The 61,493-nt window shown below is 28.3% G+C and overlaps 3 protein-coding genes across 10 annotated transcripts; all 3 read left to right on the top strand.

The window, feature by feature from the left end:
* The first annotated feature begins 12,936 nt into the window (after positions 1 to 12,936).
* On the top strand, positions 12,937 to 17,857 carry LOC101514840 (protein neprosin-like). The gene is made up of 8 exons (XM_027336846.2): positions 12,937 to 12,952; positions 13,562 to 13,683; positions 14,690 to 14,776; positions 14,884 to 15,093; positions 15,422 to 15,589; positions 15,765 to 15,818; positions 15,934 to 16,080; positions 17,477 to 17,857. The coding sequence occupies exons 1-8, from the start codon at positions 12,937 to 12,939 to the stop codon at positions 17,855 to 17,857; spliced, it is 1,185 nt and encodes a 394-aa protein (XP_027192647.2).
* Positions 17,858 to 18,636: 779 nt separating this feature from the next.
* On the top strand, positions 18,637 to 22,878 carry LOC101508278 (pectin acetylesterase 10-like). Of its 8 annotated transcripts, none has more exons than XR_001144408.3 (8): positions 18,637 to 18,901; positions 19,184 to 19,220; positions 20,925 to 21,007; positions 21,223 to 21,351; positions 21,454 to 21,527; positions 22,114 to 22,191; positions 22,293 to 22,403; positions 22,502 to 22,878. XR_001144408.3 is itself a non-coding variant. In XM_073364050.1 (8 exons), exons 5-8 carry the CDS (start codon positions 21,252 to 21,254, stop codon positions 22,562 to 22,564), a joined length of 315 nt encoding a protein of 104 aa, XP_073220151.1. In that variant the 5' UTR covers positions 18,648 to 18,901; positions 19,184 to 19,220; positions 20,714 to 20,740; positions 20,925 to 21,007; positions 21,215 to 21,251; the 3' UTR covers positions 22,565 to 22,878. The 8 variants fall into 8 exon arrangements, 7 of the variants coding, with proteins under 7 accessions (XP_073220151.1, XP_012573822.1, XP_012573823.1 ...); XM_073364050.1 differs by lacking the exon at positions 22,293 to 22,403 and adding an exon at positions 20,714 to 20,740 and having other exon boundaries at positions 18,648 to 18,901; positions 21,215 to 21,351; XM_012718365.3 differs by lacking the exon at positions 22,293 to 22,403 and adding an exon at positions 20,714 to 20,740 and having other exon boundaries at positions 18,654 to 18,901.
* Positions 22,879 to 43,593: 20,715 nt separating this feature from the next.
* LOC101514520 (protein neprosin-like) lies at positions 43,594 to 49,136 on the top strand. The gene is made up of 7 exons (XM_004509608.1): positions 43,594 to 43,797; positions 45,656 to 45,742; positions 45,850 to 46,041; positions 46,549 to 46,716; positions 47,073 to 47,126; positions 47,243 to 47,389; positions 48,759 to 49,136. The coding sequence occupies exons 1-7, from the start codon at positions 43,594 to 43,596 to the stop codon at positions 49,134 to 49,136; spliced, it is 1,230 nt and encodes a 409-aa protein (XP_004509665.1).
* The last annotated feature ends 12,357 nt before the right edge of the window (positions 49,137 to 61,493 follow it).

Raw genomic sequence — 61,493 nt, 5'->3', positions numbered from 1 at the left:
TGATAATATGTTTGTTGTTGCATTATTAAGGGGGAGCATCTGATGTTGTTTGTTTTTGCTCTGATACTTAATAATGTAATGCTGATTTGATACATTTTGACACATGCTCTGATGATCTGTATTGGTACATATTTAATGCTATGAATTGGTTTCTTTGGTATGATTTTGAAATGGTTTGATATGCTCAAGTTACAATTGTATGAATTGTCAATTATGCCAAAAAGGGGGAGATTGTTGGATTTTGATCCTTTGATTCCTAATTTTGACATAATTAATAATTCAACAATGTTCATACAATGCATGATAAATCTAATATTTGAATTGAGCAAGATTTCAGGAACCATAATCAAACCCTACACACTTGGATCAAATTGCTTGGAACACAAGAAATCAACAAAAGTTGAATTCTGAATATGTAAATCGATTGGGAAATCGATTTCATAACAAGGGTGTAAGGAAATCTTAAGTGTTTGTGAATGTGCAATCGATTAGGCAATCGATTAGATCAATTAAAAATGAAAACTGCACAAGTCAGTAGCCTCTGATTTGGAGAGTAATCGATTGGTAAATCGATTGAACATTTCACAAATCAAACCTGATGGTAACACATCGATTGGTAAATCGATTGGATGAGTCACAGTGGCACTCCAGTGCTGAGGAAATCGATTGGCAAATCGATTGACAAAGTATCATTTGAAAAATAACCTCACCTGTGACAAATACAATCGATTGGACAATCTATTGTTAACACTTTAATTTTGATAAAGTTTGGTTGCAATCGATTGGCAAATCGATTGAACTAAACACCAGGTAAAAACTTTTCAGGAACATGACACCAAAGCGATTGACAAGTCGATTGATATCAAATAGCTGAGCCACTGTTTTGAAACCAATCGATTGGCAAATCGATTGATATTAAAACTGAGTCACTATTTTGAATCACATCGATTGATAAATCGATTGTCATCAAAAACCTGAGCCACTGTTTTGAAAACAATCGATTGGCAAATCGATTGAAATAAACTTGTTAAAAACACAGTGAGCTCTGAAGTTTGGCAAATCGATTGAGTAATCGATTGAAGTTACTTTTATTAAGAGAGTTTCCCAGCAATCGATTAGGAAATCGATTTATGCAAGTCTGGACATGTTTTACTGAAAAGTGTTGTTTTAAAGAATCGATTGGTAAATCGATTAGCTTGTATAGTTTCAAGATTAAAGAAAACCAAGATCGCGATAATCGATTGGCAAATCGATTTAGCTCATTTTATAACTTTACAAAATCGATTGGGAAATCGATTTCGTAGTTGGTTTTTCAGAAACTATATAAGATGTCTTTCAATCTTTATTCTCAAAAAAAAAACTTCTAAAAACTTTTACATAACTTTTACATAACTTTTTCCTAACTTTCATAATTTCTCTTATGCTCTCAAAAACGGTTCATGGCAACAAACTAACAACTTCATAATTGTGATTACAGATCTCAATACAGTTTGTTGACAATGTAAGAGAAATGATAATGTGCTCAAGAACAATCCATGAATATCCAGATTTGTGAGGAGCAACATTCATAAAGATTGAAGACCCTTTTGTTTTACGTCTTTTATTCTTTCTGTAATAAATCTTTGAACCAAAACGAACGTTGAAAATCCAGCTAGAAACTGGTGGCTACTTTCTTGGGTGAGAGGTCTCAACAAGAAAGAGTCGTACTTTGATTTTGTGTTAGGCTGCCGATTGTCTACAAGGATCAAAGGGTTGATAGAAAGCCAGCTAGAAACTGGTGGCTACTTTCTTGGGTGAAGAGTGTTCAACAAGGAAGAGTCGCACTGTGATTCTGTGATAGGTTGACGAGTATCTACAAGGATCAGAGGGTATTCAATAGGAAAGAGATCATTAAGATAGATAGGTTTCAGGGAGGAAACTGGACAATCTGTAATTGATTCTTTCTATTGAAGGAGAAGAAAATCTGAAATCCGATTGGATTTTCAGGACTGGACGTAGGTTGTTGTTGACAACCGAACCAGGATAAATCTCTGTGTTTTCTTCTCTAACTCTCTCTCTTTAATTTTCTATATTGCTAACTTTGCATGCCTCAAAATTTAAATTCCGCTGTGCACTTGATACTGATTAATTTGGTAACGAAAACTGATATATTTTCTGTTATTTCGAGGTCAAGATACCAACATAAGTTATAGATACAGTCATCCCAAAATAAAATAAGTACGACCACCAAAAAGACACTAAGTCCCAATACAACCAAATTAATCTGATCATTCACTAGCAACTACAATAACATGGGTGACCTCCACACACTCTGCAAGTTCCATCTGACGCAGTATCCATCCTCGAAGTAACCTCTTCCTCATCAACATCCATAGAAGGATCAGTCTCCTCAGAAATCAGATCCACCCACGAGATAGGTGGCTTTGGCGGTGTTGGGATCTCAAAACAGTCCACTACTTCAGTGACACTCGATAAGAGATCATTCACCGAAAATGGAAGCTCTAACTCGGCCCGCTTAGACGGTCCTGCAATCTCTCGTTCCACTGGCATCGGCCCCTTATCCTTTCCGTCAGTCCCCGGTCCAACCACCATATCTCGAGCTCATACGGTGGCCTCCGCCTAAACTCTAACTGAGGAATCTATTCATCTTCCCAAGCTCCTCTCATCCCGAGCACCAATCCTGAAGGTATCAGATAGTTGATTCTCTCGCAAGTGAGTTCCATGAGGTATACTACTCTAGCTCTCCTACTTGTCCTCACTACCCTCCCCGCATAAGTATCCCTGCTTGAGATGGGGTGGTATACCTAAGAAGTCGGCGAGTCTCGGTCAGGGAAGTTTAACGAAGTTTCCGTCGTCAATGTAACAATCGGTGGAACGAACTCGGGTATCATGTGTGGGCAAAACCCAATTTCCACAATAATGTAAAGAGTCACCAGCCGAAATTAATAAATAACACTTAACACAATTCTTATATTCTCAAATGCTCAAGAGAACCTTTCGTCTTAGCATACTCCTCAAAAGGGTTTTCATATGTCAAAAATGCATAAACAATGTTGAAAAAGGAAGTTTTTGACAAACTGCACTATGGAATTCGAATACAGCATTTTCGTAGTCGAATACAAGTTCTAAGTCAGTGGCAAAAATCACTTTGTTGTATTCGAATACGAGATTTGGTATCCGAATACGAAGTTAAAATTTTGAACAAAAGCTGAACGTTACAGACATGTACTCGACTACACACTACATGTAGCCGAATACAACTGCTAAATATTGCAGGTTTTCAGTTTTAAAATGGCTCTGAATAATTTAACACTTATTATACAAATTTCATCAATAATACTTAGCAATTACGGCAAAATACAAACAACAATCGAGTATGTATATACAATCATTATAGTATAACAAACATAACTCGTGTGCCAAACACCCTAATGCAATGCGTATATGCCAATGCGCATAATTCCAGAATTTCCAACAAAAACCCTCCTTGAGGAGCGTAAATCATAATTTTACCGCCTAACACATGCCTTAGTACTAATTACCGAGGTGCAGTCACTCACAGACTAGCACGATTTACTAGAGTGTAGCCTATCATATGCCTTACACATCAGTTAAATCCTCGTAAGGATAAGATTGACCAATTATCACATGGAACCATCATGTTGCCCATCACGGTCACCACTTAACTCTGTGGCCCATCACGATCACCACTTAACATCATGGCCCATCGTGGTCACCACTGACACTATGGCCCATCATGGTCACCACAAGCTATGAAATGCATGAGCATACTCTGACTCTTTTCACCACAATCATTAAGTAAATGCAGCTATTAAAAGATTCCTCATTTGTAATACTCATTTAACACTAACAATTTTTTAAACTTATCACAGAGCATACTCAAAACATTTTATCCTCCATACAATCCTTCACACACAAATCACATCAAATTTAATTTCCACCAAATCCACTCCTCAACCACACATAAATTTGTTTTGAATCACATAACCGGATCAAAACTTAATCTCCACAAATTCATACATAATCACACCTTAAACACATAATATTAATCATAAATTCATAACTTCTAATAAACCGTATTTTCACTATATATATATATATATATATATATATATATATATATATATATTCACGTTGAAATTAATTATCACGCAATCACACATTAATCATCCATCAATCACATATATAGAATCCCTATATGCAAACTAAAAATTTGGAAGGAGCCCTTACCTTCGTTGGTGCTTCCTCGACCGTTTTCGCTACTGTGATCAAATACGGCGAAAACTCTCGCTCGCGTCGACACCTCAAAAGTTAGCTCACAAGCATTGTAGTGTAGAGAGGAGCAATTGTTCCTTCTGGCACTTCTCGAATGGAAGCTTAGATCTAGAAGAGAAATGAAGGTTTGTGTTTTTGTTTTTGTTTTCAAAAATACCAACACTTTTCGAAACAAAGGAAGAAGAAGAAGAATCGTGAGGCAGGGGAAATGTTTTTCTTTCTATTTCCTTCTCTCATGCGAGTATATATATATATATATATATATAAACAAATCAAATAAATATCTAAATACTCTTACACACATCACTTCACTTACATTTCGATTTAATTTGATCAAAATATCTACTCTCGTCGCAACTAAATTTAACAGATGCATTTTTCAGCAACAAGTGGTATTTATTTTTTAAAATTTGCCCAGTTTTAAATTATTCGTAACATAATTAAACTATTCTTCAAAAAATAATTTTTAATCAGGTCTGAAAATATATACATATATTAAACATATTACAAACTATAACAAAATATATTTTTGGTACTTAATTCATAAAATGTTTTAAAATTGGGCTAAATTCCTAAATAATTTAACACAAAATACCTTAAAATTGCATAAATTAGAGTTTAAAATTAAGGGTCTTACGTTTAATCTCAAAACATCACCCATAAACATACAATACATAAAAACACATAATTTGGAAAATAAGATACAAACATAAGTCTAGCACATAACATCATCTTACAACTTTTCATCATATGCATGTTTATAAATGTCTTTTCACTAATTATATATTTATATTATTAGTTAAATGAAAGAGTTATTTAAATAAATTATTGTCTTTTAATTCTTAGATCAATTAAGTATTTATGTTTTTAATTTATTCATAACCAGTTCGTATATTTTTTGTTTTATTTTTTTGGTTCAACGAAACAAAAGTTAATTGTTTTAGTGATACATTACTACAAAAGTTATGAAGTTATTATTGGAGTGCTTAACGGTGAAAGGATATTAAATTGTAAATAATATTTTATTACTATATATACATATATAATAAATTATTATATATAATTGTCATGCACTATAGTTTATCAATGTTAAAAATTTTAAATTGTTAATACGTTACATCCATTTATGAGTATGACTTTAAAAATAATTATGATAAAAGTTAAATATTTCTAACGATTTAATAATAATTATTTAAAAATTATTTAGTGCATATAAATTAAATATTATGTAAATAATATGTATATATTAGTATTATGATGGGCCAGGAGTTGAATAAAAATGCTGGTTGCCCAATTATAAAAACGGTTGTGCATTTAAAAAGTGTAAATGGGCAGCAAAGAAGAGTGGAATTGGAGAAGAGAATTGGCGAAGAATTGTTAGCGCCGAAGCTAAGATATATATTTGTAAAGTAAATAGTTATAAATTCTAAAGATAAGATATTTGTCATGTATTATTCTTCTTTTTCTTAACAACACCTCTAATAACAATAAGCATTTTCCATTTCATAACATATACACCCTTGATTTTCTTTAAAAGCAATAATAATCACAACAATACACTCATTTTTTTAATCACAAAAAATAAAATATTAACTTAAAAGTAAATGTTTTTCGTTCATGCATGAATCGAAACATATGCAAAATGTGTAATTTTTATCGAAAGTTTAAACATAATCAAAAGTAGTTTCTACTGGGAAATAATCAAGACATTAAATAAACCATATGGTTCTCAAAAAATAAAAACTTTAGAAATAAGCATATAGTTTTCATCATAAAATTCCACTTTTTACCGCAAGCTTACCTTTTAAACCAAAAATCAATACTTTACCTAGTTTAATTTATTTTACTATCGAAATCGATATTCTAAACCAAAGGTATAATTTTCTTCTATCAACGGCTAACACTTAAATCAAGACTATACCTGTAGACAAAAAAAAAAAATCAAGCATATACATAGCTCATTTAAATAGAGGATAAAACTATTGAAAATATATATTAATAAATCAGAATAAGTGATAGAAAGAACATACCAATAAATTTGAGTAAAATCTGAATTATGTTAAGTGATAAACACAATATACTAAAATACTATCATTATTCGAGAATAATTAAGAAAATAAAACAACCAATATAATATCAATACTTTATTTTGTTTACTAACAAAAGAAAATATATCGATTCATTCAAATTGATAGAGTATATTGATAATAACACAAATTCAAAGTCGTTAAAAATTAAGAAAGATGTATTCAAATTTAATAGCATATAAAGGAAAATATTGCCTACAAATGTTTTGACATACTCAAAGTACATAACTAAAATACTCATGTTTTCAGATCTACAACGTTGACTATTAAGTTATTAGTTGAATTTGTAATGGATCGAACTATTTTGTCAATCAGAACCAAAAACACCGCACAAATTAGAAAATATAGAACCGCAAAAAGACGACAAACAACGCCACACGCTGATGACAAGCTTAAGAAAAATGTGTGAAAAAGCTAAATCTATGTGAGAACCACTTATTTAAAATAAAAGATGGAGAAGAAAAACGATGAAAATGGATGATTTTCAAACAAAAAAAAATAACTCTAAAATCACCCCTATTTAGTGGATGAAGAACAAAATAAAAACAAAAGAGAGAAGTTAGAATAAAAAGAGGCAAACCATGACAAACAAATATATAAAACTCTCATATTCAAGACTATTACTAAAGTTTCTAATATATGCATTATAAAAGCATTTTGACACCAAGAGCGTATTTATAATCTTTCTATAATTAAAATAGATATCATAAAATATTTTCAATATATCCAAGATAATTATTGATTTTATATATAAAATAAATAATCAAAATAAGATATAATTAAAAATAATTAAATATATTTATAAGTTTATTTGACATAATTCAAATGCACAATAAAATATTACATTTATAGCCGAGACACGTGTACACGTAAAAATATTTAAAATATTTTCTTTTTTTAAATAATTACGTTAAGTCTTATAAAAGTGTTTATATAATATTTATAATTGATATTACTCATTAAACGGATAAAATTATGACACCATAGCAATTATACATATAAAGAACATTAAACACATAAATTATTAATATATATTCTACAATATTTTTAATATCAAATTTTAATTCTTAAAAATCATATTTAATTAATAAAATAGTTTATTATAAAATTTGGGAATTGTCTCCTCGTTAAGAAAATCTCATCCCCAAAATTGATGGTAAATGATAAGTGAATTAGTATCTAATTGACCACCCTCAAGATTTAAATTTAGTCTCCAATGATATAATAAGCATATTGAAGGATTAGAGTTGTCAAAATCACAAGCCCACTAATTATTGACCTCTGCCACATATTAGAGAAACAAAAATTTTCATAGTTTAAAATACCTTCAAAAAGGAACATAATAGTTCAAAAGGCCCCCAAAAATTTCAATGAAGACACAACATGTCAAAAATTAATTAATTTAACATAATAGACTAATTAACATGACACAATGAATCATTTAAATACATATCACAACTAACATTTCAATCACAAAACAAATTCCACAATTTCTCACTATAATGTACAAAGGAAACAAAATTGATAGATTTAGTCAATAGCATTTTACTACCTTAAGTTGAATGAAACGAAAAAATATGTTGAATACATTATCAAGTAAGTTTAACTAATTTCTCAAACAATGTTTTACTAGTTAAATTCTTATAAAACATATTTCAATAATATAATCAATTACTTAACTTGTTTCACTTAAATTAGAAAAATATTTAAATTATTTTATACTCTGAAGAATTACAAATAAAGATACAAATAAGAACTCATGTAGTATGCAATTTCTTAAAAATCAAAAACTGAAGTACATAACAAATAACATCTTTAGTTTTTTTATAGAAATGCTAAGATCCTCACATCATGTTTCTCCATTTTCATGTAGCTTCATCCTAATAGTCTACCCCATGTCTCCCCAATACATTTTGACTTTGAGATCAGTGTGATTTTTTAAGACTTCAACTTGCTACAATAAACAAGTCAATAAACAATCGCATAGTGAATCCTCAATAAATCTCAAATTGAAATTATTCATAAAACAATATATCTCAAATATGCAAAGTTATTATAAAAAAGATAAAAAGGGTAGCATACTTGAGAAACCAATACATATTTTTCTATGAATAAAGATCTGAAATAGTTGGTAATCTTCAATCTTGCATTGCATAGCTGCCACTATATACCAATCCTCAACCACCTTATTGACAAACATATGACGAATCAAAAAGAACCAAGCTCAGATGCAAAACATCAAACACCTAACACTCACTCTTTCACCTAACCAAACTCCGATTCTAAAAATGATGCCGTTTTCAAAACCCCATTCAACGATTACCCCGTCAAATTCAGTCAATTCTATGAAAACCACATAACCATCGCTACTACTCAACCCCGTTTTCCGTGACTCTTTTCTCTCCAGTTCATGGGATGACACCGTCAAATTATGGACTCTCGATTGTGCCACTTCCGTTCTCACTTACAAAGAACACACTTATTGTATCTATTCCTCCGTTTGGAACCCTCGTCACGCCGATGTTTTCGTTTTCGCTTCCGGTGATTGTACTATCCACAAATCAAGTGCAACTTCATGAGCTCCACTGCTCATACTACCGCATACAAGCTCACTGTAATTTTCTAATAGACATGGTTAGGGTTCTATTGCTCGATTAGGGTTTGATTGGTATTAGCTTGAGATTCTACGATAGGAATGAAACAATGGTAGAAGTAGAAGAGATTTTTATATGGGTAAAAATGGAAAGCAAATAGTTTTTAATTTGGAGGAAATGAGAAGTCAAATAAAAAGAAATGAGGTTTTTCTCTTAGGTCCTTTACCTACAGTTAGTGGCAGTAGGTATATGTCTTTTTTTTAAGTGATAATTGTTGACACTCAACATGCAACTAAAAGTAATCATACTGATAACATTAAAAATTGAGTGTCACAATAGATCATTTTTTTTGTAGTGTTACATATTCACAATAATTTATTTGTATATTAGTAGTGACAACAACAAAAGGAATGTCACTTGCATTAATATAAAATCAACAATCAAATTGAAGAAATATATAATTATCTTACTTTTAAACACTCTCAACTACTCTAAACACTATACACAAATTTCATATTCACATAATCATATACACATTTAAATAACTAATCCAACAAATTAATACCATAATTTTACGTTTATTTCATACCTCAAACGACAATTCGAAACATGTAATATCACTACAAGAAAAATTGTTGTTACCTACAACAGATTTTATCTTTACCCCCAAAAATTCCGTAAATAATGTAAAATTACTCACAGATTATCCACGGACACGGGTTCGTAGCTATTTCACTCATAGGAAAATATTTACCGACGGACAAGCAGTGGAACACACTTAAAGAATTTATGTGGGTAAAAAAGTAGGTAACATTACTCACAGACAATCCGTGAAAAATTCTACCTATTTCTAACAAGCTAATCGTCTACATCAAGGAGATGAAATAGGACAAGGACTTTTTGATGCAATTGAATCATCTTTGATTTCTTTAGTCATACAACTTGTAGTACGTTAATAAATAATCTAAACTTAGTCAATAAGTGAAGCAATTGGGTATGTAAGTACATTGTTGACCACCAACTGATTAAAATAATTAAGATAATGATATTCATACAACAATGAGAAAAAGCAGCAATATGGCCTTATTACCAAGGATCTATTAGCCATCCAAATGGTAGCATGTCCAAATCTGGCCATGAGGTAATTTGTAAAGTGATAAAAGAGTTTGGAGGTTTGAATCTCACCCTCAACAAAATACCAACAATATCAATCATATATACTATAGTTATAGAGGAAACTTGCCATTTGGACATAAACACAACCCAGTACAACAATAAATAAAAAATGGTGATCTCAAATAGCAAGTGCAGTATGAGCTCCACTGGAAAGAAAATGAACTAGATAATAATGTAACTAAAAATTCGATCACTAGAGATGAAAAATATCAGAACTAGATTGATAATTAGGAAGTTACCTAAGAACTAACCAAGAGATGAAAAATCTCAGAACTAGATTGATAATTAGGGAGTTGCAGCCATCGGTACAGATCTATGGTATGCTCTCTTCGCATCACGAACGATATCTTCAATCTGTTAATCCACATATACCAGCAAGCAAATAGATTCAAATGATCCATACATATGTATTGAAACCTTATAAGTAATGTTTAAGAAACATTGCTTGTGGGACAGCTAACCTCTCCAAATTTGCTGCATAAGGCATGGGAACATCAACCCCAACAATTTTCTCAACCGGTGCATCATCGAGATAACCAAAACTCTCTTCAATGACAGATGTGATGCGCAATTGAAGTATGAACTTATACAACTTCTAAGAGCTAACCAGAAAGATAGATATAGAAACTAATGTAAAGAGATAAACCAAATTTCAACGCCAACACCATGCTGAGGAAACCCTTCTTCAACTGTCACCAATCTGTTGGTTTTCCTGACAGAGGCATTGGTGGTGGATGGATCAAGCGCACTACAAAAAAAAAACTGCTGTTAAATCACTATTTCGCTTATTTCTAGATCCATTCGAATTCAGAAAGTAAACATAAACTGTTGATCTACACTCACACAAAGAAATCCTTGATTCAAGCCATGTTTAACTAATAAATCAAAACGGGAGAATGAAAAAGACACCAGATAAAAAAAGAACAACATAATATAAGTTAAAATAGCATCAATATTGAAAAAAATGAGATGAAAAAAACAGTTCTCATTCCCTTTTTTCCATAAGGAGGAACAATCACATTTTGCTGCAACCATCATTTCAGAGAACAAGAAAAGTCACGACTTAGCTAATAAAAACAATATATGACACACTACAACAAAATCAAGGGATGTATTTCAATATTCACCTTTCCACCAACTTGCATTCCTTCAACTATTGTGTACATTGTCGACGGAGGTTTTGGTGCTGCTTGTGTGGAGAATAAACCATTTGGGTTGTCTACAAATTTGCGCTTCCTTTCCTTTCCTTTCTAGGTTGAGCTCCCACCTTAAATTCATATGGCTTTTAAGAGCATAAAACAAGTATTCATCAGCATTCAGTGCGATCAAGTAGAGCTTGAAACAACCATCATTCTTTCTTTCTTTCTTTCTTTCTTTCCAGGCAAGAGATCACTAAAGTATATAAGAAATATGACTTTGGACACAGAACTCAACATTATTTAACTAATCTATTATATGATAAGCTAATATTAGTTAGCCTATAGTTGCAACTTCCATTGATCACACACACACAAATCAAACACATAAGGGTTCATTTGCTTGAAAATATTTCTTATTTTCATTTTCTAAAAGTTGTGTCGAAAACTATTTTCATTATTTTCAGAAATACATCTTCATTAACTAGCATTTTATCTTTTATCCATGACAACTGTTTGCTTCGCATAGTAAAGTAATTAATTGGAACCTGAGCAATAGCACGATTTCCAGCAAGGAGTTTAGATTCCCGACTTGAAATGGCTGTAATTCCGCGATACAAAAATCAAAGTGAACCTGTAACGAAGAAGAAGAAGAAGAAGAAATGAAGAGTAATTAACAAATTTGGAAGAAAATAATTAACAATTTCCCCTTTCCAAAAGTGAACAAACCTGAACAGTTGAACCTTTTTTAAGCAAATCATTTCTAATAAAGTAAGCAAATCAACTAATAAATCATTTCTTTTTACTTACTTTAGAGAGAGCACACGAGAGAAAGAGAGAGAGAGAGAACGAGACAAAACGAGAGAGCGGGGGAGAACCTGTGAATGAGTGAGAGCGAACGTCGAGGTGGCGGCCGGAGCAGTATGAGTCGACGGAGTGACGGGAATCCGGGTTGGAGAAGGTTGCAATCTGGATGAGGTTGGAAAAAAAAGATAAGGCTTTAGGGTTATATAGTTTGATACAAGTGAGAAGTAGTGAGAACGAGGAGTTATTTCGTAAAACATTTTTTTTAACTCAATACAAAATGTTTTTAACAAAAAAAGGAAATTAAGAAACAAAATTTTAGTTATATATTATTCACGGATTATTTTCTTCATTTATCTACGAAAAAGTTATGGTAAACAAAATACGAAAAAAATTTGACCACCTGCAATGTGAGTTGCATTATATTTTTCTTTACCCATAGATTTTTTAATTTTATCCACGCAATAACCGTGGAAATAAATTTAAAAAAATTAATTTATTTTATAAATAATATACACACGGTTTTTCCGTAGATACTAAATAATTTACTCATAGATTCAGATCCGTGGGTAATTTTTCATAGATATTCAAATATTTTCTTGTAGTGTATAATATTATAGAAGTTCAACTATTCTAAACTTGTAACACATCTCACATTCTAACAAGGCAGAAGAAACAATTACATCTAACAACGAATGAATTGAACAACGAAACAAACGATTCCTGAATAAACAAACAAGAGAATTGATTAGAAAATACCTAAATTAAAAAACCGAGGGAGGAGAGGTAAGATTTCCTGCGGAAATAAGTTCGAAGCAAATTCCGCGCAAAAAAAGTTACTCAATGGATTTTGATTTCGGTAGAAATTTCAAATTCCTCATCTATTTCTAGCGGATTGTTTCCACAGGAAAATGCACTAAATAAAATACTAATTGCTAGTAGTGGAAAATATTGTAACTCTAATGTTTCTCAATATATGTGTATATATATTGTAATGTCTTTTGAAAAATGATGGTGACGAAGTTGATCCTTATGATAATCACAGTTTTATTGAAATTGTCTCGAATTCTATGAAGAAATAGATCGAAAAAGTTAGAGTATTAATGTTTATAATATTCTTTTTAGTGCTAGTTCTCTTAACATTGTTTAAAGTACTTTTTGTTGTTTCTTTTTTCTTTTCCTAAATTAGGTCTATTTAAAAACTTTTATTATTTTCCTTTTATTTTAATCTACTTTTAATATTTTTTTGACTCAATATAATTTTAACTTTTATTCTTTTGACTCAATTAATATCATTATAGTTATATTAAATATCTATACAAATATATGTGTATATATATATACACTCAAGTTTCCCTAGACAAGTACAAAATTACAAAATCAAATATGGATTTTAGGTTCCCAATCATTTCTCTACTCCTACATTTTTTTCTAGTTATTTCTTTGGTTTGTCCTATTTATTCTTTAGAAATAAATAGCAGCCGATTATTAAGTCAAACTTTTCGACAAGAGAAAAATTTACACAAGTTAAAGAAGACAATAACACTTCGTCTTCAACAAATCAACAAGTCTGCTACAAAGACAATCCATGTATGTTAAATTAAGTTTTAAAATTTTCTTCACGAGGTAATATAATTTTTGAGGGTTAGTCAAATTTTTCAATATAAATTTCCTTCTTTTAGTATTTGATTTTAGTCCTTGTAAAATTTTTGTTTAATTTATGTCCTTGTAAATATTTTTGTTTTAATTTTTTATTCTTTTGACTCAATTAATATCATTATAATTATATTAAATATCTATACAAATATATATTTTTATATATATACCCACAAGTTTCCCTAGACAAGTACAAAATTACAAAATCAAATATGGATTTTAGGTTCCCAATCATTTCTCTACTCCTACATTTTTTTCTAGTTATTTCTTTGGTTTGTCCTATTTATTCTTTAGAAATAAATAGCAGCCGATTATTAAGTCAAACTTTTCGACAAGAGAAAAATTTACACAAGTTAAAGAAGACAATAACACTTCGTCTTCAACAAATCAACAAGTCTGCTACAAAGACAATCCATGTATGTTAAATTAAGTTTTAAAATTTTCTTCACGAGGTAATATAATTTTTGAGGGTTAGTCAAATTTTTCAATATAAATTTCCTTCTTTTAATATTTGATTTTAGTCCTTGTAAAATTTTTGTTTAATTTATGTCCTTGTAAATATTTTTGTTTTGATTTTTTTTTTTGCAAATTTGTCCTTATAATTTCTTAAATTTTTGAAATTCATCTTTATAAATTTAAAATTTTGACAAATTAATTAATCCCTAATATTTTTTTAATTTTCAAATTTGGCCTGCTTTTTAAAAAAAATTCATTTATATCCCCTTTTCTTTGATATTTTTATTCTTACCTTAAAACTTTAAAAAATTGATCCAACGTTAAGTAAATAATTATTCTATCCAAAAAAATTTACAAATGAAGGAAATTCAATTGAAAGATTTAAATTGTTAAGAATTTTCAATTACTTTCTCCCGAACAATCTTTTTTAGTCTTGGAGCTTAAAGCTTAACTTATATGCTTGTGCTTATGTTCATTTTTGCAGAGCCCTGACGGTGATATTATAGATTGTGTTATATCTCATAAACAACCAGCTTTTGACCATCCTCTGTTGAAAGGACATAAATTATTGGTATTTTTTTGTTATTGATTTATGAAGAATTCAAAAATCATTTTTTAAGCTTATTAAGCTATTATATTTCAATTTTATAATTGAGAAATTTGCATGCCTATTAATAGAATTCTCTAGAAATCCCAAGAGAGCATAACCAAACGGAAATTTTGAGTGACAACTTTCAATTGTGGAGTTTATCTGGTGAAACATGTCCTGAAGGAACAATTCCAATTAGAAGAACAAAAGAACAAGAAATATTGAAAGATACACTCAATAGTAAATCTGAAAGAAAATTCAATATTGTACAAATGGACGCTACTAACAATAGACACGAGGTAGGCAATCACAAGGATCCATATAATTTTTCTCTCAATTTCTTTTTTTTCTTCTTCTACTTTTTTGCATTATTTTCGTTTTTATTACATGATTTTGAAATAAATGAATTCATATATATTACAAAATTCAAAATATATTTTTGTCTTTATTTTATGATATAGTATTCGTTTTTGAAGTACAAAAGTGAACATATATAGTACTAATCTGATATACTCTGATAAAATTTAAGCACAAACCAACATTATATTTAAAGAATTTTTAAACCTTATGGTATTTTGAATAAGAAATAAGAAAGGTTATATGATGATGTTGTTTCACACCTTACAGTATGCAATTGGGACAGTGACTGGAGATGCGTTCTATGGAGCAACGGCTAACATTAATGTGTGGGCCCCACATGTAGAAAGTAATACAAGAGAATTTAGCTTGTCTCAAATATGGGTCCTCGCTGGTACATTTGGAAAAGACCTCAACTCTATTGAAGCTGGTTGGCAGGTATGCTAACTACTCTCACTGATTAATACATTGATGTCAATTTTATGATTATGATAAATGACACTAATTTGCATTCAAAAGACTGATAACATGTCAACCACCTACTTCATTTTTAATCCATCTACTTAAATTTGTATTTTAATCAAATAAGTTAAATTCATGTTATTTTTTATAGGTTTATCCTTCGATGTATGGAGACAACCAACCTAGACTCTTTATATATTGGACGGTAAGCAAATAAATAGATTGAAGTAAAGGAAGTAGTAATTTATATTTGCTTCAAGTATAAAAAACATATTTATAAAAACTTTGTTGAAAGAATATAACAATTGTAATAACTACAGAGTGATGCATATAAAAAAACGGGGTGCTACAATTTACATTGTCCAGGATTTGTTCAAACTAGCAAACAAATAGTTGTTGGAGCTGCAATTCGTCCTATTTCTACCTATAATGGAAAACAATTCGAAATTAAGTTATCGATCTCGAAGGTAATTTCCTACTCAAATTTATAAATTGACTTTAGAAGATTAAAAGTAATTCTTCATATCTTTTATTTTATTTTATTTTATTATTTTTTAATAATAATAATGTGTGAATCATCATCCTTCAAAATTGTAAATATGAGTCAATTGGATTACATGTAATTTTTTTTTTTTTTGCAAAAGAAATTTTTTAATCACATTAATCATTTTAATAGTAAATTGACTAATCTCTAAAATTTTGAAGTATACAGTGACAAGATAAATTTTATAATTGATGGAGAACTTAAACTTTGCTACAAAATTAAATTAATGATTAATTTTTAATTAAATTCTCAATTAACTTTTTCTAAATAAGGAAAACTTTGCATAATGATCAATTTATTATCATAATATAGGATACAAAATATAGCCATGTAGAGGAGAGTCTCCTCTACCACTGATTTGTTGAATATTTTATTGAAATCTCAAAGTTCAAACCTCAAGGAAAGTTATTTGTAAAATTTTCACAAGATAATAATTTATTTTACAAGAAGCAAAATAAATGACCGATAAAAGGGGGAAAACAAGATTGTAACGCACAAAGTTTTCTACAATGTTTCAATCTTAGTGAATTTTGGTATCACTTTTATTCACTTTACTAGTTTGGTTAATTATACGCGTTTATTGTTTTGATTCAAATAATGTACGTAAAGTTGTATCTTTTTTAAGATTTTTTTTAATTTTAATTTTATTTTATTTATGGTTGGTTATTTTTCTTATTAATTCATTTTTTTATTCCTTTTACTTCTCACCATAATATTTATATCAATTTTTTTCCTTTTATTTCATTTCATTTCTTATTCTATATCATTCTTTCTTTTTCGACTAAATATATTATTAAGGTTCAAATTTCATCAATGTAATGTTAGTGATCAATCATATTTTAACCGATACAAATTTTACAAAAATCACTAATGGATTGACAGTTTATATCATTAGATCATTCGTATTAAATTTTAAAAATATATAAAAAAAATTGATATGTTATTGAGATATATTAAAATTAACGTCTTATGTATTTTTATTAAATATTGTTAATCTTTAGGAATCCCAATCATCAATTAAATAATTTAAAATTTATGAAATATTTTATATGAATTATTTATATGATATAAACTTTCAATTAAATCGTAAATTTTGTAAAATTTTAATCGGTTGAAATATTATTGAATAGTGTAGCAATTGGTGTAATTTGATCCCTTCTTCTTTACTTATTCTATTTTTATATTATTTGTCAAACCTTGATATTTTAACCTTTATTAAACTAATATGTTGCTCTATGTCTATCTTTGAGTAACTTAACTTTGTCACAAAACAAATGGTGTGGTTGAAGTTTTACTTTGTTTTCTTTTCCTTTTGGTAGGATCCAAAAAATGGGCATTGGTGGCTTAAATATGGATCATCTGGACACGTAGTTGGATATTGGCCATCCTCCTTGTTCACTCACTTAAATGATAAGGCAACTATGATTCAATTCGGTGGAGAAATAGTGAATTCTATATCAAAAGGATCTCATACTTCCACCCAAATGGGTAGTGGACATTTTGCTGGAAATGGTTTTGGAAAAGCTTCATATTTTAAACATATGCAAGTTATGAATTTTTATAACAAACTGATTCCATTGCCAAATCTACGATTGTGGGCAGACAAACCAAATTGTTATAGCATAAAAGCAGGGACTACTAATACGATGGGAAATTATATTTACTACGGTGGACCTGGCAAAAGTGCCAAATGTCCATAAGAGAATTGAATAATATTTGAGAGGTCACATTTAAGATGTGTTAATTTGGCCACGGTGGAAAAATGTATGTGATGTTTAGTCATAAGTTTTTTCGCTTTAGCTACGTAGTTAATATTTTTTCCTAAAAAGTTATAAAATAATAAATTGTACCTTTTATTTTCTTCCTTCCAATTACTGCATTAGAGCAATCCAACGGTCCACAAAATTAATTCTGTGGTTAATATTTTTTTCCTAAAAAATTATTAAAATAATAAATTGTGTCTTTTTTTCTTTCTTCCAACTATTGCATTAGAGCAATCCAACAGTCCACAAAATGTTTCAATAATTTCTCATGCGACATATTAATGTTACAATAATTAGGTATAATTATAAACAATATGACATGTTTTATTACTTATATAAAAGTTTAGAATATATTATTTAATTTAATTATTGTATGAAAATTAGAATGAGAGGACGAGGACTAGAGTTTATATAGAAAATTAGTTCAATTTTATAGAAAGAAAATTCAAACCACTAAAAACTAGTCTTCGATTATCTAGCGAGAGAAGTTAAACCGTATTAATTAATTTTGACTAATCAAATAATCACTTCGTCATACAAATCAAACTTTATGATGCAAAACCTTTTATTTGTGCAATGTGTTAAGAGTATTATTTGCATTGCCAAGGAACACTTTGCAATGATAAATCGCGTATAATTGATTCTTATATTACTAGTATCACTAAAATATATATATTTTGTGACATTTAATTTTTAGTGATATCTCTTTCTTTGTCACTATAGTTACTTTTAGCTACAGAGAAAATGTCACTCTTAAAAAAAAAACTCAAATACTCTTCCAAATATTCGCATCCAAAAAACTATTCACTTGTCCACCTAAACATCAATTAACCCAACAAAGTATTCTCTTTCTTGGATCTCTGAAATTTTGTTTCCTATTTCTTCTCAAATTTGCTCGAAAGATCTAAATCCAATTACTTCCGATTTCGATCTATGGAATTATGAAAGCTCTTTGTTGGCTCTGTTCTCATTTCAATAAGGGTAAAATATTTTACTTCCCATTTCAATATATGGAAATATTAAAGCGCTTCTCAAATTTTTTTCTCTATTTCATCTCATAAATTTTCAAAACTTTTTTCAATTTTTTCATTGATTCTCGTTTTCCCGATTTCTCCATTGATTATCGATTTTCCAGTCAAGAAGTTTTTCTGGATTTCTTCATCATTTTTTCGATTCCCTCTTTAATCGATTTCTTCAATTTACTCTTCAACATGTATTCATATTTAAACGTTTTCCTTTAATCGAATTTCTCTTACGATTCAGGGATTTGCGATTTACGATTCAGACTCGGCGATTCAGAGTAAGTGAAAATTATTTTTACTCTATTAACAATTTGCATTCGTTGAATGATTTGATTGATTTTAGCTTTTTATATGTTAAAACTGATTTGAAGTTTTTCTATTTTCATATTCAAAGAAAAGATAGTGAATAAGCACAAAAATAAACAGATATGGAGTTTATCATTTTCAAGCTCAGGTTTGATTGAAGGATTTTGTTGAAATAGTATCATGTAACTTTTCTTAAGATACATTTTCCTTCAATGATGTTGTATAAATGATTTGGCTCACATTGTCATCTCTTCTATCATTGTTGGTCATTTTGATATTTGAAACTCCTTTGTGAGAACTTTTTTGCTGATGCGAGCCACTAAGTAAATATTTTCATATACCTCAATTTATGAGACTAATATTTAACAGTGATAGTGGTTAATGTCATTGAGAGTATACATGATACAAATTTTAAAAAATTTAAGCACTTATAGTGCAATTAATTAGCAATTCTTTTTGGTCTAAAGTATTAACCCTTTTGGTTTTAATGAGAAATTAAGGGTTTTGTTAAATTTGAGTTTAGATTGTTTCGGAGCTCAAACTAATAATACAAGAAATCTTAGTACTAGTAATAGCAGTCTAATTATTTTCTGTATTGTTCCATTTTTATGAGATGTCGCCAAAGGAGTAAGTTAGATCTTAATTCTTTTGAAATATAAGTGAGCAGAATAAGAGCCTGAAAATGTTCCTTCACTATTCCTTCTGAAACTGAGTTTATATATGCATGCAGTGCAGTGCGTCTAGCTTTGAGTGGCGTCATTGTACGCTTAGTACTATGAAATTCTTTTGTTTTCTATTTGGCTGTTCTATTGCGAATTTTATCAAACACATTGAATGCTCTACAAAGGGACAAAAAATATCATCAAAACCACGTCAATAAAATAGATGTGATATGTTGTGATATAACAATAAAAATTGAAGTGTTAAATAGGTGTATAAAAATCTAACAATGTACGTATATGTTTGTTATTTGTAAATTAAGACCAAACTACTTCAAACTACGCAATTTAATTAGTTAATAAAAACATGTCTATAATAAGTAAATAACTATTGATGAGATCTATTAAGCTCAGTTTTAAAATAGTATGGGGATTAGGCATGTCAGGTCTTGCATTACTTATTTCCTCTTTTCATATTTTCTTACACCAAAATAGTTTGTTAACATGATACAAATCTTTATAAATAGGTAAATGCAAAGATAAATGAGTTTTGTGTAATGCATATTGGCGCTATGAATATGAATATGCTTGTAAAGTTGATGCAAACATCTATCAATGTAATGCTACAATAATGCAGATCATGTCATTTTTTTAGTCAAGTAACAAACTTCATCAATATTTGGAAGTGGGAAGGAATCTAAATATAAACACTAAAAATCAATATTTGCATTCGTTTGGCTTCATAAAATCCTTTAGAGATCTTTAATCTTTTCATGACTATTGTTGTATTCTTTTTTTGCCACTAGCTTCTCCAAATGCTGATGAACTGTCAGGTATTTTGGTTATTTAACTTCACATCCTTGATCTATAGTTTAACTATTTCGATTGAGGTGTTTAAAGACAGATTGTTAGAGTATATTATCATTTTAAAAAATTTCATTTAGAATTTTCTGTCTCTCCATCTTCGTCTCAAATTTGGCTGACTAAGTTTACTTTCTTTGTTTCTGGCTCTCCAAGTATGTTTGGATGGAACATTACCAAGGTACCATTTGCATCGACGAAATAAATCAGGTGCAAATAGTTGGCTTGTTAATTTAGAGGTATCAATTCATCTTTCTAATTCTTTTTTGCTTTCTTTTATTTTTACATCTGAAAATTATGGTTAACTATGTCCAGGTATTTGTGGTTAATGAATTTGCATTGTTGGTTAATGAATTTTGCGTTAACAAAAATTGTTGTGAAATTTGTCGAAATTTTGTTGCAAAATATATTTTCTTAATAAGTTATAGTATATTAAGAGAAAATAGTTTGTTAGGGAGGAGGATGGTGTAACAATGTTAGAACATGCGTTTATCCCAAAAAACACGTCGTGGATCGTCATCATTCATAGAAAAGGAGATACCATTCCCGGGAATACTGAGAAATAAAGCTGAAGAAAATCTAGGTTTTCATTCAATTCATTTATTCATATTTTGTTTTCTTTCTTATTTATAAATGTTATAGGTGTTGGTTATCCAGCTCGTGTTATTGTTTCTCATGTTTGCAGATTTTTTCAATTGGAATACAGTAAAGCTTTTTTATTGTGATGGTGGCTCATTTACTGGGGATGGTGAAGATCAAGTACTGTTTCATACTTGAAACGTTATTTAATTACAGAATTAGGATATCTTATTCAATTTGAGCAATATCTTATTTTTCTTTTGTTTAACTTTATACTTTGTCTTAATAAATTTTGCCAATTCCGTCATGATTTTATCAATTTCGCATTCCCTATTGGCGCGGATTCGTTTTTGTAGTATCCCTCTTCTCCACACTTAGTGTGTGCGAGTTTCATGTTAGACTTTTTTGAAGAAAAATATTAGCTTTAAAAACAAAATTTTATAACAGAAAATTGAATGAGTGAGTAGCACTGTTGAGATACATGAATTTACTTACATTCATATGATGGACTGAGAGTTTACTATTTTACTTGCATATGTTATCTGGTGAGATAGATTACATAACTTCAATTCATAGGAAGACGTATTTGGGCAGCTACAATGGAAGATTTGGGAAAATCAAGTTATACTTATAGACACATATTCATGTACATAAATTTAGGAAAATTAGTTTCATTTGAAAAAATATGCAGAAAATTTATCTCTTGATATTGTTTGCTCTATATTGAACTTTTAATGACTAGTGATTTATTTTTACTTCTTTTCAGTGCTTCTTTCCTCAGAATTTGATTAACAGTGTTAGAACTCCACTTTTTCTTCTTAATGCTACTTATGATTCATGCCAGGTAAATTGTCTAACTTTATTATAAATCATATAATATGATATATGGTAGTATTAATCATTAAAGTATTTTTACTAAACAATCACATTTCCAATTGTCATTAGATCCAATCCAGTTTAGCTCATCCATCAGCAGATCCCCATGGATAATGTTCTATCCCTGATCTATAGTTTAACTTTTATTAATTTTAAAAAATTTCAATCAGAATTCAAAGGGTACTACTTATTTCCATGTCTTACTCTTGTTTAGCTAGTAGTATCCATATTCATATTCTATCTATCAATTTTACTATATTCTATTCCACATCCTGCAGATGTACAATTTTGGTTGTAAGCCATGGGGATTCCCTGCAAATCTTGCAAACAGTTATGCTTGAAGCTAATAAACACAAGAGTCCCTCTTATGATGACTTAGCTTCAATTTTAGAGGCAATTCATGTGGCTCTGATCAGCACCGCCAATACGCACTGTAAACCGGAGAGCTCAAGGGAGTCATTTAAAGTCTAGCATAAAGCCAACTTATTTTTTTGGTTGGATTTGGATCCCTTATTCCATTATTTAATTTTTATATTCATATTCAAAACTTTTTGGAGTATTTATCAAATATTTTGTTCAGGAAGATGATTATTGTTCTTTATGAAATTAGTTTGCAATTTATCACAATAAATATTAAGAAACTCATTATGTCTTATGTTGAAAGCTTATTGAATCTTTTAAAGTACAATAACTATTTATTGTATGTTTTAATAGAATTAGTAAATTATATTATATTTTATTGTATGTTTCAATGACATTAATTAATAAAAAGAAATTATAAATTTAAATTTAATTTACTGGTATTAATAATTTAGAATTACGATTAGTAAGGAGAGAAAATAAATTTAATTTAATAAATAATGATAATTAATTTTAGTGGCAGACAATACCGTAGGAATATAGGAATTCTTTATTTATATTTATCTAATTTTTAGTGACGGACAACACTGTAGCCATAGATCAATTTTTTATTTATATTTATCTAGTTGTTACTGGCAGACAATACTGTAGAAATTTTTAGTGCTAGACATTATTGTAGGTATAAATCAAAAATATGTAGTGACAGTCCTCAAAGCATAGCAAAGTAGATCTCGGTGTCACTCAAAGTATTATTGACTTTTACCTACAAAGTTATGACCAACTAGAAGTCAATTTTCTTGTAGTATATAATAGTGCAAAAGGATTATTTTTATGTGCTGAAATGTAATTTTTTGGATGTCTTTTTCTCTAGTTTGAATTTTCTATTTCCCTTTGTGTCATGTTAAATTCATGTCTCGATCGTCTTATACTTGTTCAATCAGTCTGACTCATGTACCCATATAAATATAATTTAATTATCTACAACTTTTATGTTCAAGAACAAATTTAACTTGTCCATCTTCTAAGTCAAAACTAATGATGAATTTGACCATTTTCTATTGAACTTTCGGCATGACCTCTGCTCGGTAGTTTAACCATATATCTAGCTATACAACTCTTTTTCAAGTGAAATCAAAACCATTAAATTCCTAATATCCTTGCATACATTATTTATGCAGACATCAAGATCTAATTTTTAACATTTGGTTTTGTTTTAAACATTAACTAGCAAAATTCAAAATATTTTATTAACTTCAAATTTATTTACTTTAAAACTAAAAAATAATGCTATTTTATAAATTTACTCAAATTAATAAATCATAGTAAGCACGATTACAACTAAATCCAATACATACATTAAAAAATATATTCTTAAAACCCAAGGCTCTTAGCCTTGTATTATCCAAAACAAAGTCTAGTTGATCGTAACTTTAGCTACTTGTTGAAAACTCTTCTAACAAGGTCAATACAAGTACAAAGTATTTTGGATCCTTCAATTGCATACCATCGTGCTACTTCATATTTTCTTCTACTTGGTTGATCCTCTATTCACTTCTCTTGAGTAAAAATAAGTCCAAATAACAAACACTTGAGTAAAAATAAGTCCAAATAACAAACACAATACAAATAGACATGCAACTATAGATATGTTTATAATTTCCGCAAATTATCAATAAAACATGTACTTTAGTTAACAATTATCTTCGCATAGCACCAAAATACAATTTGTTTCACAATATTCCAATGCATATGATTTCGAATATCACAACCATGTAGGGCAAAAAGTTCTATCATTAGACAAATACTTCGCAAAGTTTCACATTCAGTATCCCACCATTGATATTTTCTGAATCACATCCTCGGGACTAGGTCTAGACTACCAACAGAGTCAGCCCAAGGGGGAGACACGTAAAGTGTTGTTTTAGGTCTCACCAAAAAATAATTTTTTATTTTAATTTTTATACGTGAAATAGGTCCAATAATATATTATAAAAACTCTTTAAACTTCCAACAACTGTATGCATAAAAAAAAGGCCAACAAAAAATTTAAATTAATTATTGGTTTCCCTAAAAAGCAATCTTTTGATATTAAAGTCATTGTTTTTCACTAGATCAATTACTCCATTTCAAAGTAGATTTGAACAATTTAAATTGTATGCAGATATTTTTTGTTTTCTATTTAATATTGAGAAACTAAAATAATTGGATAATGAAAAATTAAAAGAAAATTGCATTAACGTTGAACGTTCTTGAAAATATAAGAACAAATCAGACATTGATGGATTAGATTTATTTGTAGAACGCAAAATTGTAAAAGAGATAATACAAGTAGAAAATGACACACCAATTGACGTACTTAATTATATACGAAAGTTACATTCTTTTTCAAACACATATATTGCTTATAGAATAATGTTAATAATTCTTGTAATTGTCGCTTGAGCAGAAAGAAGTTTTTTGAAACTCAAATTAATTAAATCTTATATAAGATCAACTATGCCACAAGAAAGATTAAATGGATTAACTTTATTATTGATTGAAAAAGAATTGTTAAACAAAATTGATTACAATAATTTGACAAATAATTTTACATCGAAAAAAGTGCGAAAGATAAATTTTAAATTAATAATTTATTTATTAACTTTGAAAATGTCTCGTCTGATAATTTAATATGTTGGGCCCGCCCTGACTACCCGTACATGATGAATGGTATCACATTAGTCACAAAAAGAATCACAAAAATTGAGCGTTCAAAATTATTTGACCTGGTGCTAAATCCACCTGGTTTAGAAAAGAAAGTTATCACCTTGGGTAACCATCAATTACCACATCAAATTCAAAACTATTTAATTTCAAAATATCACCCTTAGACATGCAATACATAATAAAACACACATAATTTGGAAAATAACACACTAAGATAAGTCTAACACATAACAGATGATAATTCTTCAACATATGCATGTTTTTTTTAAGTGCCTTTTTAAGTTTTTATTTATTTTAGTTATCGTGGTTTTTAGCTAAATTTGAGAGTTATTTAAATACATTGTTGCCTTGTAATTCTTGGATCAATTAGGTATTTATACTTTTAATTTATTTATAACCAGATAGTTAGTGTATTTTTTGTTTTATTTTATTTGATTCAGCGAAATAAAAAATGACTATTTGAGTAAATCGTCACTATTAAAGTTATGAAGTCAATATTGCATTGCTTATGAAGGGGATAAAAACCATAAAAAAGAAAAGAGTGATTTGAATTATGTTTTGCCATTTTTAAAAGATATTTTAATTGCTTTACATAAAATTGTTCTTTATCAAAACATACAACTTATTCTTATAAAATAGGTTTAGTCAGAATAAAGTTGAATAATAGATAATTAAGATGGTAAAAATAGAAAGATAAAAAAGAAACACATGCGCTCACATGAGAGTTTAAGTAAGGAATAAGAAATGTCCTAGAGTTAAAACCAAACACAAATGAATGGTCACGTGGGGGGTTTAAGTGAAGACTTTAAAGTTAAACAAATCACAAATGAATGGACACAATGAATCAATGTGAGCCTTTGATTAGATTGAAATGGAAGGATATGATGGTGTTATAGTAAATTTTGATACCATGGTATCAATTCATCTTATCCTATAAATATATGATGTTATTCAGTTAATTCCAAAGCTTGTAGAAAATTATAGTAACTATAGAGATCTAGGGAAAATTGTCTCTCATATAAAAGGCTTAATTGCAATTTTGCTCCATCTATTTTTTTTTATCAATTTACGAAATTGGTCCATCTATTTAAAAAGTCGAAAATTTTGATCCCTCTTCATATTTTTGAACTAAAAAAATAAGATTTTCTGTATTTTAAATAACATGAGATACAATTCAAAGATATAGAACCATGTAGATGCATTAATTATTCATATGTCATTAATTAGATTACAAATATAAAAAAAATTAAGTTGAAAATTAAGTTTTTACGGTGTTTTATTCTAATTTTATGGGTCTTAATCATCTGCATCATCGTATTATATAACATGTTAATTTAAAGTATGTCACGTCGTCATTTTTAGTTAAAAATTCAAATGGAGAGATCAAAGTTGTTGATTTTTAAAATAGACGGACCAATTTCATGAATCGGTAAAAATAGAGGGACTAAAACTGCAATAAAAAATTACACAATATTCAAATACTTCCTTTGCATAACTAGAGAATACTTCACAAAAAGTTCCATATTATGAGAACCATTTAACAAACAATTGGAGAAAGTATAATTTGATATCTTTCTTAAACCAAATAAACCATGTGTGATTATAAGGTTCAAGAAAAACATGTTATACCATTAATCCATATAATCATAAATAACTATAGTTTTATGGCGTAAATCTTCGAGCAAGTTAACTTGATGTTTAGGATGATTCTTCGAATCCTTAATAGATAATAAATTTAATATTTTAAATTTTGAAAAAAAATAATTTTACTGGAGTTTTTATCATCATGGTGATGAGTAATATCAATAGAATCTATATCAACTAAAATAAACTCATAAAGTCTAATTTTTTCGAGTGTCTTTGGAAGGTAATAAAAATCAGGAAGATAAAATTTAGCAGTCATTTGTAATAATGAACAATTATCGGCAAAATATTCATGTTCTAATACAAGTAGTGGAATTTTATAAGGCTTTTTAATAAATGGACAAGTAGAGGAAGAGAAGGGAGGAGTATAGAATGGTAATTTCATTAGATGCTTTGGGTAGGGTATGCAAAATATATTGTTAATTGGACTATATTAATAAATTGTATTGCACTGCACACACAAAAAAACCAAATAAATTAAATGATTCATGATTTGAACTACATATTTAAAATAAATTAGTTGTAACCAAACTTAATTCAAAAATCCCTAGAATTATTTTAAAATTTTTTAAATCTCAATTAAGATTTTTTTTTCTTTGAAAATTGTTTTTCTCTTAAAATATCAAAAAAAAAAAATAGAAAATATTCAAAGTTTTTTTTTTTGAAAAAAAACAAATTAATCATTTTTTTCTTGAAAATTTTTGAGAAAATATCTTTTTTCAGAAAATTTTTTGAATAATTTTTTCAAAAAATATTCGAATATTTTTCTTTATCGAGAAATTTTTTACATCTATGTTGCGTCATTCTTACACAATCTCACCCATTTGAGAAAAGGAAAAGAAAAATATAGAAGAGTTTGAACCTGCTCTTTGGTGAATACTAAAGTCCCCATCGCCTCATTCTTATACAATATTCTCTATAACCACTCACTTCAACTCGCACTAAAAAGTAAGAGAAAGAATAAACACATTGTCTAAACGAGACAACTATAGTTCATGAATTTAGTACGACATTTTTCTATTAAATTTTGATATTTTCTACGTATTACGATTTGCCATGATACAGATCTAATTATCGATTTTAACTTTTATACAAAATATGCACCTCTTAAAATGATGCAACCTGTAAAAATAACATTTATTTTAGAAACAAAGATATATTTTTATTTGTTTTACTATCTTGTTATTTGATAATTCCTTTTTTTTTCCTCTCATTTGTCTTTATTAACCCTTTTTTAATAATAAATATATTGAGTAATAATAAAAGTAATTAACTGATAAACATTTTCTATCAAAAACTAAGTGTGTTTTGATTTTTCTATTACACTTGGAGATACGTAGGAACAATGTCTTCCCCTAGTCAAATCAAATTAATAAAAAAAAATCATTTTTTTAATATAAATAATTTTTTTTGGGTAAAATAAATAAATATTTTTTATACCATTAATTATAGGGTAATATTTTAATAGATGTTATAGGGTGGTAATACATTGCCTACTCGTAATCGACTTCCGAATCTGAAATTTTGCAAGACCATCATTATAGGTTGTATCCAATTTTCCCTTTAATAATATTAAATTGATGACGACTCATTTTTCACATACAAGCTGGACGTGACAGTTGGTGACTCCACTGGAGATTTTTGAGTCAAGCTCAACCTAATTAATTATATATAATGTATTATTTATTTTTATTTATATCACCCATCTTGTTTTAATTTATTTTCATTATTTTATTATATATTTATTGTAAATATAATTGTGGTGATTCTTTATTTTATTTATTTTTTGTGATTTATATGTATTTATGATAATTTTTGTATTAATTATATGCATTTATGATAATTTATTTTATTTTATTTTTTCTGGTCATTTTCATGTATTTATGGTAATTTATGTATTAATTATATGTATTTATCGTAATTTTTTTCTAATTGTGGTGATTCTTTTATTTTTATTTATTTATGCTAAATTATGAATTTATGTTAATTTATTATAATTGTGGTGATACTTTTATTTTTATATATTTGTGATAATTTACATGTATTTATAGTAATTTATGTATTAATATAAGTATTTATGGTTATTTTATCTAATTATGGTCAGTGTTTTATTTTATTTATTTCTCTATACAATACACATTCATACACTCATGAGTGAACTGTAGACCGAGCTGAGTGCAACCTTGGATAAGTTAGAGATTGTGTAATGATAATCTTCTAGATTTACATCTTGTTTGGTTGTCATGAAAGTCTCATCTAGAATTGACATTTTATAGAATATTTCCATTTTAATAGTTTACCTATTAATTGATTTAATATATTAGAATTAAGTTGTGTGCTCTATGAACCGATTTAGAACCATAGAGCCATCCATAGTGACAGTTCACGTTAAAGACCATACATGTAAGTCACATGCATACTAGAAAAGATAATAAAAAAACTACCTACCTCTGTATCATATTGCATCACATAATCATGCATATTACATCATTTTTATTTCATTTTATGATGTGTTTCTTCTTTTTTTTTTTTTAAATCATTGCATATTAAGATGTAGTAAATTTTTAGTTAATTATATAATAATTGCATTCACTTTTTTTACGTTCTCAAAACATTTTCCTTCAAGAAAAAATTTAAAAATAAATAAAGAAAATATAAAGAGTATCATGGCACTCTTACCGGACATGTTCCCGAGCTAAAATCATGGATGAATTGCAACATACAAAGACGACCTAAACCAACTGAAAGACGTTATGACTAAAAGATTGGAAATCTTACATACCCTCAATACTTGAAACCAAGGGAATCATTCATGAAAAAAGTATATCACAAAGAACTTAGGTGTTATCTCTTGATTTATAAGTCTAACAATTTTCACCTTTTAGTCTACTTTTTGGTTATAGTCACTGACCCACAAGATTTGAACAAGATACTAATAAGATTAATCTTCATCATCTGCCCCTTACTTTTGAGTCACCAACATACTTCTTTGACTTTTCGCCACAAGTAAATCTCTAGAAGTTGAGTCGTCTATGATGAACTTTCATCACCATCGTTTATTACTTTGAAGTCATGGAAAAATTCATCAATCTAAAAAAGACAAATCTTGTATGAACTTTTGACGACTATTGAAGAAAAACCTCGATTAACACATAATTTTGAAGATCTCGACTATGTTCGCCTATATATCCAAGGGGCAGAGTCAGCAATGGAAATATTATCAAGTTTCCCATGATCATTAATGTTAATTTAATCGGATTCTAAATCATTGATTATATTGATGTGTCGAAAATTTTACGATACTTTATTGTAGAATTGACACACTTTTGTTCCTCAATATTTTGAATATCAATAAATCCATTTTTGTATTGTTTCCTTTCCCTTCTCTCCCATCATACATTTAACAATTTCTTACCAAACATTATTTTTCTTTTCCTTCTTCTAACCATAAACAATGCATATTTAAAAAATTAGTTCATTCGTAAATAAGTTTCCTAATGTCTCGTTACATAATTTAAGTCATGCTATTAATTCATCTAAAGTGGATAACGATAAAAATAAACTTCATTCATTTGGATGAACTCCAATATGTTGGGGAGTTCAATTAACACGTTAATCCTCTAGAAAGTACGTTTTATATTTATCAATGTCTAATTGTGCGGAGGAATTTGAAGTTTGTACTATGGGTATTCTATTCGCCTACGAATCGAAAGTGAAAATTTTAGAAATATATAAGACTTGAATGTAATTTTCAATTATCTAAATCAAAAATGGAAAAATCGGGATAAGAAGATGAGCATGTCCTTCAACAATATAATAAACTAGCTGACGTTCTAACTACTCTATCTTCGATGGTCAAAGAAAGTCATGAGGAATAACAATCACTCAAGATAATGAAAGTCGTGAATATCATGCTTACTATGAAATGTATAAGAAAAGTTAGATGGAAAATTCCCGTACCAAATATTACCTTGTAACTATGGAATACACTCCCTAAGTATGAGACTATAACTAGGGCACCCCTTTGTTCCTTATTATATATAATCATGCCATTGTGACCCACTCAAATAAAAATCCCCTTATCAACATTAATGATCTTTGTTGACCGATTGAATTCAATTCAAGAAAAATGTGAGTGTCTCATGTCATGGACAATTATTTCAAAAAATCTTAAAGGAAGAACATATGAACTTCAAAGATTTAAAAGAAATAATTAGCTCTCAGGAAGATTTAGTTGAGACAAAATCTGAAATTAATATTTTGATGATAATTAAACAAAGATTAATTAAGACTTATAATTATGATTCTAAGTGTTTTGGTATTTAACATGTTTATTTGAGTGTGTTAATCAAAGATAGGTACTAAACATTACAAAGCAACATGACAATGATATCCCAAATGGAATCAAAATCCATCAAAGAAGCTATATTTGATCAATCTTGGATTGAAGCAATGAAATAAGAACTTCTTCAATTTGAGAAGAATGAAGTTTGGACTCTTGTTCTAGATCCACTATTACCCTGATGTCATCAGAGCATTTTATTGCAAAGCTAAAGCCTTTGCAGATAAATCCCTCATTATGTCAAAACTGCAGAGCATTAAAATGCGCCTTAACCCTTTCATTCTTGCTGATATTCTTCAACTGCAATTAGAAGGACCAATAATTTTTGGAAAAAATTGGTATTCAGCCTTAAACACTACCAAAGAAGAACTGTTTCAAGAGATGTTCGTTGTTGGGTCTACAATCTTCTTCTCAGCAGACCTAAAGCCGCTTTCAAAAAAATTTAACAGCTTAAGTCAGCATTCTATACTTCCCCAATGTGGCAGTCACAAATTTGTATCTAATAATTACGCTTTAGTTATTTATCATCTTCTTCACCGCAAGAAGTTAAATATGCCCTATATGATAATCCATCACATGATTGTTGTAATGAATAAGGATTACAAGAGAAACATCGTCCCATATGGTATGGTTTTCTCCAAAATTTTCAAATATTTTAATATCCCATTGATTAATGAATCCTCTCACATTAAGATATCAAATTTTTTCTCAAAAAAAATTTCACACATGAAACAAATTCCCTCCATCCCACCCTCACCGAAAGCTACATTCACTCCATCTACCACTAAAAGAAAAAGGTATGTATGCACTTCTACCATCAAAATCAATGTTGAACAATCCTCACACGAAGAACATTCTCCCTCTCAAAAAAATATTGAAGAATGTTCTCCACTTCCAACTATTCCACAAAATTTGAATCCACTCCAAGATCAGGTATCCCCTGTAGTTCCTACCTCTCAAAATCTCACTACTCCTATGTTACAAAGTGATATATGTCCTCCACTTCAAATACAACACAACTCTTTGATGTCACCAGCTTTTGTGTCATGACAAAAAACAAATTACTTCATTTTTGGAATAAGCCAATATCTGGTTTTTTCAGATTCAGACATTACTGGTCCATTGGCGCCTCATCATTTTGCTCTGATGACTCTTCATCATATACATATTTTTCATTGTTTTTAATCTTATTTATCTTTTACTCATTAGTTAATTTAAGTAGTAATTTGATATATTTTATTGATTTTAGATCTTTGATTTAAAGAAATATTTATGATCTTATTTCCTTGATTAAGTTGAGATTTTTTCGTAGTTTTGCATTGTTTCTTTGTTTTAGTGCAGTGCTGAGTAGATGGTGTAGGGTGGTAATACTTTCCCTACTCATAATAGACTTTCGAATCCGAATTTTTGGTCCAAGATTATCATTTTAGATTGTATCCAATTTTCCCTTTAATAATATTAATATGATGGTGACTCATTTTTCACAAGACCTACAAGGAAATCCCCAAAATATCTGCTGCTCTTCAGACTATCATTGCTCATATGCTTGGTTGTGAGCCTCATATGCTTAATCACCCTCCAACTTTTCCAGAAATGCCACAGTCGTGTTGTCTCCATCATTTGACAGATCTTCTCCATCACTGTCATTCTGAATTAGTTGCTCGTTACTCTCCTATTCCTTTTTGCCATGACAAAGGGGGAGAAGTAATTCTTAGATTTTAAGTAGATCATAAGTCCTTTTTGGTATGATTACTTATGTTTTTTTTTTATTTTGAACCATTCTGTATGAATAACACATTATTATATTAATGAAAATTATATGATTGGTTCAAATGATTATCACATATTGAGGGGGAGTTTTTGACTAAAAGCTCTATATAATTATTATTAGAATCAAAATTAAAATCTGAATTAACATGTTTTGTCATCATAAAAAAGGGAGAGATTGTTGAGACAAAATCTCAAATTAATGTTTTGATAATAATTAAACAAAGGTTAATTAAGATTTCTAATTTTGATTCTAAGTGTTTTGGTATTTAACATGTGTATTTGAGTGTGTTAATCAAAGAGAGGTACCAAGCATTACAAACCAGATCATCAACGTTGAGGTCTTCATGAGTCCTACTCCAACAAGCATGCTTTTCAACTTCAAGTAACTTCAACAGATGTTGCATATCAATTATAGGTCCTTTCAAATTCTTCTTGTATGTGCTTCATAGCTTATAAATTTGAGAGAGGTTAGTCACATTCTTTTTATCTCGATCTCTCAAAGTTTACAAGACGTGTCTCGATTCAACGTGATACTTTGTCAGCTCGTTAACATGTTTCTTATCTTCCTCTTTTAAGCGTCCCACAAATGCATTATTCTAAAAAGTAGCCACTAACTCGTGATTGTGAAGTCCACACATTAAATTAATAATCCATCCCTCATCATTTTTCAATGGTCTCGATCTAAGTTTAGACAGAATCCCACACATTTTAGTTGAAGTCCCTAAGTTACTTTTGTTTGACTTATATTTTCCACCTCTATCCCAACCTAGAATTAATTTTGACTTCCTTCCTCCTTTTATGGTCTCTATGTCAGACCGAGTAATGATAACAACTACTGTGACACCCTAAACCCCAAAATAACGTATATAATAATTTAAACTAGATTTTTTTTTTAATTACATACTCAGCGAATAAAGAAAATTTGTTTCCAAGAAAATAAAAACTTTTATAACTAATTTAGGATATCACATTGCTCAAAAATAAAAATGAAGACTTTTAACTTTTTTCCTCCTATAAAACAGTGTAATCTCAATAAGCTTGATGTAAGTTTAATTACTTAATTTAATTCTAAAAAGATACTAATACTTATAAGGTTTTCATACAAAAAGTTGTTTCAAATTTAATCAAAAAATACAAATTTACAACCCTTATTCTTGGTATCACCTATCAGAGTGGAGTTTCTCCCAAAATTGAACTTCAAGACTCATTAATCTGTAACAATTGCAATTTTGCAAATGCATGGCGAAGCCAGTCAAACACAAACAACTAAGGAGGTGAGGTTTGAAATCATGTTAATATTATAATATAAGTAAGAAGAACACACAATTGATCATAAATAAATCGTATCATTAAACAAACATTCTTCAAGAAAAAATATCACATAATAAAGTTAAAGTCAAAATCAAGGAAAATCAATACATTTCACTACAACATCAAATCAACTAAGAAGTTATTATACCACACAATACATATTAATCACAACAAAAAAATCACAAGAAAATGCAATGCTATAAATGAGCTTAGACTCTACTTCACAATGTGGTACCATTATAACTATGAAGTACTTAGTTATGAGGCTTGATACTATGCCACCATCCAGGTGGACGAACAATTCAAATTGGCCATGTCCTCATAGATCCTGATAGCGTTTCAGCAAATGTACTAAATTGTTGCAAGTAATAATAAAACGGTAGTACTGAGTGTCGAACTCAAGGATTGCGTTTTACTTCGAATTATTTTTAATTACCAAAATTAAACAAAAAATTCCGAATTGATTGAAATAATATTTGAAATTAACAACAGTAATAAAATTGATATTTTATAATAAGAAAAATGTCAGGGATGAGTTTCACTTTGAATCCAACCTTGATGTCTAATTTGGTCCTAGTTATTGAATTCCTTTATTGAATTATTACCGAATTCTCTTTATTATTCTTGTCCTAATTTCTTAGTGACAAAACCTTTAATTCCAAAGTAACCCCTAACTCCTTAGTGGATTTAAGATTAGAATTAAGCATTACTATACAGGAATTCTCTTTTTAAACTATTGCCTCTACAACTAATTTAATTGGTTTCGTGACTTGTATCTATCCCTATACTACAAATTCATGAATTTCTGATCTCAAGTATTCGTAAAGTCCACTTTCGTTTCAAAATATGAATCATAGAACATTTTAATGTTGATCAAGCAATAAAAAGCATTAAGCACAGTGATGAGAAAAATAATTCAATAAACTCATTCATATAACTAGAAATCAAATAAAAAAAATAAGGGTTTCATCTTGTTACACTCATCCATAACAAATAAGGTTTAGTTACTCATGAGAGAGATAGAAAAGATAGAGATTAAAGAAGAATTACAAGAAAGATTCATGAATGATTCTTGATAAATCTGCTCCAATGGTGTTAGAAACAGTCGTCTTTGAGTTTCTATGTTAGGGCACAAGTCTCTCAACTTCTCAATAGTCAAAAAGATGCCTAGTAAGTGCCAAAAATGCATTTTAATGAATGTAGACGTGTGCCACGCGCCCCAGGCGTATTATTTGTGCTTCAAGCGCATCTCGGTAGTGGCAAAATGCTGGAAATGCGCCTCAAGCGCGGCTGTTGCGCTTCAGGTGCACAACTTCTTATGTTTGACGCATTCTGCATTTTGCTCCTCTTTAGAATCTGAATTGGGTTCCGATGTTTTCATTAATGTTGTAGTTATGAATCTTAGATTTCATTTTCACTTGTTTTGACTCCAATTGGACATCTAAAACTCCAGATATGGTTGAATTACTCCACATAGGCAATGTTGATTTCTCGGCAAAATTCAGCACTGGACTAAAATAGAGTAACAACCCAAAACTCCGAAAAATCTCTACTTAATCAAGGAAATAAGAACATAAACATTTCATTAAGTCAAAAACATAAAATTAACAAAATATATCAAATAAATCCTTAAATTAACTAATGAATAAAAGATAAATAAGACTAAAAAAAATTGAAAAATATGTATATGATGAAGAGTCATCACAACCCCAAACTTAATCTATTGCTTGTCCTTAAGCAACAATTAATTTCATATTTGGTACCGTTAAAATCAAACTTAAACTCAATTTCCCAAATCAAATCAAACTGAATTCTCAAAGTTCCAGCTACTACAAAATATTCATCGTGCTCTATGATTGCTTACATAAAACAACACAATTTGTACACTTTAACATTCATTCATCAAGTTCAACTCTCTCTTCACACAATCTCATCGAAATTTCTCTCAAGTGTTTAGAAAGGGTTATGATTTTATCACTCAAATCCTAGAACATGCATCACGCAACCATAGGCTTGAAACAATTCTAGTTAGCAATCACAATGCAACAAACACAAACACTTTTGGAGGACTTTTAGGTTGTAATGGGGTTAGGTAAGGGTAGAACATTTTGGGATAGTACACAAACTAATATTTTTTTTTTCTTTTTGTTTTGACTTTTTCTTTTTCTTCTTTTTTCTATTTGTGAGAATCTCCACCCCAACTTAAAAAGTTGTTATTTCATGAGCAACCCCACACATAGAATTTTACCAACACAAGACAAAAAATTTCCTACCTAACTCCAAGTAAGGTGAAGTAATTAAAGCCAGGTTTTTAGTTTGTAATGTGGCTAGTAACCGAAAGAAAAGGGAAACGCTCAAAGGGGCTAGCAAAGGATAACATTTACATATGGTAATTAGAAAGACTCAAACGACCAAACAAAATTGCCTCAATGTATGCATAAATTTCAAGTGATGCAAGTCAGAATTAGTGTAAGTTCTGAAAGGATAACACATGTCTGGATAAGCACACAACAAAGAATTAAAGTGTTTAGGCCCAAAAGCTCACAGCTAGGATAATAAGAAAAAGTATGAACTATCTAAATGATGTCAAACATGCCACAACAAAATTTATTTAGTTTTTTATTTATTTAAAAAAATGGCAAGTGAGACTTCAACAACCAAGGAGAAATCAAAATGCATCCATTAGTGAAACTTATCGAATTGAGCAATGATATGAGCAAAAAAATAGAGTTTAAATTTTGAAATCCCAAACAGAAAACTTAAGACCAAATGCAAGTTGTTAATAATCATTCATCATAGTGGACGTTTACACACAATTAGAAAGAAACAAATTCAAATAACAAAAATAAAATTTCAAAAATAAAAGTTACATCTACCTGTGGGTTGTCTCCCACAAAGCGCTTCTTTAAAGTCATTAGCTTGACGCCTCAACTATTGTCAAGGTGACATATATGATAGGAAGAACACATCATCCTTCTTCTTTTTGTTTGGTAGAAATTCAATGAACTTGAGAAATAAAAGATGTTGTTTCCATGTCCTTCTCAATTGGACATTGATGAACAAGGGATAGATTGAATCTCGAACTTTATCAATCTCTTCTTTTTTCTTTTCCTCGTTCGTCTTTTCCTCTGGGTTATCTTCTTCTACCACAACAATGAAATTATCTTCAATCTCTAACTTCTTCTCCATCTTCTCAAACTTAACCACTTGCTCAAATAACCTTTCACATTGACTTTAAAATCTTTCAATTGAAACCATGTTATTCTTCATGAATTCAACCAAAACGTTCGTAATGTGAAAGTCTTTGTCATCTAATTCTTTGGATAGAATTTTAGGAGGTAGAATTTGTTCCCAATTGATCTTTTTAATATAACACTCATCGTTTTCTGCATCTTTGACAAAAAAATCTTCATATTTTATTAGTTCCGTAAGGTCATCAAAACAAGTTACATTCCTATGTCCTTCTCCGCAAAAGTCACACCTAAGAGGCTGCATCTAAGGGATTTAAGGGTGATATTTTAAAAATGTATCTCTCAAGATTTGCCCCTCAATCATGTGACATATACCAGATATAAGACAAGTATCACACTCTTCATATAATTGTAGTAGAATATCATTATTATAATCTTCCATGCTCTACAACGAATAGTTATCTCAAAAAAAGAACAGACAAACCACCAGCACATGACATTAGCAAGCTCATCAAATAAAAATAGAAAATAAAATAAAAACAAATTTTTTTTTCAAAATTAAAATTAAAATAAAAGCAAAAATTTTATTGTAGAGCAAAAAATTTCAATTAAGTAAATAAATTAAATTCAATAGCGATATGGCAATCTCCAACAACGGCGCCAAAAACTTGATAGCGTTTCAGCAAGTGTACTGAATCGTTGCAAGTAATAATAAAATGGTAGTACCGAGTGTCGAACTCAAGGAATCCGTTTTATTATCGAATTATATTTAATTGCTAAAATTAAACAAAAATTAACAACAGTAATAAAATTGATCCTTTATAATAAGAAAAATATCAGGGATGAGTTTCACTTCGAATCCAACCTTGGTGTCTAATTTGATCCTAGTTATTGAATTCCTTTATTGAATTATTACTGAATTCTCTTTATTATTCTTGCCCTAATGTTTTAGTGACATAACCTTTAATTCCAAAGTAACCCCTAATTCCTTAGTGGATTTAAGATTAGAATTAAGCATTATTGTACAGGAATTCTCTTTTTAAACTATTGTCTCTGCAACTAACTTAATTGGTTTCATGATATGTATCTATCCCTAGACTACAAATTCATGAATTTCTCATCTCAAGCATTTTTAAAGTCCACTTCCATTTCAAAATACGAATCGTAGAACATTTTAATATTGATCAAACAATAAAAAGCATTAAGCACATAGATCAGAAAAATAATTCAACAAACTCGTTCATATAACTAGAAATCAAATCAGAAAAATAAGGGTTTCATCTTGTTACACTCATCTCTAACAAATAAGGTTTAGTTACTCATGATATAGATAGAATAGATAGAGATTGGAGAAGAATTACAAGAAAGATTTATGAATGATTCTTGATAAAACTGCTCCAATTGTGTTAGAAATGATCGTCTTTGAGTCTCTATGCTAGGACACAAGTCTCCCAACTTTCCAATAGTCAAAATGATACCTAGAAAGCAAAAAATAAAAATGCATTTTAATGAATGTTGACGCGTGCCACGCGCCCTAGGCGCATGCTTTGCGCTTCAAGCGCATCCCGACAGTGGCAAAATACTGGAAATGCACCTCAGGCGCGATTGTTGCGCTTTAGGCGTACAACTTCTTATGTTTGACGTATTCTGCATTGTCCTCCTCTTTATAGTCTGAATTGGGTTTCGAGGTCTTCATAAAAGTTGCACTTCGTTTGAATCCAATTGGACATCTACAACTCCAGATATGGTTGAAATACTCCACATAGGTAGTGTTGATTTCTTGCAAAATTCAGCATTGCACTAAAACAAAGTAACAACGCAAAACTTCGAAAAATCTCTACTTAATCACGAAAATAAGAACATAAACATTTAATTAAATTAAAAAAATAAAATTAACAAAATATATCAAATAAATCCTTAAATTAAATAATGAATAAAAGATAAATAAGACTAAAAACAACGATAAATATGCATATGATGAAGAGTCATCAGATCCCATCAACTTAACCCGAGACACATATACGCGACAATCGAGGTAAACTTGTGTTGCATGGTAACTCTTGACATTTGGAGTGCTACCTTCATGTCACTTAGGAATTCCCCACTCGAATACCTCCAAGGTCTAACAAACTTGTTTTAAGGCTCAACAACAAACGGCCACAATCAGGCTCATTTAGTTGTACTTCCTCGAAATCACTAGGCTTGTCAAGCCCTACCTATATGATGATAAAATAATCTACACTTCACAAATTCTCAATATTTATCTTCTTCCCTCGTTAGCTTAGACTACTCCATTAAGAGCATCATCTTTAAGAATCATCACTATCTCATCCACTATGGGGTACTTCAATATTCTCATCACAATTTTATAACATCATTAATCATACATAATCATGATCATCATATAAACTCATCACAATTTTATAAGATCAGTATCATCAATAAAAAATCATCATTATCATCAAATAAACATATATTATACCATGCATCCATATTTTATTATCACATCCCATAAATTCGTCTGATCAAACATATGCACATAATTTCATTTGATATCCAATATCACCCTAATGAAAAATATCAACTACCACCGAATTATTGAAAATTAAATCAATCAACACCTTATAAATATTTCTATTTCACATTTTAATCTCAAAATTCTCATATTTCACATTAATCAGTTTATCTCTTAAAGGGCTACTACCATATGTAGCGAGTCCCAGATGAATTGTTTGGAAATATGGTTTTCTCGTTCATCTAACAATATATTATACTCATGAATTCAAACGCTCTTTCACCCCTTACCTTATTTCGACGCTTTCACACACATGTATGATTCCATGAGCAAACAACATTTGTTCTTTGACTCTTTGTCCTTCAATCTATCTAACTCGACAGTTTATGGGTAAACATAAAAAATAAATAATGAGAAGATAGTCTAAAAACTAAATTTCAAAATTTGGTCAAGGAAAATTACCATAAATCAGAAAATAATCAGTTGATAATATAGCAACTTTTCACACAATCGTTTTGGCTTTGGTGTCACTCAAATTAGACTTACGGTGAAGAAGAGCATTGTAAAATAAGGAATTCCACAAACGGAGAAGTCGGTTATTTTAGAGAGAAATTGGGGTTGTTAAAAATCTGGAAACTTGTGTTTAATTGACTAGCTAAATGAGTAAAATAACATACTGAAATTTGGATGAAAATTGAGAAACATTTCTAGAACAGTTTTCAATGAACAATATTAGTTTTCTTATTTTTCTCTTAACATGCGGTCTTTTTTTGTGTCCAGGTTACTCACTAGTTTTCATGCCCTTATTTTTTTATTATTTAATTGGGTTGTTCTCTTAAATATGTGTCTAACCCGTAAAACACATTTTACTTCTTTCTTCTTTTTATATCATGCATCTATATTTTATTATCATATCACATAAATTTGTCTAATCAAACATATGCATATAATTTTATTCGATATCTAATATCACAATAATGACAAATATCAACTTTCACACAATTATCGAAAATTAAATCCATCAACACCTTATAAATATTTCTATTTCACATTTTAATCTCACAATTCTCATATTTCACATTAATCAATTTATCTCTAAAAAGGGCTATTATCGTACGTAGCGAGTCTCGGATGAATCGTTTGGAAATACACGAGTATGATTCCATGAGCAAACAACTTTTGTTCTTTGACTATTTTTCCTTCAATCGATCTAACTCGACAGTTCATGGGTATTTTAGTGAGAAATTGAGGTTGTTAAAAATCTGGAAACTTGTGTTTCATTGACTAGCTAAATGAGTAAAACAACATACTAAAATTTGGACGAAAACGAAGAAACTTTGTTGGGGCAGTCATCGGTGAACAACGGTATCAATTTTCTTATTTTTCTCTCATGTCCTTCATTATTGTTATTTTCAATTAAATTTTTTTATTATTTCATTAGGTTGTTCTCATAAATATGTGCCTAACCCATAAAACGTGTTTTCTTCTATTTATTTTTATATTTTTAAATAAAACAAAGAATTACCAAAACTATTTTTTTAATATTTTTTTAAAACACAATTTAATTACTAATATTTCCAAAGTAATATTTTATAAAATAAAGTAATTAGTCTTTTAAAATACATTAATAAGCAAAACTCTCATATTCAAAATAATCACCATAATGATACTTATTTTTTCAAATACTCACATTAAAATACTACTATCATTATAGAATATTCAAAAGTATAAAATATATAAATATAAAATCAATATTTTATATTAATTACTAAATCATATAAATAAATAAATAAATAAATATATATATATATATAAATAAATAATATTTACCATTTATATTAACAATCAAATTAAATATATATAAAATGTCACATTAAATCATGAACATGTAAATATTTCACAAAAATACTATTATTTTTAGAAAAATAAATAAAATAAAATAATAAAATATAATATTTATTATTTATATCCTTATTTAGTCTAATATGTACAAGATTATAATAATAGAAAGCACGCATATAAAGAAAATTAATCTTAAAATTAATTAATATATATTCTAAAATAATTTTAAATTCAAATTAAATATTTAAAATCCTATCCTATTTCATTGATAAAATAATTCATCATAAAATTTGAGGTGTTACAGCTACTCGATTTTGTCGATCAACTTCTGTTGCCCATGATATGACAACTTCTTGTGACTCAAAAATTTGATCAGTTGTGAATGCTTCAGTCAAATATATATATAATGATGTTTTTCCATCCCTAATTCAAAAAAAAAGTTTTAAAAATCCAAAAAAAATAGTTTAAAAAAATCCACAAAAAATAATAATAAAACGTACTGGAAATTTCAAATTTTGAAATTTTCAATATGGTAAAATTAACTAATCGAAATTTCAATACACAAATTTTTGGTAGAGTAAAATTAACTACGAAAGTTTCAAGACACAAAATTTTGGGTAGTATAAATAATGTACCGAAAAATTTTGTTGGGAAAAGTTCTGATAAATAATTTCTATTATCAGAAGTTTTGTGCCTTGAAATTTTTGATAAACAAATAAAACCATAAAGAGGAAATTTCCTGCGGTTATAAAGTTTTTTACTGGTTATTTGAGGGAAAAGAATTACTTACCAGAAATTTGGGTGAGAGAGTGAAATTTTGGTGTAATTTTTTTTACCATTAATTTATTGAAAATTAAAAGAATAAATTTGAATTTTTAATATTTTGAGAGTATAAATATTGGGGGGCACAAAAACTTTTTGTGTTAGGTCACACCATTTCTACTATATATCTCGTATCCCAATTTCTTTCTTTGGTACAAGATAAAATAAAGACATATCCTAATAATTTTATCAACTAAAAAAATCAAACAAGAAAATAATTATCACTATAGATCACACACAAAAATAAAAATTAAAACAAACAATATCTAACACATCAATTTCATGATTTTCTATATTAGTTAAATAAATAAATTAAACAATTAACCATATACCAAATAATCTTGCAAGAAATAATCATGATATAATTATCCATGCCAAAGTAAATTCATAAAAATAATAGTTCTAATTATTTAAATAAAATATAGGGTATGACAAATAATAAGGGTAAATGATGTGATCAGATTAAAATAATTAGTTTCATTCAAATCAAAGTCAATGAAAAATTAAAATAATTATTTCATTCAAATCAAAGTCAATGAAAAATTAAACTAATTATTTCATTGACCTGATTATAATATAACTATTCTCACATACTACTACATATAACTCAAAATGATTAGTAAAAATAAACTTAAAATAATTAATATTTTATTAAAGAACAAAAAAAATTATTTCAGATGCATTTAACATATTTCATTAACTTTTTAATAACTTAAATACTTTATTTGAAAAACATTTAACTCAAAATAAACTTTTAATATATTAAATATTTTGTTCTTTTTTATTATTTATTTTCTTCATCCGTGTTTATATATATGTCTGTAAGTACTCAATAGTTTTCCAAACAAGCACAAACCTAAACCAAATATGCATTCTAGCTCCCCAGTTATTTTCCGCCTCCTACATTTTCTTCTCCTCGTTTATTTGGTTTATCCTATTTATTCTTCAAAAATAAATAGTCATCAATTAATTAATCAAACTTTTCGACACGAGGGAGAGTTTTACAAGTTGAAAAAAACGATAGTAAATCATCTTCAACGGATCAACAAGTTTTCTCTTAAGACAATTAAGGTAAGTTAGTATTTAGATGAAATAATTTTTTGAGATAATGTAATTTTAAAGGGTAATTCAAATTATTTAATGTAAATTCCATCGTTTTGTTAATAAATTTGAAGAATTTTTAAAATGAAGTAATTTATGAAGTATTTTTTCAAAAATAAATTTAGAAAATTTTCAATACCAACCTAAAAATTAGGAATTTGGAATTCTCTCCTTACTCTATAAAATGTGATTCTCAAAGTGGTCCTTGTAATTTTTTAAATTATACAAATTGGTTTCTATATGTTTTAAAAATTTATATATTACTCTATTTTTTGTTATTTTCAAATTATTTTTTAAAATTTTCAAATTGGTCTGTCAAACTTTTTAAATTTGTCCTAAAAATAGAGTAATCTTCAAAAAAATTAAGATTGGACATCTATTTCACATTTTACAAATTGGTCCCTTACCATTGTGAAATTTCAAATTTGATCCAATTTTTTTTAATTCTCATTTTAGATCACTTTACATTATATTGAACAAAACATTTGAAATATATATAATAATAGCCCAACAATGTTTAAGAATGAAGAATTTTAATTATCTGTCCAAATTAAAAAAATTATAAATAAGTAGAATTTTATTTATCGGTCCAAAATTTAAACTTATGTAGAATTTCCAATTATCCCACCGTGTTTGGATGTGATCATTTTATGAGTAAATATAATTTTATAGGGTAAATGAAAATTATTTAATATAAATTACTTTATTTGAAAAATAAATTTTAAAGAATTTTTAAAATGAAAGAGTTTCATCTGATATGTTGTTAAAGATGAATTTAGCGAATTTCAATGTCACCTAAAAACTATAAATTCAAAATTCCTTGTTAACTTTAAAAACTATGAATCTTAAAATGATTCTTATTATTTTATAAAAATCGTAAGTTAGTCTGTCTTTATTTCAAAAAAAAATTATATTACTCCTTATACTTTTACAAAATTTTGCAAATATATCCTTATAATTTGTTAAAATTTGTTTGTTGATTCATATAAATTTTCATATTTTTTAAATTGGTCCCTCAGGTTTTAAATTTTTTTTTACGAGGTAATATAATTTTCAATGGTCATTCAAATTTTTCAATATAAATTTCCTTCTTTTAATATATAATTAGTCCTTGCAAATACGAATCATTTTTTGTTTTAGTCTTCGTAAAAAATTTGTTTGATTTATGTCTTTGTAAATATTTTATTTTAATTTTTTGTTCTTGTTCTTTTGTTTTTAGCTTCGCAAAATTGATTTTTATTGAAACCAGTCCCTGCACTTCCTTATATCGCAAATAATTGAGGAAGTAAAATAAAATATTATATATATTGCAAAGACTCGTTATAATAAAAACCAATTTTTCCGTGTCTAAAATAAAAGAACAAATATCAAAAACAAAAACAATATTTGCATTGATCAAAATCAAACCAAAAAACATACAACAACTTAAACTAAAATGTTGTATAATTACAAGGATTAATCATATATTTAAGCCATTATTAAAATGAAAAAAATTTGTGAGATATTTTTTGTTAAAACAAAATTTAGTGAATTTTAAATACTATCAAAAAATTAAGAATTTGAAACTCTAAACCTTAGATCCCCTTTTCTTTGATATTTTTATTCTTACCTTAAAACTTTAAATACTTATAAAATTGATCCAACTTTAAATAAACAATTATTCTATCCAAAAAAAATTTATAAATGAAGGAAATTCAATTGAAAGATTTGAATTATTTAGAATTTTAAATTTCTTAAAATTTTCAATTACTTTCTCGCGAACAATCTTTTTTAAGTTTCGGAGCTTAAAGCTTAACTTATATGCTTGTGCTTATATTCATTTATGCAGAGCCCTGACGGTGATATCATAGACTGTGTTATGTATCATAAACAACCAGCTTTTGATCATCCTTTATTGAAAGGACATACACTATTGGTATTTTTTTGTTATTGAATTATGAAGAATTCAAAAATCATTTTGAAGCGTATTAAGCTATTATATTTCAATTTTATAATTGAGAAATTTGCATGTATATTATATAGAATCCTCAAGAAAGTCCAAGAGAGCTTAACCAAACGGAAATTTTGAGTGACAACTTTCAATTGTGGAGTTTATCTGGTGAGACATGTCCAGAAGGAACAATTCCAATTAGAAGAACAAAAGAACAAGAAATATTAAAAGATACATCCACTAGTAAATTTGGAAGAAAGTTCGTTACTAACACCAGACACGAGGTAGGCAATCACAAGGATCTCATATAATTTTTCTGTCAATTTCATTTTTTTTTTCCTACTTTTTTGCATTATATTTCTTATGGTAAATTAAGGAGTAAACAAACAACTTAACAAAAATAAAATAAAGATAATATAGATTGATAAATAATTAAATATATGGTACTTAATATTTAAGTTTTTATCATATGCTTTTGAAATAAATGAATTCATATATATTACAACACTGAACATATATGTACTAATCTGCTTGTACTCTCACAGTGTACCTAGCAAAATATATTCTGATAAAATTTAAACACAAACCAACATTATATTCAAAGGTTATTTGTAATATTTTTATAATATTTTTTATTTATAATATTTTGGCACCAATTAACTATCTGTATCTTCTTTAGCAAGAAATTTAAACACAAACCAACATCATATTTAAAGGTTTTTTCAAACCTTATGGTATTTTGAATAAGAAATAAGAAAGGTTATATGTTGATATTGTTTCACACCTTACAGTATGCAATTGGGACAGTGACTGGAGATGCGTTCTATGGAGCAACGGCTAACATTAATGTGTGGGCCCCACATGTAGAAAGTAATACAAGAGAATTTAGCTTGTCTCAAATATGGGTCCTCGCTGGTACATTTGGCAAAGACCTCAACTCTATTGAAGCTGGTTGGCAGGTATGCTAACTACTCTCATTATTAATTACTTCATTTTAGTTAATTCATTCACTAATTCATTCACTCATTAATACATTGATGTCATAATACTTAGTATTAAGGTCATCATTTTTATTGATGTCATAATTTTATGATTATGATAAATCACACTAATTTGCATTCAAAAGGCCGTTAACATGTCAACCACCTACTTCATTTTTAATTCATATACTTAAATTTATATTTTAACTAATTAAATTAAATTAATGTTATTTTTTTTCAAGTTAGCCGTTCATTGTATGAGGATTCATTTTTTAATTCATATACTTAAATTTATATTTTAATCAATTAAATTAATTTAATGTTTTTTTTTGCAGGTTAGCCGTTCATTGTATGGGGACAACCAACCTAGACTCTTTATATTTTGGACCGTAAGTAAATAAATAGATTGAAGTAAAGGAAGTAGTACTTTATATTTGCTTCTAAGTATAAAAAGCATATTTATAAAAACTTTGTTGAAAGAAACTAATAATTGTAATAACTGCAGAGCGATGAATATCAAAAAACGGGATGCTATAATTTATTTTGTCCAGGATTTGTTCAAATTAGCAAACAAATTGTAGTTGGAGCTGCAATTCGTCCTGTTTCTATCTATAATGGAAAACAATTTCAAATTAGGTTATTGATCTCGAAGGTAATTTTCTACTCCGATTAATAAATTGACTTTAAAAGATTAAAAGTAATTCTCCATACTTTATTTATTTTTTACTATTTTTCAATAATAATTAGAGGATCATCATCCTTCAAAATTGTAAAGATGAGTTATGCTTCAAAATTATAAAGATGAGTTAACTGCATTACATGTTTTTGTTTTTGTTTTTTGTAATAGAAAATTTTGAATCACATAAATCATTTTAGTAGTAAATTGACTAATCTCTAAAATTTCAAAGTTTCCAATGACAACAATGTAGACAAATTTTATAATTGATGGGGAAGTTAAACTTTGTTACAAAATTAAATTAATGATTACTTTTTAATTAAAATCTCAATTAACTTTTTCTAAATAAGGAAAACTTTGCATAATGGTCAATTTATTATCATATTATAGGATACAAAATATAGCCATGTAGAGGAGAATCTCCTCTACCATTGATTTGTTGAATATGTTATTGAAATCTCAAGATAATAATTTATTTTACAAAACAAATGACCGATAAAAGGGGGAAAACAAGATTATAACGCACAAAATTTTCTACGACGTTTCAGTCTTAGTGAATTTTGGTATCACTTTTATTCACTTTACTAGTTTGGTTAACTATACGCGTTTATTGTGTTAATTCAAATAATGTATGTAAAGTTATATCTTTTTTAAGGTTATGTTTTTATGGTTGATTATTTTTCTAATTAATTCATTTTTTATTCCTTTTATTTATCACCATAATATTTATATCACATTTTTTTTATTTTGTATTTTCCCTCTATTTCATTTCATTTCTATTTCTATATCATTCTTTCTTTTTCAACTAAATATTTTATTAAGGTTCAAATTTAATTAATGTAATATTACATTAATCAGTTATATTTTAACTGATACAAATTTTACAAAATCTACTATTGGATTGATAGTTTATATCACTAGATCATCCATATTAAATTTTACTATCTAAAATAATTTGATATGTTATTGAGATATATCAAAATTAACGTCTTATATATTTTTGTTAAACATTGTTAATCTTTATAAATCTCAATCATCAATTAAATAATTTAAAATTTGTAAAATTTAATAAGTTGAATTATTATTGAATGGTGTAGCAATATAGTGGTGAAATTTGATTCGTTCTTATATATACATGTGTGCATTATGATTTCTTCTCCTTTATGTATTCTATTTTTACATTACTTGTCAAACCTTAATATTTTGTATATTTCATTCACCAACTTACTTGGAACCTTTATTTTGCTTTTTATTTTTTTATTTTTATGATTTCACTTATGTTGTCAAGCTAATATGTTGCTCTATGTCTATGTTTGAGTAACTTAACTTTGTCACAATTCGGTAGGATCCAACAAATGGGCATTGGTGGCTTACATATGGATCTGGACACGTAATTGGATACTGGCCATCCTCCTTGTTCACACACTTAAATGATAAGGCAACTATAATTCAATTTGGTGGAGAGATAGTGAATTCTATGTCAACAGGATCTCATACTTCCACCCAAATGGGTAGTGGACATTTTGCTGGGAATGGTTTTGGAAAAGCTTCATATTTTAAACATATGCAAATTATGGATTCTTATAACAAATTGATTCCATTGCCAAATCTACAAGTGTGGGCAAGCAATCCAAATTGTTATAGCATAAAAGCAGGGACTAATAATGTGATGGGAAATTATATTTTTTACGGTGGACCTGGAAAAAATGTCAAATGTCCATAAGAAAATTAAATAGTATTTAAGTGCTCATGTTTAGGATGGGTTAATTTGGTTAAGTTGGAAAAATTATATTTGAATTGCTATCATAAGTTTTTTCGCTTTAGCTATGTAGTTAATATTTTTTCCTAAAAAGTTATAAAATAATAAATTGTACTTTTTTTTTTGTTTCTTTTGATTACCAGTAACCTAAAAGAAAAAAAAAAATTGATTTGCGGTGGCTGCAAGAGACACATGTGACGGTTATAACCGTCTTAAATGAATGATTGCGACGATTCTGCAATTGTCGCAGATTCGTTCGTCGCAAGGCCATATTGCGACGGTTCAAAAAATTGTCGTTCCAATCATCGGTAATGTTTGCGATGGTTCCTAACCGTCTTGACATACATTTTGCGACAGTTAGAACCGTTGCTAAACACACTCCAATTATTTTGTTTCTAAAAAAATTGTAACAGTTATCTGCTGTCACTATATTTATTTTGAGACAGTTTGAATCGACGCAAGCCTAACAATTTAAAATTAAAATAAAAAATATGATACAATATTTTTCCTATTTTTTATTAATTAAAATAAAAAATATTCATAAATATCATCCACATAATTTAAATATATAATTATATAACTATTGTACCTAAATCCAACTTATATAATTTTTTCAAAAGAAATAACACCAATTCCTACATTGAAGTTAACTAAAACAATAAATAAAGTAGTTTAAATATTCAAAAAATTAATGGAGTGGCTAAACATACAAAACAACTACATCAAACATAGAAGTTCCTCAAAATATCTAATTAGTCCATAATGACGTTGTTCCATGATCATCAGGTTGATAGCTAGACTCAGATGAACGTCTACCATCTTTTGGCGATTCTATATTTGTTGCCTGGAAAAAAAAGTATATAATAACTCATGTAATAGAAGTACAAGCGAAACCTCTCGATTTATGGTTTATTAAATCATGTATTTGATAATGAAATTTGAGATGTTTTTTTCTATCTCCCTCTCTATGCTCTTTTGCTAAAAGTTTTATCTCTAAATCTGTGATGTGCACATCAACCTCTCACTACTAATGATTGATCTTAACACGTATTAGAACGACTAAGACACAAAAATGTTTTTATTTTGACACCGTGTCGTTTCTAAAACTTCAATGCCTAAAAAATATCTAATCTTACCTAAGCCAATCATTGCAAATTGTTTCATGATCATAACTTTAAACACTTGAAACATCAACTCATCATTACCAGTGTATACAAAACTAACCCACACACTAACATATTCTAAACATAGGAAAAATGATAGGATGTAAAACTAATTTTCTTGGTTAAAATTTGGGATTATATATAAGTTTGTATCTCTAATCTTAGCTAGCATAACTTGTAAGCTCACCTATTATCCATAGTGATCAGTGTGTTTAGAAGAGAACACATATTGATAAATGAATGCAAATGAAAATACCAAATTGCATAAAAGACAACATAAATGGAAGAGAATATAAATATCAGAAAACATAAAATAAGTTGAAATAGATACAATACATAGAAAACTGAAAGTACTTCATCGTTCGATAACACTACATGCAATCGTTCTCCTCCTGTTTCACAGAATTGGCATTCGAAGCAAAAAGTCAGCACCAATTGGAACAGTGTAATCAAAACCCTAACAACCGAAAGGAAATCGTACCATAGGCTGCAACGAACAGATATCTAATTGAAAGGTAGTAAGAGATAAAGGTGAAATTGTGAGAGCAAGGATATTTGGAGGAGATTGAGGTTTTAGGGATTTGAGAGATTTGAAGGAAGCAAATCAGAAAGCGAGACTTTGTAAATCACAGTTTTGAAGAAAATATCTTGTAAGTTAGGTGTCGCAAATCCAAATGCCCAGTCCTAAGTCCTTACCAAAACATTAAAAGTCTATAATACAAAAACACCATAGGTTTTGCACCAAACTTGTTCCTCATCTTATCATATACATGATAAACCCTTTGTAATGAAGAAAATCATATTTTAAACAAGAACACAAATAAAATGCTCATATAATGAGATTCACTATCAACCAACACCAAGCATTCTATCGCATAAAAGATAAATGACATGAAGCTTACCGCAGAGAAAAGAAATTGCTTCAATTCCAGAGATGGAGATATCAAACTTCTGCATAGATGGGGAGATCGAGGGATTTCGGAAATTTGAAGGGAACAAATTTGGGAGAAAAGGGTTTTTGGTTTTGGGAGAAAAGGGTCGCAGAGATATGAGAAGAATTTTAGAGAGCAGGACTTGCAAAAATTGAGACGCGGGATTGGAAAAAAACTAGCGCCTCTTAATTTTGCTTAGAAATGCAGCGACAGTTGTTTAGCACCGTCGTAGAAAGCGTCATAAAGAGAGAGCTGCAACATTTGTTTGGCACCCATCGCAATCCATCTGTTGCAAAACTCAAACTAATTTCTCATGTGACATATTAATGTTACAATAATTAGGTTATAAACAATATGACCCATTTTATTACTTATATAAAAGTTTAGAATATATAATTTTATTTAATTATTATATAAAAATTAGAATGAGATGATGAGGCCTAGAGTTTATATAAAAAAAATTAGTTCAATTTTATGGAAAAAATTCAAACCAATAAAAACTAGTCTTTCTATTTTGGTCAAATCAAACCAATAGAATTGGAACAGGTTCAATTTAATCGGATCAACTTATTCTAAATTAAGATTTTGGTGATGTCGTATAAGTGAATAGGCAATTTAGTGGGTATTGAGGAGTGTCTAGGCACAATATTAAGATGAGTAAGGTAACTACTAACTTGTGCAAGAGATGGATGGGAAGGACTCGTGAGATAATGTGTAAAAAGTAGAACATTTAGTTTTGAGAACTACGTTAAACTTATTAATTAATAGGTTAATAGGTTTGATTGCAGTTTTAATATTTTTATTTTTATTAATTTATGAAATTGATCTTCTATTTTAAAAGTCGATAATTTTAGTTTCCTCTGTCTGATTTTTTAACTAAAAAATGATGACGTTGGATGTTTTAAAAAACGTAGCATATGATACAAAGATATATAATAATTAACACTCATGAAATTGGAATAAAACTCGGTAAAAATTTATCTTTCAACTTCTAGAATTTTTCATATATTTAATTTAACTAATGACATATGAATAATTAATGCATCTAAATAATTCTATATCATAGAATTGTATGTCACATCACTAAAAATATGTCAATCTTCATTTTTTTAATTTAAAAATCTAAAAAACTGATTAAAATTGTCGACTTTTAAAATAGGAACACCAATTATGTAAATTAATAATATAGAGATCAAAACTGCAATTAAGCTTTATTAACAATGACTATTGTTATCTTGTGAAATGATTGTATGGTCATGGGAATCAGTTTAAATGTATAGTCATAATTATCCAAATGATCACTTCGTCGTACAAATCAAACTTCATAATGCAAAACTATTTATTTTTTGCAATATCTTACAAGTAAAATTTGCATTGCAAAGGAACCTCTTTCCAATGATAAATAGCTCATAAATGACTCTTTTGTGACTAGTATCACACTGCAAAAGGATTATTTTTATGTGCTAAAATGTAATTTTTTGGATGTCTTTTTCTCTAGTTTGAATTTTCTATTGCCATCATGTTATGTTAATTCATGTCTCGACTTATACTTTTTCAATCAGTTTTACTCTTGTACCCTTATAAATATAATTCAATTATTTATAACATTTATGTTGAAGAACAAGTTTAATTTATCCATCTTCTAAGTCAAAACTAATGATGGATTTGACCATTTTGTATTGAATTTTCCGCGTGACCTATGCACGGTAGTTTAACCATATATCTAACACTACAACTCTTTTTCAAGTGAAATCAAAACCATTGGATTCATAATATTTGTGCTTACATTACTTATGGAGACAGCTATATCTAATTTGTAATATCTAAATTTTTCTTTAGACATTAATTAGTGAAATTCTAAATGTAAAATGATGAATTATTATTTTTTAAAACAATGTTAACTTAAAATTATTTACTTTAAAACCAAAAAATAATGTTATTTTATAAATTTACTCAAAATAATATAAACCATAGTAATTACAATTACTAAAAGTTAATTGAATACATACATTAAAAGAATGTTCTTAAAACCTAAGGCTTTTAGTCTTAGACTACTCAAAACAAAACCAAGTTGGTCATAACTTTGGCTACTTATTGAAAACTCTTCTTACAAGGTGAACACAAGTACAAAGTATTTTGGATCCTTCAATTGCACACCATCGTGCTACTTTGTATATTTTCTTCTACTTGTTGATCCTCTATGCACTTCGCTTGAGTAAAAATAGGGGTGACGTCCTATCTTAATAAAATATCATCTCCAAATAATAAATACGATACAAATAAACATGAATATATAGATATATTTATAATTGCTAAAAATTATAAAATAAAATATGTACTTTAGTTAACAATTATTGTCACATAGCACCAAAATGCAATTTGTTAGACTATATTCCAATGCATATGATTTCAGAATATCACAACCACTTAGGAAAAAAAGTTCTATCATTGGACAAATACTCACATAGTTTCACGTTCAGTATCCTACAATTGGTATTTTCTAAATCACATACTCGCAAAGTCTAGACTACCAATGCATGGTATCACATTAGTTAGTCACAAAAAGAATCACTCAAATGGAGCATTCAAAATTAATCGATTTAGTGCTAAACCCACCTAATTTAAAAAAGAAAGTCACCACCTTGGGTAACCACCAATTACCGCACCAAATTCAAAAATGTTTAATCTCAAAGTATCACCTATAGACATGCAACATAAGTCTAACACATAATTTGGAAAACAACACACCAACATAAGTCTAACACATAACATATGATAACTTTTTATCAAATCTTATTTTTAAGTGTCTTTTAAGTTTATATTTATTTTAGTTATCGTAGTTTTTAGCTAAATTTGGGAGTTATTTAAATAAATGGTTGCCTCGTAATTATTGGATCAATTAGTTATTTATTCTTTTAATTTATTAATAACCATATACTTATTGTTGTTTTTGTTTTATTTATTTGGTTCAGCGAAACAAAAGATGACTATTTGAGTGAAACGTCACTACTAAAGTTATGAAGTTAATATTGCATTGTTTATGAAGGGGCTAAAACACACAAGAAACAAGGGGTTTGAATTGTGTTTTGTCATTTCTGAAAAACACTTCGATTGATTTACATAAAACTGTTCTTTATCTAAACATTCAACTTACCCTTATGAAATAGGTTTAGTTAGAATAAAGTTGAATCATAAAAACTAAGATGAGAGAAATAGAGAAAGATAAAGGAAACACATATATTTTTATATTAGTTCACAACAAATTGTTGCTACATTTAGCCATCTTCTTACAGAGTGATTTTGTCTCAATTCAGTCAAGAACTTAATCCACTATTTCAATTAATAGCATGCACGTGTTCTTTACTCCGCCTCTTTAAGCAGAGTCGGCCCAATATATTGTGAGGCTTAAAATGAAAATAATCTTTTCAAAAGTTAATCAATAAATTATTAATATTTTATTTAATAACTAAATAAATTTTTTTGGTAGAAATCATGACACTTTCAAATCTATTTTATCTATTTTTTTAATAAATAAAATAAGACATTTTAACAGTTCTGCGGCAACATCAAGAACTCATGTAGAATTTTTCATCTTTTAGTTGAAGAATAAAATAGTGTGTGTATACGTTGTACCACTCTAAGAACTCATGATAGCAATGTGCTCACTACTTGCTTCATGATTTCTCAATTTATAACTAATATTTCTCTAATTAATAATGTGTCCACTACTTGTCTCATGATGTCTCAATTTATAACTAATATTTATCCAATTCCTACTATCTTCATTAGCCAATTTATTTGTATGGAAGAACATTAAATAATTTGCAACAAAAACAAAATGCTCTATCCAAGTCTTGAGAATAAACTAACCATCTTCTAGTTCATCTATCGGGTAACATTTGAATGTAAAGTGACAAAGAAAAGTGACTCGAAGATTTACTTTTAGGAGAATCTATATCAATAAGTTTAAAAAATAAAATTTTTTTTTATCAATAAATATTTCAAACATCAACGAGAAATCACAATATTTATTTTCAATTTTACTTGTTTTGAAAAATTTATCTATAACCCTTATTAGATTATTTATTAAATTATTATATAATTAATAATGTATAATATTTATTTTATGGTTGATAATAAAGTCAATTGATTTATTATTTGTTTAGACAATATTAAATTTATATAAGATTTTATCAATTTTTTAGTTTTCAAGAATATTAGAATGTGAGGTAAAAAAATATTTTGAGGCCTCTTTTATCAAATAAAAGATTTGTTTTTTAGGGAGGTCTAAAGCGGTTGCTTTAGTGCCTTACCCTTGGACTGACTCTATCTTTAGGCATTGAGTATTTTTCTCTAGTTTCTCGATGGTGTCGTCATCACAATTATGATATAATGAGTAATATGTTTGCTAGGATGTATTTGATTTAAAGTTTCGAACTTTGTGTTATTTAATTTCATTTTTTTTTTGTATGAACAATACATGATTCTAGAGGGAATTGATGAAAAGTTTTAATTTTTAATTATGATAAGATGTTTAAGTTGATGATTCTGATGCATTTAGTGTAAAGTTTGATTTGTATGCTTAAATGATTAATAATAGGAGAAATTTTATATTTGAAGGAATAAAGTTTCTATTTGTATGTATTCTTCGTGATTTAAGTTTTAATATTTATCAATAACACGTGGCTAATCCAATTTTTATAGTTTATAAAATGAAAGTTGTAATTTTGAGACATATATTCTCGTGTAGATGTTTTCTATATTTGGGATAGCGAAATGAATGATTCTTGATTTCAAGCATCCATGAGAATATGAGTTTGATGTCATATGTGATTAATATTTTACTCTTGAATATTTCATCTTTGTTGTTGCCTAAGTGGTTGGTGATTTGTGTTTTGGATATTGTTCTATTTGTTGTTGCTTATGTGGCTGGTGATTTGTGTGTTGAACATTGTTCTCTTTGTGGTTGGCTAAGTGGCTAGTGATTTGTATTCTGAAGTTTTTATCTTTGTGGTTGGCTAAGTGACAGGTGATTAATGTTTTCAACATTTTATCTTTTTAGTTACCTAAGTGGATAATGACATGTACCTTTTGAGCATCATTATCATAACATATCATATTGTTTTATTTGTTGTTGCTTATGTAGCTGGTGATTTGTGTGTTGAACATTGTTCTCTTTGTGGTTGACTAAGTGGCTGATGATTTGTATTCTGAAGCATTTATCTTTGTGGTTGGCTAAGTGACTGGTGATTTATGTTTTGAACATTTTATCTTTTTAGTTACCTAAGTGGATAATGACATGTACCTTTTGAGCATCACAATCATTATCATAACATATCATATGCATCTTTGTGGACGCCTTAGTAGTTGGTTTAACTTTCTCCATTGGTATATGTGACTAATGTGTAGACGCCTTAGTCACTGATTATATCTGGATCATATACTTTTAGGAGTATGCATAACTTGCATACATTTTATTGTTATTTTATTTTGATCTAATTAATTGTTCTAAGATGAGTTGCTACTTGATTTATTTAGATACATTTTATGATTTTTTATATATCTTAGTGAATTATTAAAAACTCAATTTCTTTAAATCTTATATTTAAAAAGCTGTCATATTTATATTTTATGGCTATTAACTTATTATTTGGTTTAAATTTTTGTCGTGGGATGAACTGATCCCTTACATCAATATTTATGTACGAATGATCTCAAAAAGTTGCATGAATGATGTTAATTTAATGCACATGCGTGAGAAATGGGAACTTTTACTTAAAAATAATGTTTGTATTGATAAAACCGATGTGATACATTTTTAAAATTTATTTACTTTTCATCATTAACTTTAAATAAAAATATGGAAGTGAGATTCCTTCCGCTAGGAAAACATTGAAGTCATTAATTTTAATCAACCTTGCTTTTGAAATCCACCTAAATAGATTTATTTTATTTTACGGCGTAGATGAACATTTTTCTAACAATTAGCAAATTATCTTTGCAAATAATAATAACAATAATATATAGTAAATTGTGTTGTGTTCTTTTACAAAAATGATATTAAGTTATTTTCTAGTAAAAAAAAATATTGTCGTTTTTAAAAGAAAATATATATTTTTAAGTAATGCATTGGATCAAAATTTGGGGCGTTACATTGAGAAAACTAATCCTCGTGATTTTTGGTATTATTGGTAGTAATAAACAAATTGCATCAGAACCTGAACCAAAACCTCTAATACCCTCTACCTAACTTAGTTGCCCCCTCCCTTTGGTCCTACACCTAATACTCTTGCTAACACTGACTCTAACACCTCAAATGAAATTTTTGAGGCTACCTTAGCAGAACACATTTACATATCTTAGATATAAAACACATCATCTCACTCTCAAGACTAAAACTCCAAAGCAAACACCACCAACTCCTCTCACTAATCCTTTACAAACACCTACCAACTCTATCAGTCCACAAACACCTACCCTTTCTACTCATGCATTTGACATTACCTCCCATGGTTTGTAATTATCTTTAACCAAGCAGCTGAGACAACAACTCAAGTCGTCATTGACTTAGTCTCTAAGAAATCTTCAGAAGACTTCTCTATTCCTCCCTAACCCCCTTTTTCACTTTGAACTTGTCACCTCTGTCATCCATATAGACCTCATTCCCCTCAAACATTCCATTCCCTTTGGTTTTCCAAATATTGACTCATTCTCTCTTATTGCCAAAATCAATTTAATACACAATAGGAACATTCAGAGTTTGGATCCTAATGACGTTTCAAATTAGTGGAACAAATCTTTAGTTCCCTATAAATTTTTTAGTTTTTTTATTTTTCTGTTTGTAATCTTTCTTTACTCTTGTCTAATGACAAAAGGAGGAGAATATGTTTTAAGAACATTTTTTTGAATATTACAAATTTTTTTACTAGTGCTTATCAACAATTAAACATGCATATATTAAGGAGGAGCCTTGTTGTCAAATTTTGTGTTAATTTATTTTTCCTCCCTTAAAATTTAAAAATAATTTCATAAAAATATATATTAGTCCTTCAGAAATGAGAAGATTTCTAGAACGAAGTTGATTTGAAAAACTATGACTTATACTTGTTTTGATTATAACAAAATTATTTTGTGGGAGCAATTTAAAGTACTAATGTTCTGTTGAAGTATGCAGTTCGTTGATCAGGTTTATTTTGAATGACTTCACGTTGTATCCTCTAATGATTGGACTATGTTAAAGGAACACCAAGTCTCCGCTTGGATTTCTGTATTATGAGTCTAATCAATGCGCTCTAAAGTGCGCCTTTGGTGATTCTATTAATGCATCAATGCTCTAATTAGTTTGGCTTTGATGACTATAATAAGCAAGTGACTGTCTGTCTCTGATAATCTCGTCAAACATCTTATTGTCTAACACTATTAAAAAAGTCAACGCTATGATAAACAGTCAACACTCTAGTTTGTCAATGTTTTGATTAAAAGTAAACGCTATGACAAATCAATGCTCTATAGAAGACAAATTTTTGCATCATCTGCTCAACACTTTAAATTCTTCATTTGTATGAAGGACTGTGACATACTCTGATTATAATATCATATGCTCTCTTTGTTTCCATATCAAGATACATAGAATCAACTACAAGAACTATATCTGGACAAGGTTTAATGGAGAATCAATTTCTAAATAATTGAAATGAAACTTCAGTATACATGTTGATTTCATGCGATTAGAAAAACAACTAAAAACCCTAAAGTTCTCTATAAAAGGACATGCAATCCACATTGAAAAATAAAGCAACAACACATTATAATAAGCATAATATAGATGTCTCTACACTAACTACAAAAGATACCACCTCTCTTGAACAATTAAGATTACTCCTAATATTATTAAATCAAGATAAAATAGTGATTTACACCTTGAGTGTAGATAAAAAATTGAAGCACAAGATTAAATATTACAAATAAAATAATGTAGTGATAAAGTCCTCGGAGAAAATTATTGCAACAATAGTAAGAAAGCAAGAAGACAAAAGAAAAAAAGAAAGTGAATTGATGTGTAAAACGTGTTCATAAACCCCTCCTATTTACAGGAGTTCGGAGTCAACCCTGAGCAATAAACATTATCATTCCACACGTATGATTTTCTATTAGATCTGTCATCATAATTAATTATTTTGACACATAATTGATTATTTTTGCTCTTTAAAAACAAATAAGTTAGTTTTGCATTCATTATCGATTATTATAACTAACAGAATCGATTATTTAGATGATTCTAGAGAAAGGAGGTAGCTCTCGCAGTCATAATTTATTATGGTGTTAGCCATAACCGATTATTTTAATTAAAACATCTAAAACACGTCTTTTCCATATTTTAATAAAAAATTCTTTAGTTTGGGTTTTTGTACAATATTTTGGTTAGAAAAATGTTGTGTATGTGAATAATTTTCAAGAGAGCTTTTTCTAATACTTACATTTTATTCTAAAAATAACTAATACATTAAAATAAAAACCGAACATGCATAATTCGCTTTTACAGTCGTTTTTTTTCACTTTTTGCTTTGTTGTTAATCTTAGAATTCCTTTTATTGATCATCAAAATGATATTCCTGTCAAAGCATATTTTCACATTTTATTCCACTTAATAAAGGACTAAATAAACACAAATTTAGATATTAGACTCAATTATTTTATTTTAAAATAAAATTATTTTGACGCACAACTAAATATTTTTAAAGTGATCAGGAGTTAGTGTTTATAAATTAATAAACGATTTTTTTTACTGATACTAAAATGATTTTTTCCACGATAAAACTTTGGTTATGTAATACGCACTTGAAAAAAGTAAAATAAAAATCACCTACATTTATTTTAAATAATTTATATTTTACATATTTAATTAGAAACTACTTTTTGTTAGAAAATTTTGTTAATATTAGAAAATTTTTGAAATTAAATTAAAAAATTATAGTTAAATCAAATTTTATTTAGATTGTACTTTTTTATTTGAGGAAAATAATTTAAAGTGTTCCATCTGAGTTTTGTTATATATAATATCTTATATTACTTGTGAAAGTTCTTTTCTGTTTTTGAAACAGTTTTCAATTATCCGCCATCAATTTTTACAACAATATAATATGATATTTTATATTTATTATTTTGGACTTTAGATGTCATCTCATGAACACTAACTTCGTTAACGCCGTTAGATTTAATTTTAGAGACAAATCATTATAATGACATGTTTTAAAAAGTTTTGTGGTAAACATTTTGTAATGTCACCTATATTGTTTTCGAGAGACTGGTTATTTTAAAATCTCTATTCTCTTGTAAGAGTTTGATATTGAGATGGTTTGTTGTAACGTGTGATGCTTGTTTTTGTTTTTCCTTAAACAATTTTCAATTATCCGCTATCAATTCTTACAAAAATATAATATTTTTTATATATATTATTTTAAAGTTTAAAATTTCCTATCATCAACACTAACTTCATTAATATTATCAAATTCAATTTTAGAGACAAAATATTGAAATGACATGATTTAAGAAGTTTTGAGTGGTCACCCATTTTGTAATGTTAACCTATAATGTTTTCGAGAGAATGGTTATTTTATAATCGCTATTATCTTATAATAGATTGACGAGATTATTAATCATAACGTGCGATGGTTGAAATGCATCTTCCGTCATTATTACGTTATTTTTTTTCTTATCTTATTTTGTAAATTGTACGAGTTTTCTCAAAACTTTCAACAATGTTAACACCGATAATTCTATCTTTATCGTCACCATTTTTAGGAGTTAGGATAATTTCTTTTGCATCTGTTGATGTGATTAGAACAACCACAATTAAGATACAATTATTTGTTTTCAAATACACCTAACAAATTTTAATATTTTGTACCCATACCATTGGTTCTACGTTAGTTACACTACGTCAAAATTAACATTTTGCGGCGCTTTGTTACTAAAAGCGCTGTTGTAAAATTAATGGAAGATACAACAGCGCTTTTCTGACAAGCGCTTTAGAAAAAGCGCTGTTGTTAGGTCATAATGTTTACAACAATTTTTCTGAAAGCACTATTGCAGAGTCAACTAGCGCTCTCACATAATATTTACAATATTTTTTTACAGCACTTGTATACAAACAACACTGTAAATTATAATGCTTCTACCAAAATCTTTGAATTTTTTTGTTCATGAATTAAATTATCTTTCTTTTG

This window comes from Cicer arietinum, chromosome 7 (genome assembly GCF_000331145.2).
Source record: "Cicer arietinum cultivar CDC Frontier isolate Library 1 chromosome 7, Cicar.CDCFrontier_v2.0, whole genome shotgun sequence".
NCBI classification, from domain to species: domain Eukaryota; kingdom Viridiplantae; phylum Streptophyta; class Magnoliopsida; order Fabales; family Fabaceae; genus Cicer; species Cicer arietinum.
The sequence above is the reverse complement of the archived record's forward strand: the minus strand, read 5'-3'. Positions and strand labels throughout refer to the sequence as shown.

Excerpts from the sequence above, each read along its gene's own strand:
- LOC101514520 (XM_004509608.1), top strand. The coding sequence starts at position 43,594 with ATGCATTCTAGCTCCCCAGTTATTTTCCGCCTCCTACATTTTCTTCTC. Across the intron at positions 45,743-45,849 it reads TGAAAGGACATACACTATTG|AATCCTCAAGAAAGTCCAAG; the intron begins GTATTTTTTTGT and ends TATATTATATAG. Across the intron at positions 46,042-46,548 it reads TTACTAACACCAGACACGAG|TATGCAATTGGGACAGTGAC; the intron begins GTAGGCAATCAC and ends CACACCTTACAG.
- LOC101508278 (XM_012718368.3), top strand. The coding sequence starts at position 21,252 with ATGCGTTTATCCCAAAAAACACGTCGTGGATCGTCATCATTCATAGAA. Across the intron at positions 21,352-21,453 it reads TAAAGCTGAAGAAAATCTAG|ATTTTTTCAATTGGAATACA; the intron begins GTTTTCATTCAA and ends TCATGTTTGCAG. Across the intron at positions 22,192-22,501 it reads CTACTTATGATTCATGCCAG|ATGTACAATTTTGGTTGTAA; the intron begins GTAAATTGTCTA and ends CACATCCTGCAG.
- LOC101514840 (XM_027336846.2), top strand. Across the intron at positions 15,094-15,421 it reads CTACTAACAATAGACACGAG|TATGCAATTGGGACAGTGAC; the intron begins GTAGGCAATCAC and ends CACACCTTACAG. Across the intron at positions 15,590-15,764 it reads CTATTGAAGCTGGTTGGCAG|GTTTATCCTTCGATGTATGG; the intron begins GTATGCTAACTA and ends TATTTTTTATAG.